The following is a 71,636-nucleotide window of genomic DNA, read 5'->3' as shown; positions in this document are numbered from 1 at the left end:
CAAAGGGAATTAAACAGCATAATCCACTGGAAAACATATTTATTTTTAGAGATTTATTTATTTATTTATACAAGCACTGGGTACAGTCAGAAGCATGAGGGTGAGAGAATTCACTCTCCCAGAGCGGGGAGCAGAGCAGGCAGACTGACGAAATACACTGCTGAGGGGAGCAGCGGGCGGCAGGAGAGGTCTGTGCGCCATGTGGGACCCTCCTCCGGTGGCAGGGGAGCAGCCGGGGATCGAACCGGCGCTGCAGAGGCCACGGGCAGCCTCGCAACCCAGCGCTCAACGGCTGCGCCACCGGGGAGGCTCTGGAAAACATATTTTAAAAGGTGAAGGGGAAATGGTTACTGCTTAATAAAGAGAGTGAGGTACCCAGGTAGCTGATGGTGTTGGCATGAGCTATCATTTCCACTTACGACCACCTCCATAAACTTGAGTCCTTCCTGTTTCCCTAAGGACTGCTTCTTAAATGCAGAGAAAAGGGAGAGATGGGAGAAAGGGCATGCCTTCCTCTGATGTCTCAATCTGAGTAGACTGGCCAGAGCTTCTTGCTCTGTCTCCTTTTAGCACAGTAACTATTGACCAATTGATTATGTCAGCCAGCATTTTTTGCCATAAACCAAAAAACTGGGCCAAGTCTTCTTCATGCATAGCCTCACTGAATTGTTGTATTAATTCTGAGGTAGACAGAATAAATATCCCCATTTTGCAGATTAGGAAAACAGAGCTTGTAGGTAGCTCAGTTAAGACTAGATAATTACAAAACGACAGAGATTAGATGAGCATCATGGGTCCGATGGCCAGAGAACAAACAATCTTAAGTATTCTTAGCTTTGGTCTCCACTGATCCGCTTTTCAATGCATCAAAGTTTCCACCACACTAAAGAAATGTCTTTTGTCACTTTGGCTCAAAGAGAAAACATGGACATGTGTAAAGTATTATAGGATAATAATAATGAATAATACTAATACATATCCTGAACATATGCAGCAGACGATGAGGGTTTCATATACCGACTCATTTCATTCTTCCCATTAACACTATGAATTATTAACTCTCAGTATTCCTGTTCTGCAGAAGAGGAGATGAGGCACACTGAGACCAAGTAACTTGCCCTGGACACACAGGTAGATACTTATTTACTCCCTCAATTATGGCCTCCCCAAGACAGGACACAGCAGAGCAAATTTATTCCAGTATTTAATGCCAGTTCAAGGACACATCAACTTGCAAATAAAGGTGGAGGGAAAACCATTCTCTTCTTCCTTGGCTAAATCCTCTTCTAGAAGTTCACATAAAATGGGTGAAAAGTGGAAACTTTCCAAAGGAAGGTGTGCGCCTCTTCCAACGCTTCCTAAAAAACTTTGTGGATTAGGAAAATGTTACTTTGGGTTGAATAATGATTCTTGGTTTCAATCATTTCACTGACTAATTTTTGCAGTTGAGTGAATGGTGTTGTCCCATTTGATCAGTCACTAAGACCCTAAACAGAAGTTTTTCATCTCTGTCCTGCCTTAATATAACTAAATAGTTGGACTCTACCTCTGCAAATCAACACGGCCATGAATCTCACATAGGAGAGTGTGTCTGCCTGTGAAGGGAAGCATTTGCCAAACTTAGAAAAGAAATCAACTCTGTTTAGAAAAAGAACACCTTTCCTGGGTGATTATACTCTCATTCCTGCTCTACCTGAAGAATCACCACGCTGAATGCTGGACTAACGTTTCCCCAACGTTTAGCTCTTGTGGACTCAAACTCTATTTCGATGTCCCAAGTTATTCAGTCTTTATGGTGGTGAAGATTTCTGCTACACTGAGCATTTAAGATCCCAAGCAATACAATGCTACTCATTCCAGAAATTAATTGTGGTCAAACTGTTTCCCAGTAGTCAGTACATTAATTGATTAGGGGAATCTGGAAGGGGAGGGAAGAGAAAGCCTGCTCAACACCCATCACTGCGTAGGTCAACCAGTCCAAAACAACCTGAAAATCTTCACAACTGACTCTGCTCAGTGGCAGAAAAGTGAGTGCCCGTGAGAAAGAACGTGAGCCCTTGCCACAGCTTTCCTCACGGCGTTTTTAATCTCCTTGTTCCTAAGACTGTAGATGATGGGATTCAGCATAGGGATCACCAAGGAATAGATTATGGACACCACCTTGTCCCTGTTTAGGGAGTAGCTGGAACTAGGCCGCATGTACATGAAGAAGCCAGAACCATAGAAGAGAGTCACGGCAGTCAGGTGAGAGGCACAGGTGCTGAAGGCCTTGCTCCTACCTGTAGCTGAGCTGATCTTCAGGACAGCAGAAACGATGTAACCATAAGAGATGAGGATCACAAGGACAGATGCTATTCCGACGATGACCCCCACGATGAAGTTCACCACCTCGCTGATGAAGGTATCAGAGCAGGACAAAATCAGGACTGGAGGGAGGTCACAGAAGAAGTGGTTGATCATGTTGGGCCCACAGAAATCATGGTGATAGACAGAGTAGGTTTCAATAAAAGAGCTAAAGAATCCACCCACGTAGGCACCAGCCACCATCTTTAAACAAAGTGTATGGGACACCAGGGCTGTGTAGAGCAATGGGTTACAGATGGCAGCATAGCGGTCATAGGCCATGGCTGCCAAAAGGAAACATTCAGTCAGCCCCATACCACAAACGAAAAAATATTGGGTGGCACAGCCAACAAAGGAAATGGCTTTCTGCCCTGTGATGATGTCAGAGAGCATCTTGGGAGTCGTGGAGGACACGTAGCAAATGTCCAGGAAGGAGAGGTTACCAAGGAAGAAGTACATGGGCGTGTGCAAGTGGGAATCCATCCTGATGAGGGTGATGAGGCTCAGGTTCCAGCCCAGGGTCAGGAGGTATATGCCCAGAAAGAGAACAAAAAGAAGAATCTTTATTTGAGGCTGATCTGAAAATCCCAGGAGGATGAATTTTGTCACAAATGTGTTATTTCTTCCCACAGCCATAGGCCTGCATCCTGCACGAAGGACAGAAGCAATTCTGTGATCAGTTGGATTTTGTTTGTTACTGTAGTAGTGATCATATGACAGGGAGAAACAAGTTAAAGTCCCAGCATCTGCTAAGCAGTCTTCTCAATGGCTATCAGACTACAATAATCTCTGGTACTTTCTACACTATGTATGCTATATGTGTATTTTTTAATTATTAGAAGATAATTTTATTTTAGACAAGTTTTTATACCAGTCACTATATAAAATGCATTTAAAAAGTCAACTAAGTTGGCATAGCCATTACAGAAAACAAGGAGTTAAAAACAGAACTACCACCTAAACCCGTAATCCCACATCTTCGCATTTATCCACGAGAAATGAAATCTCTGTCTAGAAGAAACGTCTGCACTCCCAAGCTCATTGCAGCATTATTCACAATTACAGAGTCATGGAAACAACTTGGGCCAGTAATAGATGGAAGGATAAAGAATATATAGACACACACAATGAACTGTGATTCTGCCATTAAAAATGGAGCATGAGCATTTGTGACAACATGGACAAACCTGGCGAGCTTCCTACTAAGTAAAACAGCCCGCACAGACAACCAAATGCTGTGTGGTCTTATATGGACTCTAAAAGCGTTAAACTCATGGAAGCAGAGAGTAGAATGGCTGTTTCCAGGAGCTGAGGTCGGGAAATACACAGGTATTAGTCAAGTGTACATAGATTAAGTGTGTGAGGTGAAGCAGTTCTGGAGACACAATGAACAACGGGTGACAATCATCAGCACTACGGTACTGTGGTTCCAAGAGGATCTTAAATCTTCTCACCACACATACAAAAGGGTAACTATGAAGAAGTATTGGAATATTTATTTACGTGATCTTTTCACTACATGGAAGCCTATAAGGGAATATATGTGTTACATATCATTTGTTGCCACAAATGACATCCATGTATACAAGTATACATGATATGTGCATATATACATATATTTACATATAGAAACATCAGGTTGTATCACTTAAATGGAGGCAAACATCTATATGTTAGGGCTATCTCAATGAAATTGTTAACATAAATAAATATGGCTCTTAGATTTGCGTTTCCAAAAATTGTCAGAGACATGGACAGTAAAAACCAAGAACTGGGACAACCCTTCACTGGGACATCACTGTGTTAAACCTACCAAAAGGGAAATAAGATGAGCTTGGTGTTTCTTGTACTAAAATTTTCACTGCCAGAATGTAAACGACACAGAGCAAGAGAGAGTTCTGTCTGTTCTCTTCACTGTCTAGACTGAGACTATCACAACAGTGACTAGGACAAAGGCACAGCAAATATTTGTTAAATGAATGAATTTTTTTTTACTTGATTGAAGGCTTTATGGTACATAAAAGGTAGGTTTTTTTATAGTTGCTCTCAGCTTTTTTCACACTGACTTCCGTTGTATTCGGGTGTTCTATGCCCGAGATTGCTCAGCTGCTGCTGTTGCCGTTGGTTTCTTTTCTTTCAGGATCAAGGCGGGTACTTTCATATAAAATCTTATCTTTAATTCCTTCTCTGGCAATTCTTTCCTGGATTCTTTGTTTTGCATAGTTATACCTACAATGGAATCAGCATCCTAAACTCACTAAGAAAAATCCTCCTACTCTGACATCACACAATCTTCTAATTCTACCTTCCTTCCCGGGCTCGCCCGGCTCCTGCTCGGCGGCCATGGGGCATCAAATGAATGAATTTTTTTCACTGCTTATTGAGGGAGATTAGCAGAGTTTTGGCTGAGTAGTATTACAATGAGCAATCAATTATAATATATAACACAAATAGAAATGCATATTTAGCATTCCTTGAGTACCAGATATGCTTTCTAAGGATTTGATGTGTATTAGCTCATTGAATCACCCAAAAGTCCTGGGAATAAATAGAGATTTTATGCCCCTTTTAACGATAAAATGTGGGATAGTTTGTACATTTATCATTGTCATTTTTTGGAGAATGAGGTGGAAGGAAGGAGCTTGACTTACCGGTTTACTTAGGCAAAGTGTCCTGAGGCCACACAATACAGGAAACAAAACTGGCTGGTTTGTCCATCCTGTTTACAATCATTTTTCCTGCATTTCCTGCTGCTTTATGCCAGGTTCCTGCTTCAATTTTTTACACTTTGGCCTCTGTAATATCTGCTTCTGGAATCCCTGTTCCTTTGTTACCAACTCTTAAAAATGGCCTGAGGGAGCTCATTATTTCAGGGGGTAGGAAGACTCACACGTGTCTTGCATGGGGCTGCTGTGGGTCCCTCGAGCTGGGTCCAAAGTGAAAAGCCCAACAGCCATTAGAGCCCACCCTTTCTGCAGGCTGATTGTTCCCTGGGGTGTGGGGAGAGAGGCCAGCCACCCACCGCCCAAGTCATTCCCAGTCCCTTGTCTCGTTCTCCCCTGGGCGTTCCCCACAGGGTACAGGAGGACTCCCCTTGGAGTAGGTGGGCAATCTTCCATTTGTGAGAGAGTCATCTGACAAATCTGGTGCTAAAAATCTTGTGTTGAAATCTTGTGTTTAAAAATGCATTACCTGCGCGCAGATATCTCCTTCTGCACCTGCTGCTCCCCTCAGCAGTGTGTTTCATCAGTCTGCCTGTTCTGTCCCCCACTCTGGCTCTGATGAATTCCCTCACCCTCCCATGTGTCTGACTGTACCCAGTGATTGAATAAATAAATAAATAAATCTTAAAAAAAAATTTTAAAAAATGCATTATGAATGGAATATTACTCAGCAATTGAAAAAGTAAAGCTCATGCCATTTGCAGCAACATGGATGGAGCTGGAAAGAATTATGCTAAGTGAATTAAGTCAGAAGGAGAAAGACAATTTAAAATGGTGACACATATATGGATATCAAGAAACAAACAAAGTATCAGAAAGCCAAACCCATAACAAACTCTAGAAATCTGTAGAATTGTTGCTATGGGAGCGAGGAGGTTAGCATAACAGGGTGAGGGAACATTATTTCAGTAAAAGAAGAGAGTTAGGATTGGGGATAAACTGATCCACCAGAGCTGAGGTTGTGAAAGTCAAATCCAATCAACTATAAGAATTTTCATGCTAACAAGGATCTAGTATAACTTAAGAAGTAAACCCTCTAATACTGACCCTCCCTTGGAATGAGAAAAAGCTGTCCCTAGAGGGTGGTATAGATTTCACCTGTCATGACTTGTGATTAGAGTGATAACAATTATTTACAAAGCAAGACTAAGATCTCAAGAATAAAGAGCCAGGGCCTCCCCAGGTGGCGCAGCGGTTGAGTGCTGGGCTCGAAGCTGCCCATAGCCTCTGCAGCGCCATTCAATCCCCGGCCACCGGCGAGGGTCCCAAATGGCACTCAGACCTCTCCTGCCATGCCCACTGCTCCCCTCAGCACTGTGTTTCATCAGTCTGCCTGTTCTGTTCCCCACTCTGACTCTGGTGAATTCTCTCACCCTCTCACGTTTCTGACTGTACCCAGTGCTTGTATAAATAAATAAATAAATCTTTTTAAAAAAATAAAATAAAGAGCCAATTATAAATGAACAATGTCTGTGTTGGATACAAAAGGGTAGAGTCTCTGTCAACCTAGTCTATATGAAAGTTGAGAATGAGGGAAACGATGTCTTAATAAATTCACCGGGATATAGCCATAAACTCTCCAAATCCGAACTTCAAAATATCATATTGGATTAAACGTAAGAATTTAAGGCAGAATTTAAGTGAACATCAAAAAGCATAAAAACAAGCAGCAGATAAAAGCAATTAAACACCATAGAAATTACAGATATTGGGAAGACATTGCTTGAGATTCAACTCAAAAGTTAGGGTCTACTATGCTATGCTTCTCTTTGTGTGTTGACAGCTTCTCCTAACATAGGATTAGTTTTCAGGTTTGTTTAACATTTTTGAATACTTCTTTTAATGAGGTTATTTTAATTGCTTCTAAGTGAAGTCCAGGAAAAAATCTAAAGGTTCTTAGCATAAAACATGACATTGATTCTCCAACTAGAGTTTGCAGCATTGTCTCAGTTGGTATTTCATGACTCCTGACGAGTGAAAATTTCAACCTGGTAGACATTCAGTCTGACAGCAGGCGGTAGACACGGAGCTAAGGTACATGATAGAAATGTTATTTGGAGGTTCCAGGAGTCATTCAAAGACACGTACAAGAGCAAAGCAGGTTAGGTTTCCTAGGAGCTGAATTCAGGTTCTCGAACTCTCCTGAATGCAGATTTGACTCTGAACAAAGCTCTGAAGAAGACCACCAGAAACCCACGCAGCAAGATGACTCACAACTGAGATAACTGAACAATCCACCCACATCCCAGACACCCGGGTCTACACTATCCCCCAGCCACTGAACTGTTGCTGCCACCTAGTGGACAGCCTGCGTTCTAGGGTCAGTTTTAAGGGGTGTTTTGGGGGAATGAAATCCACCTGAGGAGGACTCCTGGCAAGAAGATCCTCCTCAAACTCACTTGCCCTAAGCACCGTCGATGTGCTCCACCTGCACTCGTATCTATCCCGCGTTTAATTCTCTCAAAGAAACCAGCCCCGGGAGACACGCCAACTCCTGAGTATACTGTCAGTGATGAACGACACCATGAAACAAAAATGTTTAGTAAGGCTAAGAACAGGTAAGTCATGATTTTATAGCTGTGGTGCCGTTTTAATAAATCAGATTATTTTATATTTTAATCAATTTTGATTGGCCATCCATTTGCACAACTACATCAGGTGCCATCAAGTTGACTGACCTTAGCAGTCCTCCCCCTAAGGGGCTTTTCAGAAAGGGAACACAGTCCCACCCAAGGGTGGGACCAGCCTCTGACACTGGGAGTTCAAGTCGCCCCTCCCAATTCCCAGAAGAATGAGACCTAAGAGTCTTCAGGCAGAGCCTTCCCCAGCTCCGTGATGAGTCCATCGTTGGGGAAGTACTGGTGACAGAGACCTTGTCCCTCCCTCGCAAAGACTCGGTGGGGCTCGTGCTCACAACCACACACCAGACATGCTGGATGACACCAAGAACAACTTTAGGAGAAAGGCTTCTAACATCTCTAAGATCTTCTAACATCTCCCTCCTTCTACCATCTCTATTCCATAGGTTTCTATGGAAGAAAATGAATTTCTGGTTGAAGGTGCTATTGATCATATCCACACAGTTCCGTGAGCCTGGGTTCCAAATCAATGCAGGGACAACACACTCACAGGAGGGCTTAGTGTCTCCTTCTTGATTCAAATATTACATCGATCCCTTCCTAGCTGCAAAATTCTGCACTTGTTTAGCTCCTCCAAATTTCTGTTTGCCCTTCTGAAAGGGGGGTTTTGGAGGATTTGGTGACTTAAAATATGTAAGGCAGCTAGAGGGCTTAGCACCTAGTAGGTGCTCAATAATGGTGTTCCCATGCGTTTAAGTTACTTCATGCTAGAGTTTCTGAGGAGTAAAAATCAGTGTGTGTGTGTATATATATATATATATATATGTATATTTCCATATAGAGGTTATATCTATTATATTATATTTACTGTATCATGTTAATTATATTGTATTGTGTTTATTATATCATAATGAGCTATAGAGACCCACTCTCACCGCTGGATGGCTGTTCACCTTGACCCGTGTGTTCCGAAGCTATGTTGAGTTTGCTCATCACGTTCCACCAGAAAAGATCATGATTAGCCTTCGGGGATTGGACATATTGGGCATTTTGATGGAGATTAATAAGCATTGTCTTCAGAGCATTGCTTTGTCTTTCAAAAAAGACCCACAAGGTGAAGAAACATCTCCAAGAAGAGAGAGGAATCTCCCTCAAATTCACCCCCATCTCTGAAATGCTTTCAAAATAACCCTATAGCAGATATCAGCAGACAAAGAAGAACTCCATCGAAATTACAGTCTCCCTGATTTCATTGTGTATCATTTCCTTCCAATTTTTGTGTCCACAAACACACATTTTTTGCAACAAGTTGATATTCTGATCTCTGAAGACCCAACCAACCTCCAATTTGCTTTTGAAACTCATGAGCACTTCGGTGACTAGACGTGATACCAAGGCCTATTAGACTCCATCCAAAGCAGAATTCAAGACAGATAACAGCTACACGACAGACAGACGAGGTGGAGAGGGTGAGTGCTGCAGTTCATCGCTCACTTTTTGTCTTCATGCCCATGTTACTGTCCACTTCACTGGGCACTCTAGAGCCCCAAGTTCATAGATGTCTGTGGAGTTATATGGCTCTTCTCTATTCAATTCTATTGGTTTTTCCCCCAATTAGGTTCCAGTCTTTTTCCTTACTGTCCCTTTGATGGGCCTCCTGAACTGTGTTTGAGCCCTGGCAACCAGGAAGAGAAGTAAAAAAGGGTGAAACTTCTGGAGGGATTGCTCTGCCCTTGAACACAGCCTCAGTTACTAGTGCGTAGTCCGATTAGTACTTTGGAAGGACAGACTTTCCACAGCAGACTTTCCAAACACTTCAGGGACCTTTCACCTCTAAAACCCTCCTTCTCTTTTCTGACTCATGGCTTGACACTGCTTGAATTCTCACCTTGCATTGAGAGGGTTTCTTTCAGTTCCCAGTCATGTGCACTCAGATGAAAGAGAGACATGCAAGAACAAGGATTTGTGGACACCAGGCTTCTTCAAAGATGACAGGAGGAAGCATCGTGGGGTGAAGGACAGAGCCTAGGTCAGGAGGGATGGTGGATCACAGAAAACCCACAGCAAATCCAGTTTGGTTGAGATTCTCTTTGTTGTTATTCCATTTTTTTCTCTCCCATCACCGACCACATCTGTTAAGTTCAGACTAGGTAAATTTAGTTATAAAACTTAACATTTTCTTGCAGATATTTGATGAAAAGTGAGCTGAGTCATAAATCAAGTCCACCAGTTCCTGAGTGTGTAAGGAACTCTTCTAGCTACTTCACTTTGCCTTATTATTCTATCTTCACCATAACTTTGAAGTCTAGAGTTAGTCACAAATATCTATGAATCCAATGAGGCCACTGAGCCTCTCAATTCTTCTGGCTTCAGCTCTGTAAGATGGGTGTTGACCAACCTATATCACAGGGTTGCAGGATTCCAGACTCAGACCAAACCCAGCCTCCCTGAGTTTGATGAAGAGTGAAGATTTCCTTTCTCTCTCAAGAAAAGAGGCAACTCGTTATGAGCAGAGGTCAGAGTTCAGATGTAAGTGCCCCATACAGTCCTTAAGATACTTTCCATTTAATGTTCTAGAACATTCCATTCCTCAACCTCACTCCCAAAACTCTTACAAACACCTGTGGCACATGGTTAAGATACATAGTATGTGGTAACTGTCTATAGAGAAGCAACTTCAACCTACCACCAGAGGAGTATGTCCACCTAAGACTTGATTCTGCAAGATTCTTCAAGGAATAATTGCTGTTTATAGCAATCACACTCCCAATTCATGTCCTGCCACAAGGCCCTTGAACTTTTCACACATGATCTTAAGCAATCCTCAAATGGCTCTGTTAAATAGTCACTGCCATTCTCCTTTTAGGAGAACTTCAAACTCCTAAAGAGGTGTCTAATACCCCCTGGTTGGCAAGAAGCAGAACCAGGCTTGTCCTGAGGCCTACCCAGAACCATAACTCACTTTATCTAGCCCCCCTTGTCCATTTCCCTGAGCCCCAATTACCCTGAACCCCAATTACCCTGGGGCTTTCTATCCAGACTCAGCCTCTTCTTCAGTCAATGGCCAACCTCACACAAAACGGGGGCAAGCAGACTTGTATGTTTCAGCTCCCAGTCTCTCCAGGTGACATTACAATGTAGCAGATGAAGCCAAACTTTGTCCTTTCTTTCCTTCCTTCATCTGTGGGTAAGAAGCCTCCCCTGGTTCCTGGAATTCCACACACCTTTCCCATGGCTGCATGGAATAAAGCTTAAGTCACACTGAACGGCGTGGGAGCGGGGGAAGGTATCCTGGGACGCTGCACAAGGAAGTCGTGTGGCAGTGGCTGAAAGAGGCTTCCCATTCTCTCATTATGTAAATTTGTGCGGTTTAGTGATGAAGAATCTGTGGTAGGAGCTGCTGAAAAGAGAAGTGTGGCCCCGAATTCCAAGGGCATCTCTCTGTGCAAGTTCCAAGAAGAAAGTTTAGAAGTCCGTGAGATCTTGGCTGGGAACAGGTATAAAAAAAAATGAAAATTTGGGTATAATAAAATGAAGTGGCTCTTCTAAATTGGACATTAAAAATTCATAGTAAATGGGGAACGTGATGCTTCCCGAACTGTGAAGCTACGGACTTAAATGACCCTAACCAGAAGTTTTTCATCTCTGTCCTGCCTTAATATAACTAAATAGTTGGACTCTACCTCTGTAAATCAACACGGCCATGAATCTCACATAGGAGAGTGTGTCTGCCTGTGAAGGGAAGCATTTGCCAAACTTAGAAAAGAAATCAACTCTGTTTAGAAAAAGAACACCTTTCCTGGGTGACTATACTCTCATTCCTGCCCTACCTGAAGAATCACCATGCTGAATGCTGGACTAACATTTTCCCCGTGTTTAGCACTTATGGACTCAAACTCTATTTCGATGTCCCAAGTTCTTCAGTCTTTATGGTGGTGAAGATTTCTGCTACACTGAGCATTTAAGATCCCAAGTAATACAATGCTACTCATTCCAGAAATTAATTATGGTCAAACTGTTTCCCAGTAGTCAGTACATTAATTGATTAGGGGAATCGAAAGGGGAAGGTCGAGAAAGCCTGCTCAACACCCATCACTGCGTAGGTCAACCAGTCCAAAACAACTTGAAAATCTTCACAACTGACTCTGCTCAGTGACAGAAAAGTGAGTGCCCGTGAGAAAGAACGTGAGCCTTTGCCACAGCTTTCCTCATGGCGCTTTTAATCTCCTTGTTCCTAAAACTGTAGATGATGGGATTCAGCATAGGGATCACCAAGGAATAGATTATGGACACCACCTTGTCCCTGTTTAGGGAATAGCTGGACCTAGGCCGCATGTACATGAAGAGGCCAGAACCATAGAGGAGAGTCACGGCAGTCAGGTGAGAGGCACAGGTGCTGAAGGCCTTGCTCCTACCTGTAGCTGAGCTGATCTTCAGGACAGCAGAAACGATGTAACCATAAGAGATGAGGATCACAAGGACAGATGCTATTCCGACGATGACGACCATGATGAAGTTCACCACCTCGCTGATGAAGGTATCAGAGCAGGACAAAATCAGGACTGGAGGGAGGTCACAGAAGAAGTGGTTGATCATGTTGGGCCCACAGAAATCATGGTGATAGACAGAGTAGGTTACAATAAAAGAGCTAAAGAATCCACCCAAGTAGGCACCAGCCACCATCTTCAAACAAAGTGTATGGGACACCAGGGCTGTGTAGAGCAATGGGTTACAGATGGCAGCATAGCGGTCATAGGCCATGGCTGCCAAAAGGAAACATTCAGTCAGTGCCATGCCACAAACGAAAAAATATTGGGTGGCACAGCCAAGAAAGGAAATGGTTTTCTGCCCTGTGATGATGTCAGAGAGCATCTTGGGAGTCGTGGAGGACACGTAGCAAATGTCCAGGAAGGAGAGGTTACCAAGCAAGAAGTACATGGGCGTGTGCAAGTGGGAATCCATCCTGATGAGGGTGATGAGGCTCAGGTTCCAGCCCAGGGTCAGGAGGTAGATGCCCAGAAAGAGCATAAAAAGAAGAATCTTTATTTGAGGCTGATCTGAAAATCCCAGGAGGATGAATTTTGTCACAACTGTGTTATTTCTTCCCACAGCCATAGGCCTGCATCCTGCACGAAGGACAGAAGCAATTCTGTGATCAGTTGGATTTTGTTTGTTACTGTAGTAGTGATCATATGACAGGGAGAAACAAGTTAAAGTCCCAGACATCTGCTAAGCAGTCTTCTCAATGGCTATCAGACTACAATAATCTCTGGTAATTTCTACATTATGCATGCTATATGTGTACTTTTCAATTATTAGAAGATAATTTCATTTTAGACAAGTTTTTATACCAGTCACTATATAAAATGCATTTAAAAAATCAGCTAAGTTGGCATAACCATTACAGAAAACAAGGAGTTAAAAACAGAACTACCACCTAAACCCGTAATCCCACATCTTCGCATTTATCCACGGAAATGAAATCTCTGTCTAGAAGAAACGTCTGCACTCCCAAGCTCATTGCAGCATTATTCACAATTACAGAGTCATGGAAACAACTTGGGCCAGTAATAGATGGAAGAATAAAGAATATATAGACACACACAATGAACTGTGATTCTGCCATTAAAAAAGGAGCATGAGCATTTGTGACAACATGGACAAACCTGGCGAGCTTCCTACTAAGTGAAACCGCCCGCACAGACAACCACATGCTGTGTGGTCTTATATGGACTTAAAAGCGTTAAACTCATGGAAGCAGAGAGTAGAATGGCTGTTTCCAGGAGCTGAGGTCGGGAAATACACAGGTATTAGTCAAGTGTACATAGATTAAGTGTGTGAGGTGAAGCAGTTCTGGAGACACAATGAACAACGGGTGACAATCCTCAGCACTTCGGTGCTGTGGTTTTCCAAGAGGATCTTAAATCTTCTCACCACACATACAAAAGGGTAACTATGAAGAAGTATTGGATATTTATTTACGTGATCTTTTCACCACATGGAAGCCTATAAGGGAATATATGTGTTACATATCATTTGTTGCCACAAATGACATCCATGTATACAAGTATACATGATATGTGCATATATACATATATTTACATATAGAAACATCAGGTTGTATCACTTAAATGGAGGCAAACATCTATATGTTAGGGCTATCTCAATGAAATTGTTAACATAAATAAATATGGCTCTTAGATTTGCGTTTCCAAAAATTGTCAGAGACATGGACAGTAAAAACCAAGAACTGGGACAACCCTTCACTGGGACATCACTGTGTTAAACCTACCAAAAGGGAAATAAGATGAGCTTGGTGTTTCTTGTACTAAAATTTTCACTGCCAGAATGTAAACGACACAGAGCAAGAGAGAGTTCTGTCTGTTCTCTTCACTGTCTAGACTGAGACTATCACAACAGTGACGAGGACAAAGGCACAGCAAATATTTGTTAAATGAATGATTTTTTTTTTACTTGCTTGAAGTCTTTATGGTACATAAAAGGTAGGTTTTTAATAGTTGCTCTCAGCTTTTTTCACACTGAATTCCGTTGTATTCGGGTGTTCTATGCCCGAGATTGCTCAGCTGCTGCTGTTGCCGTTGGTTTCTTTTCTTTCAGGATCAAGGCGGGTACTTTCATATAAAATCTTATTTTTAATTCCTTCTCTGGCAATTCTTTCCTGGATTCTTTGTTTTGCATAGTTATACCTACAATGGAATCAGCATCCTAAACTCACTAAGAAAAATCCTCCTACTCCAACATCACATGATCTTCTAATTCTACCTTTCCCTTCCTGGGTCGCCCGGCTCCTGCTCGGCAGCCATGGGAATTTGATGAAAATCAGAATTGATGATTCACATCAAATGAATGAATTTTCTTCACTGCTTATTGAGGGAGATTAGCAGAGTTTTGGCTGAGTAGTATTACAATGAGCAATCAATTATAATATATAACACAAAATAGAAATGCATATTTAGCATTCCTTGAGTACCAGATATGCTTTTTAAGGATTTGATGTGTATTAGCTCATTGAATCACCCAAAAGTCCTGGGAATAAATAGAGATTTTATGCCCCTTTTAACGATAAAATGTGGGATAGTTTGTACATTTATCATTGTCATTTTTTGGAGAATGAGGTGGAAGGAAGGAGCTTGACTTACCGGTTTACTTAGGCAAAGTGTCCTGAGGCCACACAATACAGGAAACAAAACTGGCTGGTTTGTCCATCCTGTTTACAATCAGTTTTCCTGCATTTCCTGCTGCTTTATGCCAGGTTCCTGCTTCAATTTTTTACACTTTGGCCTCTGTAATATCTGCTTCTGGAATCCCTGTTCCTTTGTTACCAACTCTTAAAAATGGCCTGAGGGAATTCATTATTTCAGGGGGTAGGAAGACTCACACGTGTCTTGCATGGGGCTGCTGTGGGTCCCTTGAGCCGGGTCCAAAGTGAAAAGCCCAACAGCCATTAGAGCCCACCCTTTCTGCAGGCTGATTGTTCCCTGGGGTGTGGGGAGAGAGGCCAGCCACCCACCGCCCAAGTCATTCCCAGTCCCTTGTCTCGTTCTCCCCTGGGCGTTCACCACTGGGTACGGGAGGACTCCCCTTGGAGTAGGTGGGCAATCTTCCATTTGTGAGAGAGTCATCTGACAAATCTGGTGCTAAAAATCTTGTGTTGAAATCTTGTGTTTAAAAATGCATTACCTGCGCGCAGATATCTCCTTCTGCACCTGCTGCTCCCCTCAGCAGTGTGTTTCATCAGTCCGCCTGTTCTGTCCCCCACTCTGGCTCTGATGAATTCCCTCACCCTCCCATGTGTCTGACTGTACCCAGTGCTTGAATAAATAAATAAATAAATCTTTAAAAAAAAACTTTAAAAAAATGCATTACGAATGGAATATTACTCAGCAATTGAAAAAGTAAAGCTCATGCCATTTGCAGCAACGTGGATGGAGCTGGAAAGAATTATGCTAAGTGAATTAAGTCAGAAGGAGAAAGACAATTTAAAATGGTGACACATATATGGATATCAAGAAACAAACAAAGTATCAGAAAGCCAAACCCATAACAAACTCTAGAAATCTGTAGAATTGTTGCTATGGGAGCGAAGAGGTTAGCATAACAGGGTGAGGGAACATTATTTCAGTAAAAGAAGAGAGTTAGGATTGGGGATAAACTGATCCAGCAGAGCTGAGGTTGTGAGAGTCAAATCCAATCAACTATAAGAATTTTCACACTAACAAGGATCTAGTATAACTTAAGAAGTAAACCCTCTAATACTGACCCTCCCTTGGAATGAGAAAAGGCTGTCCCTAGAGGGTGGTATAGATTTCACCTGTCATGACTTGTGATTAGAGTGATAACAATTATTTACAAAGCAGGACTAAGATGCTCAAGAATAAAGAGCCAGGGCCTCCCCAGGTGGCGCAGCAGTTGAGTGCTGAGCTCGAAGCTGCCCATAGCCTCTGCAGCGCCCGTTCAATCCCCGGCCACCGGCGAGGGTCCCACATGGTACAACAGACCTCTCATGCCATGCCCACTGCTCCCCTCAGCACTGTGTTTCATCAGTCTGCCTGTTCTGTTCCCCACTCTGGCTCTGGTGAATTCTCTCACCCTCCCACGTTTCTGACTGTACCCAGTGCTTGTATAAATAAATAAATAAATCTTTTTAAAAAAATAAAATAAAGAGCCAATTATAAATGAACAATGTCTGTGTTGGATACAAAAGGGTAGAGTCTCTGTCAACCTAGTCTATATGAAAGTTGAGAATGAAGGTAACGGTGTCTTAATAAATTCACCGGGATATAGCCATAAACTCTCCAAATCCGAACTTCAAAATATCATATTGGATTAAACTTAAGAATTTAAGGCAGAATTTAAGTGAACATCAAAAAGCATAAAAACAAGCAGCAGATAAAAGCAATTAAACACCATAGAAATTACAGATGTTGGGAAGACATTGCTGTGAGATTCAACTCAAAAGTTCGCATCTGCTATGCTATGCTTCTCTTTGTGTGTTGACAGCTTCTCCTAACATAGGATTAGTTTTCAGGTTTGTTTAACATTTTTGAATACTTCTTTTAATGAGGTTATTTTAATTGCTTCTAAGTGAAGTCCAGGAAAAAATCTAAAGGTTCTTAGCATAAAACATGACATTGATTCTCCAACTAGAGTTTGCAGCATTGTCTCAGTTGGTATTTCGTAACTCCTGACGAGTGAAAACTTCAACCTGGTAGACATTCAGTCTGTCACCAGGCGGTAGTCACGGAGCTAAGGTACATGATAGAAATGTTATTTGGAGGTTCCAGGAGTCATTCAAAGACACGTACAAGAGCAAAGCAGGTTAGGTGTCCTAGGAGCTGAATTCAGGCTCTCGAACTCTCCTGAATGCAGATTTGACTCTGAAACAAAGCTCTGAAGAAGACCTCCAGAAACCTAAGCAGCAAGATGACTCACAACTGAGATAACTGAACAATCCACCCACATCCCAGACACCCGGGTCTACACGATCCCCCAGCCACTGAACTGTTGCTGCCACCTAGTGGAGAGCCTGCGTTCTAGGGTCAGTTTTAAGGGGTGATTTGGGGGAATGAAATCCACCTGAGGAGGACGCGTGGCAAGAAGATCCTCCTCAAACTCACTTGCCCTAAGCACCGTCGATGTGCTCCACCTGCACTCGTATCTATCCTGCGTTTAATTCTCTCAAAGAAATCAGCCCTGGGAGACGCGCCAACTCCTGAGTATATTGTCAGTGATGAACGACACCATGAAACAAAAATGTTTAGTAAGGCTAAGAACAGGTAAGTCATGATTTCATAGCTGTGGTGCCGTTTTAATAAATCAGATTATTTTATATTTTAATCAATTTTGATTGGCCATCCATTTGAACAACTACATCAGGTGCCATCAAGTTGACTGACCTTACCAGTCCTCCCCCTAAGGGGCTTTTCAGAAAGGGAACACAGTCCCACCCAAGGGTGGGACCAGCCTCTGACACTGGGAGTTCAAGTCGCCCCTCCCACCTCCCAGAAGAATGAGACCTAAGAGTCTTCAGGCAGAGCCTTCCCCAGCTCAGTGATGAGTCCATGGTTGGGGAAGTACTGGTGACAGAGACCTTGTCCCTCCCTCGCAAAGACTTGGTGGGGCTCGTGCTCACAACCACACACCAGACATGCTGGATGACGCCAAGAACAACTTTAGGAGAAAGGCTTCTAACATCTCTAAGATCTTCTAACATCTCCCTCCTTCTAACATCTCTCTTCCATAGGTTTCTATGGAAGAAAATGAATTTCTGGTTGAAGGTGCTATTGACCGTATCCACACAGTTCCGTGTGCCTGAGTTCCAAATCAATGCAGGGACAACACACTCACAGGAGGGCTTAGTGTCTCCTTCTTGATTCAAATATTAGATCGATCCCTTCGTAGCAGCAAAATTCTGCACTTGTTTATCTCCTCCAAATTTCTGTTTGCCCTTCTGAAAGGGGGGTTTTGGAGGATTTAGGGAGTTAAAATATGTAAGGCAGCTAGAGGGCTTAGCACCTAGTAGGTGCTCAATAATGGTGTTCCCATGCGTTTAAGTTACTTCATGCTAGAGTTTCTGAGGAGTAAAAATCAGTGTGTGTGTGTGTGTGTGTGTGTATATATATATATATGTATATTTCCATATAGAGGTTGTATCTATTATATTACATTTACTGTATCATGTTAATTATATTGTATTGTGTTTATTATATCATAATGAGCTATAGAGACCCACTCTCACCACTGGATGGCTGTTCACCTTGACCCCTGTGTTCCGAAGCTATGTTGAGTTTGCTCATCACGTTCCACCAGAAAAGATCATGATTAGCCTTCGGGGATTGGACATATTGGGCATTTTGATGGAGTTTAATAAGCATTGTCTTCAGAGCATTGCTTTGTCTTTCAAAAAAGACCCACAAGGTGAAGAAACATCTCCAAGAAGAGAGAGGAATCTCCCTCAAATTCACCCCCATCTCTGAAATGCTTTCAAAATAACCCTATAGTAGATATCAGCAGACAAAGAAGAACTCCGTCGAAATTACAGCCTCCCTGATTTCATTGTTTATCATTTCCTTCCAATTTTTGTGTCCACAAACACACATTTTTTTGCAACAAGTTGATATTCTGATCACTGAAGACCCAACCAACCTCCAATTTGCTTTTGAAACTCATGAGCACTTCGGTGACTAGACATGATACCAAGGCCTATTAGACTCCATCCAAAGCAGAATTCAAGACAGATAACAGCTCCAGGACAGACAGACAGGTGAGTGCAGCCCTTCATCGCTCACTTTCTGTCTTCATGCCCATGTTACTGTCCACTTCATCGGGCACTCTAGAGCCGTAAGTTCATAGATGACTGTGGGGTTATGTGGCTCTCCTCTGCTCAATTCTATTGGTTTTTCCCCCAATTCAGTTCCAGTCTTCTTCCTTACTATCCCTTTGATGGGCCTCCTGAACCGTGTTTGAGCCCTGGCAACTAGGAAGAGAATTAAAAAAGGGTGAAACTTCTGGAGGGATTGCTCTGCCCTTGTACACAGCCTCAGTTACTAGTGCGTAGTCCGATTAGTTCTTTGGAAGGACAGACTTTCCACAGCAGACTTTCCAAACACGTCAGGGACCTTTCACCTCTAAAACCCTCCTTCTCTTTTCTGACTCATGGCTTGACACTGCTTGAATTCTCACCTTGCATTGAGAGGGTTTCTTTCAGTTCCCAGTCATTTGTGCACTCAGATGAAAGAGAGACATGCAAGAACAAGGATTTGTGGACACCAGGCTTCTTCAAAGATGACAGGAGGAAGCATCGTGGGGTGAAGGACAGAGCCTAGGTCAGGAGAGATGGTGGATCACAGACAACCCACAGCAAATCAAATTTGGTTGAGATTATCTTTGTCATTATTCCATTTTTTTCTCTCCCATCACCAACCACATCTGTTAAGCTCAGACTAGGCAAATTTAGTTATAAAACTTAACATTTTCTTGCAGATATTTGATGAAAAGTGAGCTGAGTCATAAATCAAGTCCACCAGTTCCTGAGTGTGTAAGGAACTCTTCTAGCTACTTCACTTTGCCTTATTATTCTATCTTCACCATAACTTTGAAGTCTGGGGTTAGTCACAAATATCTATGAATCCAATGAGGACACTGAGCCTCTCAATTCCTCTGGATTCAGCTCTGTAAGATGAGTGTTGACCAACCTATATCACAGGGTTGCAGGATTCCAGACTCAGACCAAACCAAGCCTCCCTGAGTTTGCTGAAGAGTGAAGATTTCCTTTCTCTCTCAAGGGAAGAGGCACCTTGTCATGAGCAGAGGTCAGAGTTCAGATGTAAGTGCCCCATACAGTCCTTAACATACTTTCCATTTCATGTTATAGAACATTCCATTCCTCAACCTCACTCCCAAAACTCTTACAAACACCTGTGGCACATAGTTAAGATACATAGTATGTGGTACCTGTCTATAGATAAGCAACTTCAACCTACCACCAGAGGAGTGTGTCCACCTAAGACTTGATTCTGTAAGATTCTTCAAGGAATAATTGCTGTTTATAGCAATCACACTCCCAATTCATGTCCTGCCACAAGGCCCTTGAACTATTCACACATGATCTTAAGCCATCCTCACATGGCTCTGTTACATAGTCACTGCCATCCCCCTTTTAGGAGAACTTCAAACTCCTAAAGAGGTGTCTAATACCCCCTGGTTGGCAAGAAGCAGAACCAGGCTTGTCCTGAGGCCTACCCAGAACCATAACTTACTTTATATAGCCCCCTTTTCCATTTCCCTGAGCCCCAATTACCCTGAACCCCAATTACCCTGGGGCTTTCTGTGCAGACTCAGCCTCTACTTCAGTCAATGGCCAACCTCACACAAAACGGGGGCAAGCAGACTTGTATGTTTCAGCTCCCAGTCTCTCCAGGTGAAATTACAATGTAGCAGATGAAGCCAAACTTTGTCCTTTCTTTCCTTCCTTTTATCTGTGGGTAAGAATCCTCCCCTGGTTCCTGGAATTCCACACACCTTTCACATGGCCGCATGGAATAAAGCTTAAGTCACACTGACCAGCGTGGGAGCGGGGTAAGGTATCCTGAGACGCTGCACAAGGAAGTCGTGTGGCAGTGGCTGAAAGAGGCTTCCCATTCTCTCATTATGTAAATTTGTGCGGTTTAGTGATGAAGAATCTGTGGCAGGAGCTGCTGAAAAGAGAAGCATGGCCCCGAATTCCAAGGGCATCTCTCTGTGCAAGTTCCGAGAAGAAAGTTTAGAAGTCTGTGAGATCTTGGCTGGGAACAGGTATAAAAAAAATTGAAAATTTGGGGATAATAAAATGAAGTGGCTCTTCTAAATTGGACATTAAAAATTCATAGTAAATGGGGAACGTGATGCTTCCCGAACTGTGAAGCTACGGACTTGGAATGATTTCTGAGATGGTCGTCAGTTACTGAGGTATGTTTGCTAAGATACAAATACCCACCAAAATGTTAAGAGCTGTTATTTCAGAGGATGCAATGTTGTGATTTTCAGCTTCAAGATTTTTTTGCATTGACTGGAAATGGGACGTGATTATTAGCTTGAATATTTCACAGTTGTGTATTGCTCAAATTACTGTTCTCACATATTGCTTCGAAATGCGTAAAATAACAATTTCTATTTTCAAACATAGAATGAATTTGTGAGACTCACTATAACGTAAGAGGTAGATAGAATACACTGAAAAGAGACAATCGTCAGTGTGCCTGTTCTATTCCCCGCTCTGGCTCTGGTGAATCCTCTCACCCTCCTGTGCTTCTGACTGTACCCAGTGCTTGTATAAATAAACAAATAAATCTTTTTAAAAATAGTATAAATGTGTTATTAATAGATAATGGATGGATTATTGTTTTATTATTACATAATTATATATTAGTAGATAATAGATGCTGAATTTATTATTGATGATACAGATCTATTATTTGGCAACTAGCATCCCTATATGCATCTGGCTTGATACTCTGGATCAAAGACAATCTAAATGTGTGATTATTTCACAATATATTCTTGGATTTAGTTCCTTTACTCCAGTATAGACATTTGAATAAAGTTAAATAAAAAGTTATTTCAGGTATGATGTGGCTTATCTGGAACACACAAAACGGTGTTTATAATTCCTTTCTCTGGGGCCTTTCGAGGTGTCACTTTACCTATGTGAAGTGGGTACTGTCACTGTTTTAAAGATTAAGCAATTGAAGTCTGGAACAGGTAGCTACCTCACCAGAGGAACACAGCCACTCCATGGTGGAGACAGTTGCTGATGGTAGAGTCTGAATCCCAAGTTAAAGCTCATATCAACCACCCCATGCGATGTTTCAAAGCAAATATTTAAGACAGTCTCTACGATTGCCATCTGTGAGGAAGAGAGAGCAGGAATCAGCATTAAGTCAGTCTCTGCAGTGCCCTGCCCTCCTTCTTGTGCATTTTGTGATTATTTGGTGACCAACCTGTCAAGTAGATTCCGTGATGACCCCAAATCTGCCACTTGTCCTTGTGATCCAGGAGAAGCATGTCCCCAGCCGGGGCCGGGAACAGCTCCTCCATGACCATGTTCATCCTCCTGGGATTTTCAGACCATCTAGAACTCCATGTCCCCCTCTTTGTGACCTTCCTGGCCATCTACCCCGTGACCGTGGGCTTAACCTGGCACTCATTTTTCTGATCAGAGGTGACCCCCATCGGCACTTGCCATGTACATCTTCCTCAGAAACTTGTCCTTCATTGACATCTGCTACTCTTCCTCAGTGGCTCCCAAGATGCTCACTGACTTCGTCCGGGAGCAGAAGACCATCTCCTTCCTGGGCTGTGCGGCCAGGTTCTTTTTCTTTGTGAGCATGGGCCTCACTGAGTGCTTCCTCCTGATGGTCATGGTATATGACCACTATGCAGCCATCTCCAGGCCCCTGCTCTACACAGCCATCATGTCCATGGGCCTGTGTACACGCCTGGTGCTTGGGGCATATGCGGGTGGCTTCCTGAGTGCCCTGACCCAGTCCTGCTCCATATTTCGACTCCATTTTTGCAGACCCAATGTCATCAACCACTTCTTCTGTGACCTCCCACCTGTCCTGGCACTCTCTTGCTCAGACATCTTCCTCAGTCATGTGGTGAACTTCCGGTGGTGGTGGCCGTTGGAGGGATGTCATTCCTCATCCTCCTGATCTCCCACAGCTACATCGTGGCTGCCGTCGTGAAGATCCGCTCAGTAGAAGGCCGGAAGAAGGCCTTCAACACGTGCGCCTCACACCTGATGGTGGTGACCCTGCTGTTCGGGACAGCACTTTTCATGTACCTGTGGCCCAGCTGCAGCTACTCGCTGAGCAGGGACAATGTGGTGTCTGTGTTCTACTCACTGGTGATTCCCATGCAGAACCCCCTCATTTACAGTTTGAGGAACAAAGAGATCATAGATGCCCTGTGGAAAGTACTAGGGAAGAAGAAAGTGTCTTACTAGCTCATGATGGGAAACCTACTTCTCCAAACCCCCAGAGACACAAATGACCCATAGCATCTACCTCCACCTCTGATTTAGGCACGAGAGATCTCCAGTGGGCATATTTGAAAATGGAGAATCCTCCTGCCAGATTCCTCTCCCCATTCTTCATGGCCCTCTGTCTACTGACCACACCATGGATAGTCGGGGGGAAGAAGAGATATTTTCGGAAAAAGAAGTCCCCAGGACGTCCTATTCTCACAGGTAATACAGCAACCACCTGTCACTTGGTGCTTAGTATGTCCTGGGAACCAAGGCATTTAGTTACACTCATTGCTGCACAGTAATACAGCCCCACCCTGTATCCCAGGCGAGGAATTGAGTCCCAGAAGATTAGCTAGACCTGCCCAGCCTCACAGGAAGTGAGGGCAGATCTCCATCCCGAACCGGGCCACTCAGATCCCAGGCTACCTGCTCTGCCTTCCACCTTCAACAACAAACAGCCCTGAAGCTGAACAGCCATCTAACCCTATTACTAGCATGTGGCAGGTCCAGAGCAATACACTAAGTAGAGCCAAGGTCAATTACTGAAAACTGATGTCTACTCCTTTAACACTTTCTCCAAGATAACCCTGCTGGACTCCCACCCTGGCCACTAACTAATCTGCCAAATAAAAACTGAAGGACACTGCCCTTTGTAGCCATTTCTCTTTCAGCTGTGTAGGACCTTCAGAATGTGGGGTCCTTGTACCAATCAGGACTTCTCTTACTCTCAGTCACCTGAACTGCCTGCTTAGTGTTGCCCTTGATCTTGGCCACACCAGTCACTCACCACTTCAGTCTCCCTGCATTTCATGGTCAGCATCTCCTGGATCACCACACACTTCCCTCCAGCTCTCTTCTGTCTGAATCAATTGCTCCTATAAAACCCTTGTTTCTCCATCTGAACGGATTAGCCACTACTACCCCATACAGAGTATTATTTTCCATTGTCTCAGAGAGATTCATCCCTGGATATCACGTGCAAGTCATCACCCCTGCATGGAGGGGAGGGCGCCTAGAATGGACTGTCCCATATGGTCGTTTCTGCTAAACTTACTCTCAAAGGCAGTGGCCCCTCCCCTTCCAACACACTCACTTTTCCATTAGAGCAGGTCTGTTGGACATGCACATAAAAAAATTTTTAATTGATTTCATCATTCAGGTAAGTTGATTAACTATTTCCCTCATATCTGGATGGTCATAAACCACAGGAGAGGAGAGATCTCTATCTTAGATCTGAGCTCTCAGCCTCCTATGATGGATGGGTAGATAGAGAGATGATAGATGGATGGATAGATAGATAGATAGATAGATAGATAGATAGATAGATAGATAGATAGAGAGATAGAGAGATAGATAGATAGATAGATAGACACACAGATGGAATACTAAACCCACATCACCTCTAAAAAAACCTTCATTTGAACTTTAATATCTTCATTTTTTTCTATATTTCTGTATTTAGCATGTGTCAGCATGAAGTCATGACATACAACACATCCATTCCCAAGAGTCCCCATTCTTTAAATGCCCCTTTAAATGTGCACTCACACTGTGCCTACACTACATATAAGCTTTTTCAAATTTTTATTGTCTCACCATTGGCTTACAGTGCTCCAAGTTTTGGGGGAGTACAGCTTCACACCTCAAATATAACATTTATGTACATCCTCTGAACCAGAAGCCTCAATAGCCCCACCAGAAAGACAATAAAATCTCAAGTGAGCAACAGAAACTGAGCTCAAATACAGCAATATTGCATCATGGTAACCGTAAGATGCACAAGTAAATGGCAGTTGGAACAAGAAGCAAACACCATCTTAGTATCCAAAGTCCCCTGAACACTAAACTAGTCTCTTTCCATCCCTTTCTGCCAACACAGAGGCCAGGGCAAGGCTGGGCTTCCACCAACCTCCCTTCCCTCTCTCCTTCACTCAGGATCCAGCTTGCATCGTGGTCTGACATCAATCCCAATCTTCCCCTACTCTCTCCCTATTTCTCCTCACAGAAATTGCCTTTACTAAAACCTCTGCATATTCAATCCTGTCTTGGTGTCTGCTACTTGAAATGCCTGGCCTCACACAAATGCATTCTTCATAAACTTCCAAAGAATAAACAATATAAATATCTATCAAGATGTGGATGAGCAAAGGAGCTATATTCTGCAATGGGATGGCAGAGTGATAACTATAACAAAGCATAGCTACAAGCAACAGAATGTATTGGCCTTACAAGCATAATGTTCAGCAAAATATGTCAGACACAAAATAATGGCAATAATGTGATCTCATGCAAATGAAGTTCAAATCAGGCAAATTACCTAAGTTATTTATGGATGCATAAGTTGTTAAAATATTTTTAAAAGCCAGGGGTGAGCATAAAAGTTGAATTGTGGTTAACTTTAGTGGTCAAAGGACTAGGTGGTCAGGATTTAATGCTCCAGGGCTTCTGAAGTGCTAGCAACATTTTCCTTTCTTCTTTTGAGTGATGGTTACACAAAATTGTTCTTTAACTATCACTTACTTTGCTGAAAGTGAGTTTCCATTTACAATGAAAGTTTTCTTAGGGCCTCCCTGGTGGCACTTCATCACACTTCATTACACTTCATCACACTATGAAACAATCCACAGCCTCTGCAGCACGAGTTCAATACTGGGCTGGCCAGGGAGAAACCCACATGGAGCAGCAGACCTCTCCTGTCTCACCTGCTGCTCCCCTCAGCAGTGTATTTCATCAGTCTGCCTGTTCTGTTCCCTGCTCTGTCTCTGGTGAATCCTCTCACCCTCCCGCGCATCTGGACTGCTCCCTGGCTCTTGTATAAATAAAAAATAAATCTTAAAAATATATATGTTTGCACACCTATGCCTATTGTAGCATTATTTACAGTAGCTAAGATATTGAAACAACCTAAGCATCCACTGATAGATGAATGAATAAAGAAGATGTAGTATTCATGTACCGTGGAATACTATGAAGTCATAAAAAAGAATAACATAAAGCTACTTGCAACAACAGGGATGGACCTGGAGGATATTATGCTAGGTGTAATGAGTCAAATGGAAAACTAAAAATTCCATATGATTTATCCATAATTGGAGTCTAAAAAAACTAAGCAAATAACAGTAATAAAACAAAACTCTTAGATAAAGAGAATAAATTGATTGTTACCAAAGGGGAGGGGATGGGAGTAGAGGGCTCAGTGAAATGGTTATTTCATTAATTTCTATAACCTACTGATTACACACAACCATATTTGTAAATGTTTCTAAAGTCTTATAAATATAATAAATATTTGTATGTATAAAATTATATACAGAGGAATATAAAAATTAAATTTTTAATTAAAAAAAATTATATACAGTCAAAATTAATGAAAGCACATTTTGCTTTTATTCCAAAGCTGTACTTACAGCCCAGTTTAAAAATTCAGCCTCACACATAACATGGAGGGGAAGGGAGGGTCCATACTGGGATGGGAAGAACACAGGGGCTGTGGGGGTGGGTCATAGGGGCTGTGAGGGTGGGGGAACTACGGGGACCATGCCTGAGGAGAGAGATCAGATACTGTCCACAAATGAACAGCAATGTAGAAAATTTAAAAAGTTCAATCAATCAATAAGCAAATAAATAAAATTCAGCCTCAGTATGGAAGAGATGCCTGAAAACACAAGTTCAGTGAGCCATACATACACAGAAGCCAAAATAAACAGCTTTCCTGATACATTTTAATTTATCTCAAAAACTAAATAACTCAGAGAGAAAGAGAAGGAAAGAAATTGGTGAATGTGTCCTACCAGTTCTGCTGAGCTGGAACCCCAACAGCACACTGAAAACTGGCCAAATGCCAAGAGAGCCCCCAAGGCCCACATGTCTGGTTCTATACCAAACCTGGCTCCTCAACGCCACTCTCACTTCCCAGCAACCCTCCCTTCGGTGATGATGACATGATGGTGTTTGTAGTCCTTAGTACTTGGATCTCTTTGGTCTGGAGTCGGCATAGAATCCATGAAACCAGTGTTTGTGGAGTTCCTTCAGGGCATCGTTTCCACCCAACACATTACTTGTAGACAAGAGGGGACTCTCATACCTGCACAGTCCCAAGAGCAGTATTACATGTGAAGGTCTTGGCCAACATTAGAAAGGGAGAGGGAGCATGAGAAGGGAGGATACACTGGCAAAGGGAATTAAACAGCATAAATCACTGGAAAACATATTTTATTTTTTTTAAAGATTTATTTATTTATTTTTAAAAAGAGTTACTTATTTATTTATTTATTTATACAAGCACTGGGTACAGTCAGAAGCGCAGGAGAGTGAGAGAATTCACCAAGCCAGAGCGGGGAGCAGAGCGGGGAGCAGAGCAGGCAGAAGGACCGAAGTACACTGCTGAGGGGAGCAGCGGGCGGCAGGAGAGGTCTGCGCGCCATGTGGGACTCTCCTCCGGTGGCCGGGGAGCAGCCGGGGATCGAACCAGCGCTGCAGAGGCCTCGGGCAGCTTCGCAACCCAGCGCTCAACCGCTGCGCCACCAGGGAGGCCCTGGAAAACATATTTTAAAAGGTGAAGGGGAAATGGTTACTGGTTAATAAAGAGATTAAGGTACCCAGGTAGCTGATGGTGTTGGCACGAGCTATCGTTTCCACTTATGACCACCTCCATAAACTTGAGTCCTTCATGCTTCCCTAAGGACTGCTTCTTAAATGCAGAGAAGAGGGAGATATGGGAGAAAAGGCATGCCTTCCTATGATGTCTCAATCTGAGTAGATTGGCCAGAGCTTCTTGCTCTGTTTCCTTTTAGCACAGTAACTCTTGACCAACTGATTATGTCAGCCAGCATTTTTTGCCATAAACCAAAAACTGGGCAAAGTCTTCTTCATGCATAGCCTCACTGAATTGTTGTATTAATTCTGAGGTAGACAGAATAAATATCCCCATTTTGCAGATTAGGAAAACAGAGCTTGTAGGTAGCTCAGTTAAGACTAGATAACTACAAAATGGCAGAGATGAGATGAGCATCATGGGTCCGATGGCCAGAGAACAAACAATCTTAAGTATTCTTAGCTTTGGTTTCCACTGATCCGCTTTTCAATGCATCCAAGTTTCCACCACACTAAAGAAATGTCTTGTATCCCTTTGGCTCAAAGAGAAAACATGGACATGTGTAAAGTATTATAGGATAATAATAATGAATAATACTAATACATATCTTGAACATATGCAGCAGACAATGAGGGTTTCATACACCAACTCATTTCATTCTTCCCATTAACACTATGAATTATTAACTCTCAGTATTCCTGTTCTACAGAGGAGGAGATGAGGCACACTGAGACCAAGTAACTTGCCCTGGACACACAGGTAGATACTTATTTACTCCCTCAATAATGGCCTCCCCAAGACAGGCCACAGTAGAGCAAATTTATTCCAGTATTTAATGCCAGTTCAAGGACACCTCAACTTCCAAATAAAGGTGGAGGGAAAACCATTCTCTTCTTCCTTGGCTAAATTCTCCTCTAGAAGTCACATAAAATGGGTGAAAAGTGGGAAACTTTCCAAAGGAAGGTGTGTGCCTCTTCCATTGCTTCGAGAAAAACTTTGTAGATTAGAAAATTGTTACTTTGGGTTGAAATAATGATTCCTGGTTTCAATCATTTCACTGACTAATTTTTGCAGTTGAGTGAATGGTGTTGTCCCATTTGTTCAGTCACTAAGACCCTAACCAGAAGTTTTGCATCTCTGTCCTGCCTTAATATAACTAAATAGTTGGACTCTACCTCTGTAAATTAACACGGCCATAGATCTCACATAGAGAGTGTGTCTGCCTGTGAAGGGAAGCGTTTGCAAAACTTAGAAAAGAAATCAACTCTGTTTAGAAAAAGAACACCTTTCCTGGGTGACTATACTCTCACTCCTGCCCTACCTGAAAAATCACCACGCTGAACACTGGACTAACATTTCCCCAGTGTTTAGCACTTATGGACTCAAACTCTATTTCGATGTCCCAAGTTATTCAGTCTTTATCGTGGTGAAGATTTCTGCTACAGTGAGCATTTAAGATCCCAAGTAATACAATGCTACTCATTCCAGAAATTAATTATGGTCAAACTGTTTCCCAGTAGTCAGTACATTAATTGATTGGGGGAATCTGAAAGGGGAGAGAAGAGAAAGCCTGCTCAACACCCATCACTGTGTAGGTCAGCCAGTCCAAAACAACTTGAAAATATTCACAACTGACTCTGCTCAATGGCAGAAAAATGAGTGCCCATGAGAAAGAACGTGAGCCCTTGCCACAGCTTTCCTCACGGCGCTTTTAATCTCCTTGTTCCTAAAACTGTAGATGATGGGATTCAGCATAGGGATCACCAAGGAATAGAATACGGACACCACCTTGTCCCTGTTTAGGGAGTAGCTGGAACTAAGCCGCATGTATATGAAGAAGCCAGTACCATAGTAGAGAGTCACGGCAGTCAGGTGAGAGGCACAGGTGCTGAAGGCCTTGCTCCTACCTGTAGCTGAGCTGATCTTCAGGACAGCAGAAACGATGTAACCATAAGAGATGAGGATCACAATGACAGATGCTATTCCGACGATGACGCCCACGATGAAGTTCACCACCTGGCTGATGAAGGTATCAGAGCAGGACAAAATCAGGACTGCAGGGAGGTCACAGAAGAAGTGGTTGATTATGTTGGGCCCACAGAAATCATGGTGATAGATAGAGTAGATTTCAATAAAAGAGCTAAAGAATCCACCCACGTAGGCACCAGCCACCATCTTTAAACAAAGTGTACGGGACATCAGGGCTGTGTAGAGCAATGGGTTACAGATGGCGGCGTAGCGGTCATAGGCCATGGCTGCCAAAAGTAAACATTCAGTCAACCCCATGCCACAAAAGACAAAATATTGGGTGGCACAGCCAAGAAAGGAAATGGTTTTCTGCCCTGTGATGATGTCAGAGAGCATCTTGGGAGTCGTGGAGGACACGTAGCAAATGTCCAGGAAGGAGAGGTTACCAAGGAAGAAGTACATGGGCGTGTGCAAGTGGGAATCCATCCTGATGAGGGTGATGAGGCTCAGGTTCCAGCCCAGGGTCAGGAGGTAGATGCCCAGAAAGAGCACAAAAAGAAGAATCCTCATTTGAGGCTGATCTGAAAATCCCAGGAGGATGAATTTTGTCACAACTGTGTTATTTCTTCCCACAGCCATAGGCCTGCATCCTGCACGAAGGACAGAAGCAATTCTGTGATCAGATAGATTTTGTTTGTTACTGTAGTAATGATCATACCACAGGGAGCAACAAGTTAAAGTCCCAGACATCTGCTAAGCAGTCTTCTCAATGGCTATCAGACTACAATAATCTCTGGTACTTTAACACTATGTATGCTATATGTGTATTTTTTAATTATTAGAAGATAATTTCATTTTAGACAAGTTTTTATACTAGTCACTATATAAAATGCATTTAAAAAGTCAACTAAGTTGGCAAAACCATTACAGAAAGCAAAGATTTAAAAACAGAACTACCACCTAAACCCGTAATCCCACATCTTTGCATGTATCCAAAGGAAATAAAATCTCTATCTAGAAGAAACATCTGCACTCCCAAGCTCATTGCAGCATTATTCACAATTACAGAGTCATGGAAACAACTTAGGCCGGTAATAGATGGAAGGATAAAGAATATATAGACACACACAAAATGAACTGTGATTCTGCCATTAAAAAAGGAGCACGAGCATTTGTGACAACATGGACAAACCTGGCGAGATTCCTACTAAGTGAAACTGCCTGCACAGACAGCCAAATGCTGTGTGGTCTTATATGGACTTTAAAAGGGTTAAACTCATGAAAGCAGAGAGTAGAATGGCTGTTGCCAGAAGCTGAGGTCAGGGATACAGAGGTATTAGTCAAGTGTACATAGATTAAGTGTGTGAGATGAAGCAGTTCTGGAGACACAATGAACAAACAGCAGGTGACAATCGTCAGCACTACGGTGCTGTGGTTTTCCAAGAGGATCTTAAATCTTCTCACACATACAAAAGGGTAACTATGAAGAAGCATTGGATAAGTTATTTAGGTGATCTTTTCACCACATAGAAGCCTATAAGGGAATATATGTGTTACATATCATTTGTTGCCACAAATGACATGCACGTATACAAGTATACATGATATGTGCATATATACATATATTTACATATAGAAACATCAGGTTGTATCACTTAAATGGAGGCAAACATCTATATGTTAGGGCTATCTCAATGAAATTGTTAAATAAATATGACTCTTAGATTTGCATTTCCAAAAATTGTCAGAGACATGGACAGTAAAAACCAAGAACTGGGACAACCCTTCACAGGGACATCACTGTGTTAAACCTACCAAAAGGGAAATAAGATGAGCTTGGTGTTTCTTGTACTAAAATTTTCACTACCAGAATGTAACGGCACAGAGACAAGAGAGAGTTCTGTCTGTTCTCTTCACTGGTCTAGACTGAGACTATCACAACAGTGACGAGGACAAAGGCACAGCAAATATTTATTAAATGAATGAATTTTTTTCACTGCTCATTGAGGGAGATTAGCAGAGTTTTGGCTGAGCAGTATTTCAGTGAGCAATCAATTATAATATAATATATAACACAAAATAGAAACACTTATTTAGCATTCCTTGAGTACCAGATATGCTTTCTAAGGATTTGATGTGTATTAGCTCATTGAATCACCCAAAAGTCCTGGGAATAAATAGAGATTTTATGCCCCTTTTAAAGATAAAATGTTTGTACATTTATCATTGTCATTTTTTGGAGAATGAGGTGGAAGGAAGGAGCTTGACTTACCGGTTTACTTAGGCAAAGTGTCCTGAGGTCACACAATACAGGAAACAAAACTGGCTGGTTAGTCCATCGTTGTTTACAATCAGTTTTCCTGCATTTCCTGCTGGTTTATGCCGGGTTCCTGCTTCAATTTTTTACACTTTGGCCTCTGTAATATCTGCTTCTGGAATCCCTGTTCCTTTGTTACCAACTCTTAAAAATGGCCTGAGGGAGCTCATTATTTCAGGGGGTAGGAAGACTCACACGTGTCTTGCATGGGGCTGCTGTGGGTCCCTTGAGCCGGGTCCAAAGTGAAAAGCCCAACAGCCATTAGAGCCCACCCTTTCTGCAGGCTGATTGTTCCCTGGGGTGCGGGGAGAGAGGCCAGCCACCCACCGCCCAAGTCATTCCCAGTCCCTTGTCTCGTTCTCCCCTGGGTGTTCCCCACTGGGTGCAGGAGGACTCCCCTTGGAGTAGGTGGGCAATTTTCCACTTTGTTAGATACATATCACCATGAATCCTGTGCTAAAGATCTTGTGTTTAAATCTTGTGTTTAAATATGCATTACCGATGGGGCCTCCCCTGGTGGCACAGCGGTTGAGCGCTGGGCTGCGAGGCTGCACGTAGCCTCTGCAGCGCCGGTTGGTTCCCCGGCCGCCAGCGAGGGTACCACAAAAAAAAAAAAAATGCATTACCAATGGAATATTACTCAGCAATTGAAAAAGGAAAAACTCATGCCATTTGCAGCAACATAGATATAGCTGGAAGGGATCGTGCTCAGTGAAATTAGCCAGAAAGAAAAAGAAAAATATTGGATGGTTCACTTATAGGAGGAATGTAGAGGATCCAAATAAGGAATCAGGGAGAAAAATTAATTAAAATAAAGCAAAAATCAAAATCAACAGGCAACTATAAACCAGGGACATTCTGCAGGGGGAAGAAGGTAGTAGGATGAAAACAAGGGTGGGAAGAGCACAAGGGACTGTGGTGATGGTCCGCGGGTGAAAGGGTGAAGGGAATTTCACAGGGACTATAACCGAGCTGAGAAAGCATACATTGTACAGAATAAAGAATGATTGTAGGGCAAGTGAAAAGGTATCAGGCTTATCCACCCTCCCAGCATTAGTATTATTGATGGATCGCTGTGGTCCTGCATGCATGCCTGATGGCCGGCCCCTGGAGTGGGTGTGGCCATGCATAGGTGGGCACACCTGGGCTAAGACTGGGCTTATAGGGCGGCATCATGGAACGGAGGCAGCAGAAGAGAGCAGAGAATGCGAGCAGAACCAGCAGAGAAGCAGAGACCACGAGAGAACGCCAGAGAGCCCAGAAAGAGTAAAGACTCACGGGGTCTGGGAGGCCTGCCACCCTCCCCGGCCCCCTGCACTCCTGCCTGCCGTGAACCTGGTAAAAGCTCAATAAAAGCCTGAAAAAGCCACAAGGTCTCCAGGACTCTCCTTTACCCATCTGCCCAGATCATAGAGATCCTGTTCTGTGCCCTTCCTGCCCCTACATGATATAAAAAATATAAAAAATAAAAAATATAATGAAAAAAAAAATGTGTTACCAACACCAAGAATCAAGGTTGAATTCTGGCTCTGCCATTTAAACCATATGAAAGGTTTTAAGTCTCTTCAATGTTGCTTTTCACTTGTAAAACTGGTGCAGTGATAACACCTACCTCAAAAGGGTTGCCGTGATCATGAAATGGGATGTGAATAAGAAGGTCGGAGCACAGTACCTGATCAACAGAAGTCACCCCTGAGCACTATACAGTAACGTCACTGACTCGGTCCAGGGTCACGGCCAGAGCGGTCCCTTCTGACTGTTTATTTTGACTCATTTTCATTGCAACATGAACTGCTCCTTTGCTCGTTATTATTTTGGGTGCTGCTCTCACTGTTGTCCAGAGTGTGCAGGCGTGACTGTCGGCATGTCAATTAGACCCTCCCCTACCCTGCTGGGTACAAGATAACTGAGCTTGTTCTCAAAGGACCCATCAAGTTCTGAAAATCTGAAATTTTGAGATGTTCATCTTCTATTTGAAGAAGTGTTTTTCTTCAGGAATAAAGTTAAGAAGGAGTTCATTCATTTCATGGGGATCAAGTTAAGAATCCTGAGTCCGAAAACAAAAGCTAAATAAGTAATAAAAATGTCTTCTATATGAAGGAATACAATTTTGGGAATTTTGACACACAGGTATTAGGTAGAATTTAGAGAAAGAAAATCAGCAATTGAGATCACTGAAAGAAACAAAGGTAGGTGACTTTCAAAGTTAACTGTGATGAGAAAAAGGAAGGAAGTTCTTTGAGAGAAGCACTCCTAGCAAAGGCATTAATTTAAAGGAATACCTGCTCATGTGCTCATGGCAGCACCACTGACAACAACCAGACTATGGAGACAACCTTAGTGTCAAGAGACTGATGCGCCAACTAGGAAGATGAAGTATATACACACAATGGAATTCTACTCAGCTATGAAAAAAAATTAAGATAAACTTTTGCCATTTGCTACAACATGGATGGAGCTGGAAAGAATTATGCTAAGTGAAATAAGTCAGAAGGAGAAAGACAATACAAAATGGTGGCACTTATATATGGATATCAAGAAAAAAACAAAGGATCAGATAAAGCCAAACCCATAACAAACTCTAGAAATCTTTAGAATTGTTGCTATGGGAGCAAAGCAGTTAGGATAAAAGGGTGAGGGAATATTATCTCAGTAAAAGAAGAGAGTTAGGATTGGGGATAAACTGATCCAGCAGATCTGAGGTTGTGAGAGTCAAATCCAATCAACTATAAGAATTTTCATGCTAACAAGGATGTGGGATAACTTAAGAAGCAAACCCCCTAATACTGACCCTCTCTTGGAATGAGAAAAGGCTGTCCCGAGAGGGTGATAATAGATTTCACCTGTCGTGACTCTTCTGATTAGAGTGATAATTATTTACAAAGCAAGACTAAGATGCTCAAGAATAAAGAGACAATTATAGATGAACAATGTCTGTGTTGGATATGAAAGGGCAGAGTCTCTGTCAACCTAGTCTATAAGAAAGTTGAGAATGAGTGAAAAGATAGGTCTTAGTAAATTCATCGGGATATAGCCATAAACTCTCCAAATCCTAACTTCAAAATATCAAATTTCAAATTGGATTAAACCTAAGAATTTAAGGCAGAATTTAAGTGAACATCAAAAAGCAGAAAAACAAGCAGCATATAAAAGCAGAAAAACACCATAGAAATTACAGATGTTCGGAAGACATTATTGTGAGATTCAACTCAAAAGTTCGCATCTGCTATGCTATGCTTCTCTTTGTGTGTCGACGGCTTCTCCTAACATATGATTACTTTTCAGGTTTGTTTAACATTTTTGAATACTTATTTTAATGAGGTTATTTTAATTGCTTCTAAGTGAAGTCCAGGAAAAAATTCAAAGGTTCTTAGCATAAAACATGACATTGATTCTCCAACTAGAGTTTGCAGCATTGTCTCAGTTGGTATTTTTTTAATTTAAATTTTATTTTTATATTCCCCATACAATTACAACCCCTTATTTTGACCCCAATCCCTCCTTTCTCTGCCCCCCACGCCCCCTACCCCCCATAGAGTGTCTCTGGTTCATAGTCGTTTGTTGATTTTTATATTTTCTTTCTTGTAGTTATTCTTTTTCCTGGTCAGTTGGTATTTCATGACTCCTGACAAGTGAAAACTTCAACCTGGTAGACATTCGGTCTGTCACCGGACGGTAGAAACGAGGCTAAGGTACACGATAGAAATGTATTTGCAGGTTCCAGGAGTCATTCAAAGACACGTCCAAGAGCAAGGCAGGAGTTAGGTGTCCTAGGAGCTGAATTCAGGCTCTTGAACTCTCCTGACTTCAGATTTTACTCTGAAACAAAGCTCTGAAGAAGACCTCTAGAAACCCACACAGCAAAATTACTCACAACTGAGATAACTGAACAATCCACCCACATCCCAGACACCCGCGTCTACACTATCCCCCAGCCACTGGACTGTTGCTGCCACCTAGTGGACTGCCAGCGTACTAGGGTAAGTTTTAAGGGGTGATTTGGAGGAATGAAATCCACCTGAGGAGGACTCGTGGCAAGAAGATCCTCCTCAAACTCACTTGCCCTAAGCACCATCCATGTGCTCCACCTGCACTCGTTTCTATCCCGCGTTTAATTCTCTCAAAGAAACCAGCCCTGAGTATGTTGTCAGTGATGAACGACACCATGAAACAAAAATGTTTAGTAAGGCTAAGAACAGGTAAGTCATGATTTCATAGTTGTGGTGCCTTTTTAATAAATCAGATTATTTCATTTTTTAATCAATTTTATTGATTGGCCATCCATTTGCACAACTACATCAGGTGCCATCAAGTTGACTGACCTTACCAGTCTTCCCCCTAAGGGGCTTTTCAGAAAGGGAACACAGTCCCACCCACGTGTGGGTCCAGCCTCTGACACTGGGAGTTCAAGTCCCCCCTCCCACCTCCCAGAAGAATGAGATCTAAGAGTCTTCAGGCAGAGCCTTGCCCAGCTCGGTGATGAGTCCATGGTTGGGGAAGTACTGGTGACAGAGACCTTGTCCCTCCCTCGCAAAGACTTGGTGGGGCTCGTGCTCACAACCACACACTACACATGCTGGATGACACCAAGAACAACTTTAGGGGAAAGGCTTCTAATATCTCCCTCCTGGAGGAAGATATCATAGATTTCTACGGGAAGAGAATGAATTTCTGGATTGAAGGTGCTATTGACCATATCCACACAGTTCCGTGTGCCTGAGTTCCAAATCAATGCAGGGACAACACACTCACAGGAGGGCTTAGTGTCTCCTTCTTGATTCAAATATTAGATTGATCCCTTCCTAGCTGCAAAATTCTGCACTTGTTTAGCTCCTCCAAATTTCTGCTTGCCCTTCTGCAAGAGGGTTTTGGAAGATTTAGTGAATTAATATATGTAAAGCAGTTTGAGGGCTTAGCACCTAGGAGGTGCTCAATAATGCTGTTCCCATGCATTTCAGATACTTCATGCAAGAGGTTCTGTGAAGGAGTGAGAAACAGTGTGTGTGTATATATATATTTGTATATTTCCATATAGAGGTTATATTTACTATATTACATTTATTCTATTATGTTAATTGTATTGTGTTAGTTATATTATAATGAGCTACAGAGACCCCCTCTGACCTCTGGATGGCTGTTCACCTTGCCGTGTGTGTTCCGCTGCTATGCTGACTTTGCTCATCACGTTCTACCCAAAGAGATCGTGATTAGCCTTCAGGGATTGGACGTGCTGGGCATTATGATGGAGTTTAATAAGCATTGTCTTCAGAGCATTTGTATGAGTGTGTTCTCCGTACCACCCCAGAGATCAATTAATGTAATGTTTGGGTAATACATTCCTTTGCCTTTGAAAAAAGACCCACAAGGTAAAGAAACATCTCCAAGGAGAGAGAGGAATCTCCCTCAAATTCACCCCCACCTCTGAAATGCTTTCAAAATAGCCCAATAGCAGATATCAGTGGACACAGAAGAACTCCGTCGAGATTACAGCCTCCCTGATTTCATTGCGTATCATTTCCTTCCAATTTTTGTGTCCACAAACACACATTTTTTGCAACAAGTGGATATTCTGAACTCTGAAGACCCAACCAACCTCCAATTTGCTTTTGAAACTCATTAGCACTAGGGGACTAGATGTGATACCAAGACCTATTAGATTCCATTCAAAGCAGAATTCAAGACAGATAACAGCTCCAGGACAGACAGACAGGTGAGTGCAGCCCTTCATTGCTCACTTTTTGTCTTCATGCCCATGTTACTGTCCACTTCATTGGACACTCTAGAGCCGCAAGTTCATAGATGACTGTGGAGTTATGTGGCTCTTCTCTGCTCAATTCTATTGGTTTTTCCCCCAATTCAGTTCCAGTCTTTTTCCTTACTGTCCCTTTGATGGGCCTCCTGAACCGTGTTTGAGCCCTGGCAACTAGGAAGAGAATTAAAAAAGGGTGAAACTTCTGGAGGGATTGCTCTGCCCTAGAACAGAGACTCAGTTACTAGTAAGTAGTCTGATTAGTACTTTGGAAGGACAGACTTTCCACAGCAGATTTTCCAAACATGTCAGGGACCTTTCACCTCTAAAACCCTCCTCTTTTCTGACTCATGGCTTGACACTGCTTGAATTCTCACCTTGCATTGAGAGGGTTTCTTTCAGTTCCCAGTCATTTGTGCACCCAGATGAAAGAGAGACATGCAAGAATAAGAATTTGTGGACACCAGGCTTCTTCAAAGATGACAGGATTAAGCATCGTGGAGTGAAGGACAGAGCCTAGGTCAGGAGAGCTGGTGGGTCATAGAAAACTCACAGCAAATCCAATTTAGTTGAGATTCTCTTTGTCGTTATTTCATTGTTTTCTCTCCCATCACCAACCACATCTGTTAAGCTCAAACTAGGTAACTTTAGTTATAAAACTTAACATTTTCTTGCAGATATTTGATGAAAAGTGAGCTGAGTCATAAATCAAGTCCACTAGTTCCTGAGTGTGTAAGGAACTCTTCTAGGTACTTCACTTTGCCTTATTATTCTATCTACACCATAACTTTGAAGTCTAGAGTTAGTCACAAAATATCTATAAATCCAATGAGGCCATTGAGCCTCTCAAATCCTCTGGCTTCAGCTCTATAAGATGAGTGTTGACCAACCTATATCATAGGGGTGCAGGAGTCCAGACTCAGACCAAACCCAGCCTCCCTGAGTTTGCTGAAGAGTGAAGGTTTCCTTTCTCAAGGGAAGAGGCACCTCTTCATGAGCAGAGTTCAGATAGAGTAGATGTAAGTGCCCCATACAGTCCTTAAGATACTTTCCATTTAATGTTCTAGAGCATTCCATTCCTCAACCTCACTCCTAAACACTGCTTACAAAATTTGTGGTACATGGTTAAGATGTAGTATGCAGTAGCTGTCTATAGATAAGCAACTTCAACCTACCAGAGAAGGAAGTGTATTCTCTAAGATTCTTTAAGGAATAATCACTGCTTATAGCAATCATAGTCCCAATTCCTGTCCTACCTCAAGGTCCGTGAGGCTTTCACACATGATCTTAAGCAATCCTCAGATGGCTCTGTTAACTAGTCACTGCCATCCTCCTTTTAGGAGAACTTCAAACTCACAAAGGCTAAATGAGGTGTCTAATACCTCCTAGTTGGCAAGAGGCAGAACCAGGCTTGACCTGAAGCCTACCCAGAATCATAACTCACTTTATCTAGCCCCCCTTTCCCTTTTCCTGAGCCCCAATTACCCCAATCCCCAATTACCCTGAGGCTCTCTACTAGACCTCAGTCTCTTCTTCAATAAATGGCCGACCTCACACAGAACGAGGCAAGCAGACTTGTATGTTTCGGCTCCCAGCCTCTCCAGGGGACTCTACAATGCAGCAGATGAAGCCAAACTTTGTCCTTTCTTTCCTTCCTTTTATCTGTGGGTAAGAATCCTCCACTGGTTCTGGGAAGTCCACACACCTTTCACATGGCAGCATAACCTCTTACATAGGATAAAGCTTAAGTCACATGACCGGCGTGGGAGCGGGGTAAGGTACCCTGAGATGCTGCACAAGTAAGTGGTGTGGCAGTGGTGAAAGAGGCTTCCCATTCTCTCATTATGTAAATTTGTGGGGTTTAGTGATGAAGAATCTGTAGCAGGAGCTGCTGAAAGGGAGAAGCATGGCCCCGAATTCCAAGGGCATCTCTCTATGCAAGTTCCAAGAAGAAAATTTAGACGTCCATGAGACCTTGGCTGAGAACAGGTATAAAAAATTTGAAAAATTAAGGATATTAAAATGAAGTGGCTCTCTAAATTTGACATTAAAAATTCATAGTAAATAGGGAATGTGTTGCTTCCCAAACTGAAGTTGCAGACTTGGAATTATTTCTGAGATCAATGTCAGCTACTGAGGTATGTTTACTAGGATGCAATGTTGTGATGGTCAGTTTCAAGATTTTTTTGCATTGACTGGGAATTGGACTTGATTATTAGGTTGAATATTTCACAATTGTGTATTGCTCAAATTACTTTACTGTTCTCACATATTGCTTCAAAATGCATAAAATAACAATTTCTATTTTTGAAACATAGACTGAATTTGTGAGACTCACTATAATGTAAGAGGTAGACAGAATAGACTGAAAATAGACAAAGATAATGTTGCTGATTTCCCAACTGTTTGGGTAAGACCTGAAGAAAGGTTAGTATATATTCCAGGCTTTAAAGGATCATTCACTGTAAGCCACCAGGAGCAACATTATCCCTACTAATAGTGTAAATGTGTTATTTACAGATAATTAATGGATTATTGTTTTATTATTAGATAATTATGTATTAGTAGATAATAGATGCTGGATTTATTATTGATGATATAGATCTATTATTTGGCAACTAGCATCCCTATACACATCTGGCTTGATACTCTGGATCAAAGACAGTCTAAATGTGTGATTATTTCACAATATATCATTAAATTTAGTTCCTTTACTCCAGTATCAAAATTTTAATAAAGTTAAATAAAGAGTTATTTCAGGTTTGATGTGGCTTATCTGGAACACACAAAATGGTGCTTATAATACCTTTCACTGGGGGCTTTCTAGGTATCACTTTAACTATGTGAAGTGGGTACTGTCACTGTTTTAAAAATTAAGTAATTGAAGCCTAGGACAGGTAGCTACCTCACCAGAGGAACACAGCCACTCCATGGTGGAGACAGTTGCTGATGGCAAAGAGTCTGAATCCCAAGTTTAAGCTCATGTCAACCACCCCATGCTGTTTCAAAGAAAATATTTGGGGGTCTCCCCGGTGGCGCAGCGACTGAGCACTGGACTGCAAATCTTCCCGCAGCTTCTGCAGAACCAGTTCAAGCCCCGGCCACCAGCGAGGGTCTGACATGGTGCACAGACCTCTCCTGCCACGCCCGCTGCTCCCCTCAGCAGTGTACTTCATCAGTTTGCCTGCTCTGTTCCTCGCTCTGGCTCTGGTGAATTATCTCACCCTCCCGCATTTCTGACTGTACCCAGTGCTTGTATAAATAAATAAATATTTTTTTAAAAAGCAAATATTTGCAACAAGTGGATATTTGCAACAAGTAGATATTTGCAACAAGCAAATATTTGCAATAAGCAGGAAGACAGTCTCTACAATTGCCATCTGCGAGGAAGCGAGAGCAGGAATCAGCATTAAGTCAGTCTCTGCAGTGCCCTGTCCTACCTCTCGTGCATTTTGTGATTATTTGGTGACCCAACCTGTCATGTAGAGTCCATGATGACCCCAAATCTGCCTCTTGTCCTTGTGATCCAGGAGAAACATGTCCACAGCCGGGGCCGGGAATAGCTCCACCGTGACCATGTTCATCCTCCTGGGATTTTCAGACCATCCAGAACTCCGTGTCCCCCTCTTTGTGACCTTCCTGGCCATCTACCTCGTGACTGTAGGCTGGAACCTGGCACTCATCTTTCTGATCAGAGGTGACCCCCGTCTGCACACACCCATGTACTTCTTCCTCAGCAACTTGTCCTTCATTGACATCTGCTACTCTTCCTCAGTGGCTCCCAAGATGCTCACTGACTTCTTCCGGGAGCAAAAGACCATCTCCTTCCTGGGCTGTGCAGCCCAGTTCTTTTTCTTTGTGGGCATGGGCCTCACCGAGTGCTTCCTCCTAACGGCCATGGCATATGACCGCTATGCAGCCATCTCCAGCCCCCTGCTCTACACAGCCATCATGTCCCCGGGCCTCTGTACACGTCTGGTGCTTGGGGCATACGTGGGTGGCTTTCTGAGCTCCCTGACCCAGTCCTGCTCCATATTTCGACTCCACTTCTGCGGACCCAATGTCATCAACCACTTCTTCTGTGACCTCCCACCTGTCCTGGCACTTTCTTGCTCTGACATCTTCCTCAGTCAGGTGGTGAACTTCCTGGTGGTGGTGGCCGTTGGAGGGATGTCATTCCTCATCCTCCTGATCTCCTACAGTTACATCGTGGCCGCCGTCTTGAAGATCCGCTCATCAGAAGGCCGGATGAAGGCCTTCAACACATGCGCCTCACACCTGATGGTGGTGACTCTACTGTTCGGGACAGCACTTTTCATGTACTTGCGGCCCAGCTCCAGCTACTCGCTGAGCAGGGACAAGGTGGTGTCTGTGTTCTACTCACTGGTGATCCCCATGCTGAACCCCCTCATTTACAGTCTGAGGAACAAAGAGATCAAAGATGCCCTGTGGAAAGTACTAGGGAAGAAGAAAGTGTCTTACTAGCTCATGATGGGAAACCTACTTCTCCAAACCCCCAGAGACTCAAATGACCCATAGCATCTACCTCCACCTCTGGTTTAGGCACGAGAGATCTCCTGTGGGCATATTTGTAAATGGAGAATCCTCCTGCCAGATTCCTCTCCCCATTCTTCATGGCCCTCTGTCTACTGACCACACCATGGATAGTCAGGGGGAAGAAGAGATACTTTAGGAAAAAGAAGTCCCCAGGATGACCTATTCTCACAGGTAATAGAGCAACCACCTGTCATCTGGTGCTTAGTATGTCCTGGGAACCAAGGTATTTAGTTACGCTCATTGCAGCACAGTAATACAGCACTGCCCTGTACCCAGGTGAGGAATTGAGTCCCAGAAGATTAGCTAGACCTGCCAACCCTCACAGGAAGTGAGGGCAGATCTCCATCCCGAACCAGGCCACTCAGATCCCAGGCTCCCTGCTCTGCCTTCCGCCTTCAACAACAAACAGCCCTGAAGCTGAACAGGCGTCTAACCCTATTACTAGCATGTGGCAGGTCCAGAACAATACACTAAGTAGAACCAATGTCAATTACTGGAAACTGATGTCTACTCCTTTAACACTAAATAATCTGCCAAATAAAAACTGAAGGACACTGCCCTTTGCAGCCATTTCTCTTCCAGCTGTATAGGAGCTTGAGAATGAGGAGTCCTTGTACCACATCAGGACTCCTCTTAGTCTCAGTCACCTGAACTGCCTGCTTAGTGTTGCCTTTGATCTTGGCCACACCAGTCGCTCACCTCTTCATTCCCCACCTCCATTACATGGTCAGCCTCTCCTGGATCACCACACTCTTTCCTCCAGCTCGCCTCTGTCTGAATCAATTGCTCCTATAAAACCCTTATTTCTCCATCTGAACAGATTAACCCCTACTTCCCTGTACAGAGTATTATTTTTCATTTTCTCATAGGGATTTATCCATGGATATGACATGCAAGTCATCACCCCTTCATGGAGGGGAGGGCACCTAGAATGGAGCTGTCCCACATGGCTATTTCTGCTAAACCTACTCTCAAAGGTAGTGGCCCATACCCTTCCCAACACATTCACTTTTCCATTCGGGTAGGTCTCTTGGACATGCAAGAAAAACATTTGTAATTGATTTCATCATTCAGGTAAGTAGATTAACTATTTCCCTCATATCTGGATGGTCATAAACCACAGGGGAAGAGAGATCTCTGTCTTAGATCTGAGCTCTTCAGCCTCCTATGATGGATGGATAGATAGATAGGTGATTGATAGATAGGTAGGTAGATAGACAGATAGATAGATAGATAGATAGATAGATAGATAGATAGATAGATAGACAGATAGATAGATGATGGACAGACAGATGGAATACTAAACCCACATCACCTCTAAAACCACCTTCATTTGAACTTTTGTATCTTCATTTTTTTATGTATTTCTGTATTTAGCATGTGTCAGCATGAAGTCATGACATACAACATATCTGTTCCCAAGAGTCCCCATTCTTTAAATGCCCCTTTAAATGTGCACTCACACTGTGCCTACAACTACATATAAACTTTTTTAAAATTTTATTGCCTCACCATTGGCTTACAGTGCTCCAAGTTTTGGGGGAGTACAGCTTCACACCTCAAATATAACCTTTATGTACATCCTCTGAACCAGAAGCCTCAATAGTCCCACCAGAAAGGCAATAAAATCTTAATTGAGCAACAGGAACTGAACCTCAAATACAACAATATAGTATCATGGGAGCCCTAAGATGCACAACAAGCAAATGGCAGTTGGAACAAGAAGCAAACACCATCTTAATATCCAAAGTCCCCTGAACACTAAACTAGTCTCTTTCCATCCCTTTCTGCCAACACAGAAGCTAGGGCAAGGCTGGGCTTCCACCAACCTCCCTTCCCTCTCTCCTTCACTCAGGATCCAGCTTGCATCATGGTCTGACCTCAATCCCAATCTTCCCCTACTCTCTCCATACTTCTCCTCACAGAAATTGCCTTTACTAAAACCTTTGCATATTCAATCCTGTCTTGGTGTCTGCTTCTTGAAATACCTGGACTCACACAAATGCATTCTTCATAAAACTTCCAAAGAATAAACAATATAAATGTCTGTCAAGATGTGGCTGAGCAAAGGAGCTATATTCTGCAATGGGATGACAGAGTGATAAGTATAACAAAGCATAGCTACAAGCAACAGAATGGATTGGCCTTACAAGCATAATGTTCAGCAAAAGATGTCAGACACAAAATAATGCCAATAATGTGATCTCATGCAAATCAAGTTCAATCAGACAAATTATCTATGTTATTTATGGATGCATAAGTTGTTAAAATATTTTTAAAAGCCAGGGGTGACCATAAAAGTTGAATTGTGATTAACTTCAGTGGTCAAGGGACAAGGTGGTCAGGGTATAATGCTCCAGGGCTTCTGAAGTGCTAGCAATATTTTCATTTCTTCATTTGAGTGATGGTTACACAGAATTGTTCTATAACTATCACTTACTTTGCTGAAAGTGAGTTTTAATTTACAATAAAATCTTCTTAAAGCACCTGATTATATAAATTGCCTAAATAAACTAAGAAAGAGACAAAAACTGCAATAGATTTTTTAAAGACCTAATTATGGGTATTCTAAAAGCAACCCACATATCTGTATGTATGTATGTATGTGTGTATGTATGTATGTATGTATGGAGAGACAAAGATAGATTAACAGTAATGCAATGAAGATAATAAACCAAAAGAAATCTGGAGTATATATTAATTTGAGAAAAAATAGAGTTTAGAACAAGGAAAATCATCAAAGATATAAACAAGGTCTTTATAGGCAATCTTTGAAAAGTATTCATGAAGATATTCATGAATCATATATCTGATAAGGGACTAATATTCAAAAAATATAAAGAACTGATAAAATTCAGACACAAAAATAAAATAATACATGATTTTTAAAAATGAGAGGTGGCTCTGAATAGACATTTTTTTAAAAAAGTTATGTAGATGACTAAGAGGCACATGAAAAGGTGCCCGACATCAGTAATCCTTAGAGAAATGCAAATCAAAACCACAATGAGATATCACCTCACTATGTCAGAGTGAATATATATCATCCAAGGAACAAAGAAATTACAAGTGTTGGCCAAAGTTTGGAGACAAATGAACCTTCATGTACTGTTTGTAGGAATATAAATTGGAAAACAGTGTCAAGGTCCCTCAAATATAAAATAGAACTACCATGATCCAGCTATTTCACTTTGGGTGTTTATCTAAAGAAAACAAAAACATTATTTGAAAAAGACGTTTGCACACCTATGTTCATTGTAGCATTATTTACAGTAGCTAAGATAATGGAAACAACCTAAGCATCCACTGATAGATGAATGAATAAAGAAATTGTGGTATTTATGTACCGTGGAATACTATGAAGTCATAAAAAAGAATAAAGTATTGCCATTTGCAACAACAGGGATGGACCTTGAGGATATTATGCTAAGTGAAATGAGTCTAATAGAAAACCAAAAATGCCATATGATTCATCTATAATTGGAGTCTAAAAAACTAAGCAAATAACAGAAACAAAACTCTTAAATAAAGAGAATAAATTGATGATTACCAAAGTGGAGGGGATGGGAGTAGAGGGCTGGGTGAAATGGATAAAGAGTATCAAGAAGTATAAATACCCAATTATAAAATAAGTAAGCTACAGGGATGTAGTGTACAGTTTGGGGTCTATAGGCAATTATACGGTATTCGAAAAAATTGCTAAGACTAGATGAGACATAAATTTATTGTAGAGATCATTTTGCATTGTATACAAATGTCAAATCACCTAAAACTAATATAATGTTGCATGACAAAAATAACTTCCAAAAAAGAGAGATGGTCTTAATAATGATAATAAAGAAAGGGGTCAACTCTCTGAAGATTAATGTGTGTGCACTTAACAGAGTATGAAATTGATAGAGATACGAGGGGAAATAAACAAATTCATTATTATAGTTGGAATCTTCAACACCCCTCCATCAGTCATTGGCAGTTCCGATAGGCAGAAAATCAGGAAGAATACAATTGAAGTGAATAATACCATTAATCAACTACATCTAGTTGATATTTATAAAATATTTCACCCAATAACAGAACACACATTGTTCTCAAGTTTAAGAACATAGAAAATCCACGAAGGTAGGCCACATTCTGGGCCATCATACACACCTTCACTAATCATACAAAGTATGCTCTCACACCACAGTGGAATTAAACTAGAAAACAACAGAATGATAAATGGAAAAATCCCCAAATATATACATGTTGCTTAGTAACTTTTTAATAACTCCCATTGCATCTGCAGCTGCCAGCTTCTCCATTGAAAATTGCATTTCCAACAAATATCTGACACTATTCCCTATGCTGATTATTATATTAGACTTGCAGCTTAGCCTTGCAGTGCAGGCTGCACGTGTTTGGTTTAAGAGGAGAGCCGTGAAGATGGGGAACCAGGCACACTCACCTTTATAGCACAAAGGTAGGTGGAAGACACCATCGCAGGCAACTTTAATTTAGCACACATGTAATTATATGATTTTTAGGGTATTCAAGCTTCAGTCCCAGAAAGGTAAAGTGTACAGTACAATTCTTGAAGTGTGTGTCTCTTAGAACTAAAAGTTACTTGAGACTCCAAACTCTCGTGTATTAGGTTTCTCAAGACACTTTCAAATTAGGTGATTCTTTGTAGTAAAACTCATTTCATAAACATTTACTGAGCATCTACAATGTATAGGGGAATAATTGACAAAGAGATTTATGAAAAAGAGATTCAAAGCTAGCTAGAAACTTCCAGTTCTAAGACAAATAATGACTACGGTGTAATCACTAGTTAACACTGCTATGTAATGTATTTGAAAGATGTTAAGAGTAAATGCTGAGTTCTTGTCACAAGGAGAAATTCTTTCCCATTTTTCTTTTCTTCTTTCCTTCCATTTTATTGTATCTATATGATAAAATAGAAGTTAACAACCTATTTTGGTAACCATATGACCACATATATAAGCAGACCCAACATGAGGTATGCCTTAAACTTATACAGTGATAAGGGTCAATGACTTCTCAACAAAACTGGAAACAATAACATTTTGTATTCAAGGGATAAAAATTAAAAAATAAACTAGCCAGAAGTAAAAAAGAGAAACACATTCATGTAAAGACATGAGCATTATGAAGATGTTAATACTTTGCTGTAAAATGCTTTAAAGTCTACAAGGTGTCTTCATGTGGATTGTCCTTTAATTCACTTACACATAACAAAATGAGTAGGAGGGGATAGTACAGAGGGAAGTTTAAAGGAGAACAAACACTTGTTGCCAAGTCAGAAAACTCTTTGAATCATGGATTTGCCACTTACCTTTGCAAATGTGGCCAAGTCATTAACTGCTCTAAACTTCAGTCCCCCTACATAAAATGGTGATAATTATAACCATTCTATAATCCCACAGTGACATCACAAGAATCAAAATCAAGTTGAGATGTTTATAGGCGAAAGCCTTGGGTGGAGTATAAAGCTTTGCACACACATACACACACACACACACACACACAAATTACTCTTACAGGACAGAAAATAAATCACAGTCCTCTTACCATGGTCCACCAGCTCTCTCTAGTCTAAGTTAGGACCGAGGATGTGCTGGTTCTTCAACCCATAGTATGTACAACATGAAAGAAGAATCACCAGGGTAAAGAATTTCCAGACCCAAAAGGGAAGAGTCTAACCCCGTTTTTCTAAGTAGTCATGATGATCAGGACACCTGATCATAACAAATACAACAAATGAGGCTGACACTTCCTGACACCATCCTCTAACCTTGACATCTTCCCCAAGGTCATCCCGGAAGAGTGTGGTGCCCATCATGAGCCAGAGAAACCACACCAACATCAAGGAGTTCGTCTTCGTGGAACTCACTCACTTCCGGGAGCTGGAGTTTTTCTTGTTTATGGTCTTCCTGGCTGTGTATGTCACAACCGTGCTGGGCAACGCCCTCATCGTGGTGACCATCACCTGCGAGTCTCACCTCCACACTCCCATGTACTTTCTCCTGCGGAACAAATCCATCTTGGACATTGTTTTCTCATCAGTCACTGTCCCCAAGTTCCTGGTGGATCTTTTATCTGAGAGGAAAGCCATCTCCTACAATGGCTGCATGGCCCAGATTTTCTTCTTCCACTTCGCTGGTGGTGCAGATATTTTTTTCCTCTCTGTGATGGCCTACGACAGATACCTGGCCATCTCCAGACCCCTACATTATGTGTCAATTATGAGGAGAGAGGTGTGGATGTCCTTGATCATAGCTTCCTGGGTGGGCGGGGCCCTGCATTCATTTGTTCAGATAATTCTGATGCTTCCTCTCCCATTCTGTGGGCCTAATATCCTGGATGCCTTCTACTGCGACGTGCCCCAAGTGGTTAAGCTGGCCTGCACCGACACCTTCGTTCTAGAGCTCCTCATGATCTCCAACAACGGGCTGGTGACCCTGCTTTGGTTCCTCCTGCTGCTGGCATCATACACGGCCATCTTGGTGATGCTGAGGTCCCATTCTGGCGAGGGCCAAAAGAAAGCCCTCTCCACGTGCACCTCCCACATCCTGGTGGTGACTCTTCACTTCATGCCCTGCATCTACATCTACTGCCGGCCCTTCACTACGCTGCCCATGGACACGGCTGTGTCCATCAACAACACGGTCATCACCCCCATGCTGAACCCCATGATCTACTCCCTGAGGAACCAAGAGATGAAGTCGGCCATGAAGAGACTTCAGAGAAAGCTTGGGCCTTCTGAGGATAATAAGCTGAGGTGAGGGGTCAGGTGAGGCTGGAAACCTTGTTTGGTTCACTCAATCTTCTAGAATAAAGTTAAGAGACAAGTAGATCTTCTCTCCACAGTCTTTCCCACTTATCTCACAGCCACTCAGCTCTACTGGAGGGAAACACAAGAAGGAAAGGAGACGAGACTCAACAACTGGAGCGTTTGGGCGGGGTCTGGAAGGAGTGTGGGTATAAATGTGAAGTCAGTGATCTAAATGCTGTTTTGGTATCATCTGTGACTGTCATGCTGACACATCTTATGGCACTTTACCACCTGGCATAAGGAGATGACATGGTCTACTCACAAGGCTGTTGTGGGAATAAAACGTGAGAGACCGATATCTGTGAAGGTCGGCCCCACACACCCACACCAGCACCCATCAGGCACAGGATCAGCAAACCTGCCAGATACACCTCCATTCCTAAATGAGCGTGTTCACAGAAGGTGGCTGCAGTGATTTCATACCTGCCCTCCCTAGTGCCTTTTTGAGTTGATTAATAAAAACACATGTACATTTTATTATTTGAGTCCAGAATAGTCAATATATTTCACCAGTTAATGGAAGAGAAGGGATAATTTAAGTTGTGTTAAGTCTGATATATACATGGAAAATCTTTCCTAGACCAATTATTTCCTTTTTTTAATTGAATTATTTTTTTATCGAGGTAACATTGATTTACAATGCTATATATCATGCAAAGATTTGTCCTTCTTTGAATGTGTGTTCCTACACCACACCACCACCAAAGCCCCGTGATCCAACACCATAGACCCCTGTCCCCAGTTTGCTCCTTATCCCCCACCTTTTCCCTCCTACTCATGGGTTCATTCCAGCATTTTCTCACTAAAATGAATCTTAAAAGTATTTGTACAGTGTGAGGTATCTGCACAAGTGTTACCCGAACTTTCTCCTTCCTTCTATCTCCCCATTCTGTTTCATTCCCAGCACTTTTATAGCAGAAGTGAAACTATAGTGTCTGTCTATGTGTGCACAGACAATTCAAGACTAGTCATTGTAGTGTGAAAATATTGCATATTCACACATACAAGACCCATTTTGTGTACCCAGAGAATAAAGGAACATACCCTGAGCAAGACGGGAAACAGCCCCTGGGCTGCTCTGTAATCTCCTCTCTCCCAAGACAAGGATTCAGAGCAAGTAGCTCTAGAGAAAGATGATAGATCTCCTATCTCTCTCTCTGCCCACCTCAAATTCCACCATTCAGCACCAAGAGTCATTCAAAAATTAGCGAAGAGGAGTAAAGCAGCTTAGGAAATTGCAAAAATAAAACAAAAAAAAAAGTGAGTAATGTTTTGCAAATTGTTATGATGCATTAATATTTGGCCAAAAAGGTCCCAGTAGGTGATTCATGTCTGTGACCTTCCCTACATCCTGCAAGACAGAGACACGGGCCAAGCCTCCTAGGCCAGCGCTTCTCAAATCGTATTAAATGATGGTCCTCCTAAGAAGCTTTATTATATACACATATTTATATAGTTTTCCTACTTGTTCCCCCACAAGAAAACTTTATACTAAAGATATACTGTCTATCCTTTTATGTACTGAGACTCTGAAGGGTCACACATTGTGATAGCTAAGGCTTTGGTCTCTGGGAATCTTTGTCCCCTTTAGCATGTTTCTCACATTGAGAATTTATGATCATATAATAGGATCATAAAACCCAGAGCATCACAGAACAGATAGATTTATGTCTTCTGGGGCCTTGCATGAGTTGCAAAAAAATCAAAGAAATGTGGGCTTCTTAATTTGCATTTGTGATTATGGATTTGTTTGCACAGTAATGGCTCAGAAGCTCTTTAATAACTCCCAGTGGAACCCAACGCTGTCAGAACAATGTCCATTCTATTTCCAGGCTCACATGCAATAAAACTCCCTTTGCTAATTCACGGGTTGGGCTGACGGACCCATATGCATTGCAGGGACACTTTGGGACAAGGGGACAGTCATAATGATGTGACTCCCTGCGTCTGCCCTTTCCAGTGTGGAGGCAGAAGAGGAGACACTGAGTCTAGCAGAACCAATCTCCAGAAGGCTTTCATCTCCTAACACAGGGACTTCCCCAGAACCCTAAGGACTGAGCTCCAGCCCCCTGGCTTCAGATGGTGTAAATTCCTCGCCCGACACTGAAGGACTTAGGTAAGAGCCGCGAGCTGTCACAGTGTGAGAGACAGGGGGTTACACGTGGGGAGGACGAAATGAAAAATGAACTCCAGGTATAAGATACTGCCCAAAAAATAAATAAAGTAGCCAAGCACTTTAGTGGCAGAAAACAAAGGAGGTGTTAAGCACTGAGAAAGGATTGCCTTCATGGACAGGGACGGGGAGGGGGTCAGATGGCAAAGGAGAAAGCGGCTTGTATTGGATGGAAAAATGGAGTTGGATAAAGGCAGCATATTGTTCCAGTTTAGGGTTTGTGGTGGGGATCGCAGCACAGTGCTTCCCTCAAAAACATAATTTTAACCCTACACATCCTTAGTATCTGTGGATTTTTCAAAGGCAGCCCCACATCTGTGCGTTGCCGGCAGCTCTTTGGACTCTGACCCAGAGTCAGCCCTATTCCCAAACCAGGGCCCGGCGCTGCCATCTCTGGCCCATGGGCTTAATTTGCACACGGTCATCGCAAGCAAAGCAAGCAAGTGGCTTCAAAGAGAAGCTGTCCCTACTGAATCGCATTATATTCTGCTAAGGTCTTCATAAACAACCTTCCTGGGATGACGCTAAGTGAAACAGTTAGGAGCAAGTCATACCGAATGGTGTCGCTAATGTGCGGAATCTGGAGAAAAACTAAAGTAAGGGGCAGCTAAAGACACGCGTAAAATACTAACTCTTGAAAGCTGACTGTGGAACGGAAACCTCACAGGGGCAGGGGCGGGGGAGAATAAGGAGGGGACGGGCAAAACAGACCAGGGTGGTGGACTGTGGGTGATGGGTGATGGGTGCACTAGGGTGACGATACCTGATGGGGGTGTCCTCATATTACCTCAATTAAAGATAAATAAATAAAAGGACAAAGAGGCAGAATTCCCACCCAGGCATGCTCCCCTCCAACATTTGCACCATCCCCTCACACCCACCACATCACACTACACAGTCCCTACATTTTACAATAGGGAAACTGAGGCACAGAGAGGTTCTGCAGCCTGAAAGTCTGACTTGATCACGAGTTTTCTGTGTGGTCTTCTACATGTCAGGAATTTGATTTTTCTGAAAATGATCCTCAAGCAACAAAAAGTTGCTCCCTCGTGATTCACAAGGACAAAATAGAATGAACTAAAAATCCTCTGAAGTGGATTTTATCCCTTCCTCCTCAACCAGTGGTCTGTAGTAGGAGAAGCTGTAGTTTTCTTTCTTTTTTTTTTTTTCTTTTTTTTTTTTTTGGTGGGACCCTCACCGGCGGCTGGGGATCGAACCGGCGCTGCAGAGGCTCAGGCAGCCTCGCAGCCCAGCGCTCAACTGCTGCACTACCAGGGGAGGCCCGGAGAAGCTGTAGTTTTCCAGGGCTGGGGACAACCTAGACAGCCATCTTGTGTTTGTACCCCACCCAGAAACACAAGAAACACTGGAAACTGCTTACGTTCTGTAGGAGAGGCACAGGTACCTGTGTCACCTGCAGCGCAGTGGGGACTTGCCTTTATGCCCCTTCTGTACATATGCCTGCCTAGGCCTTTGCTGTCTCTTTTGTACACAGAACCGTCTCCATCACCATCTTCCAGTTAAACTCCACTCCTGAGAATCCATGACATGAAGTAAAAAATCGAAGAGACTCGTCATTTCTGAAAGGTAAAGAAGGCAGTGTCTGAAGTTGGGCTGTGATGGAGAGAGGAAAATGAGGGGCCGATGAAACCCACCATGGAGGAAAATTCTATAAAGAGTTTCTTTAACAAATTATTCATTTATACATTCCAAAAGATGTAGTAGAAAAGTTCTGAAACTAAGAACCAAGAGAAATTTGTGTCACCTCCCCTCTGCCACTGTTGTTCTGAATGACCTTTGGAAATTGGTATATGCTGACTGAGGTCAGCTTTTGTATCACTGAAGTAAGAATGACAAAAACTTCCCCCCTAATATCAGAGGGATGGTAGGAAAATGTATTGTAATTTTTAAAACTATAATACACTGTGTAAATTGATCCCTGTCATACTGTTGCTGAAAGGCATTTGAAACTTGATGTATTCACTGGTCTTTCAGCCATGGAAACACAATGAAATGTGAATAAAACCTGCCTCTCTGATTCATGAAAGTATAAGGAACTCGCGACTCCTTCCAAGAAGTCTTCCTCAGCGACGTGTAAGGGTGGGCCTCAATAGAACCTAAAGACCATGATTGTGTACAGTAGGAAAGAAACAATCTAGTCGAAACCATGACTTCTACGAATGAGGGAGCCGAGCAATAGAACTGAATGATTTCCTTGGGTAACCTGCAAGTTCATGAAGAATAAGATTGATAACCCCAAAAGAAGCCATAAGTGTGTATGTTGATTTCATTGCTCATAATATCATTATTTCCTTCAAAGCTTCTTCCAACATGGAAGAAGAAATATCATCTCATGAGCCCCAAAATCATACCAGAGTGTCTGAATTTATTTTTTGTGGAGTCACCCAGTCTCAAGAGCTAAGCTTCCTCTTATTTTTCTTTTTATCTATAGTTTATGTAACAACTGTCTTAGCAAATGTTGCCATCATGGTCACCGTGACCTACGAGGCTCGCCTGCACACCCCCATGTACTTCCTGCTCCGCAATCTCTCTGTCCTGGACATCTGCTTCTCCTCCATCACTGCCCCCAAGGTCCTCGTGGACCTGCTGTCCCGGAGGAAGACCATCTCCTTCCAGGGCTGCATGACCCAAATCTTCTTCTTCCACCTCCTCGGTGGAGCAGACATTTTTTCTCTCTCTGTCATGGCCCTGGACCGCTACATGGCCATCTCCAAGCCCCTGCACTACGTCACCATCATGAGTAGGGGGCGCTGCTCGGCCCTCATTGTGGCCTCCTGGGTGGGGGGCTTTGTCCATTCCATTGTACAGATTTCCCTGTTGCTTCCGCTTCCCTTCTGTGGACCCAACGTGGTTGACGGCTTCTACTGTGACGTCCCCCAGGTCCTCAAACTCGCCTGCACCGACACCTTTGTTATCGAGCTGCTCATGATTTCCAACAATGGCCTGATCACTACCCTGTGGTTTGTCCTCCTTCTTGTGTCCTACACGGTCATCTTGCTGATGCTGAGATCTCACACCGGGGAGGGCAAGAGGAAAGCCATCTCCACCTGCACCGCTCACATCACAGTGGTCACCCTGCACTTTGTGCCCTGCATCTACGTGTATGCCCGGCCCTTCACTGCCCTCCCCATGGACAGAGCTGTGTCCATCACCTTTACTATCATCATCCCTGTCCTGAACCCCATTATCTACACCCTGCGGAACCAAGAGATGAAGTCAGCCATGAGGAAACTGAAAAGAAGATTTGTGCTTTCTGAAAGGGACTAGCCTCACTGTAAAGTGTGGATAAGCATAAAAGAATATAACTGAAACTTTTTGGTAACTATTAGCTGTCATATATCTGACCTCAATCAGACCTACACAATTAACTATAACAGGATGGCACAGATTCTTGCCATTGTTGTCATTATATATCAGGGATTTACAAGATCAGGCTGAGTAGTTCCCATGTCACATCCAATTCTGATGAAGTTGCAGGGAGTGGAAGGCAATGCTCAGCAATTGGGAACACTGGTATTAAGAAGAAACACCGCGGGAAAATAAGGAGGCAGAACATAGTCCTTAAAGAATAATCAACAGCAAGTTAGGTACAAACATGATATATAATAAAAGTTCTTGGTATCCAGGCAATGGGCTGAATGACAACTCTGTGATGCCCAGATGTGCAGCAGGCAACAGGGACCTCGATCTCAGCACAGCAGACCTCCAGCCACAGTTACCCTATGACTGTTATTTAAATAGATGGTGTGTACCAGATGCTGCTTGCAATCCTTCTCTATAACTCCTGGCTTTTCAGCAATGTTGGACCTATGTTTTATATACACCGGTGTGACCCCCCGCAGCTCCCATTTGGTAGCTATTGTCTTAGCTCTTAAGGCTGTCCATTGACTTCACTCCCCGTGACTTTATCAGAGTTGGATGTGACATGGAAACTACACAGCCTGATCTTGTGAACCCTGATATATAAGGACAACAATGGCAAGATTCTGGAGCTTTCTGCCTTCTTGCTCACATCACTGCCTTGGGCACAAGCTAGTTTGACTAGATGAACAAAAAAGCTATGGCAACCCAATAAATGCTTCTCTATTTTCTTTGTGTACTTCTTTATTGTTTCCTTTACCATGGTGTGTCAAAAAGACCCCATAAAACACCCCAAATTTGGAGATATCATTCTCCTTTTTAGTCCCAGTCTCTAGAAAAGCGCCTAACCCATAAGGTTAGTTGGTTGAATCTTAAGTGTTGCTTGAATCTATCAAATGGAAGGCAATAATTTTATGTAAGAAGAAGTTACCAAATTCTACTTAATATTCGTTTTTTATATTTAAAATTGACTTTATTTCCTGAACAGTTATTTCTTCACGGAGGCCAAAGGAAATGGAAAGGACTGAATTCATGCACTATGATTTCATACTCTTTGTGTGTATGACATCAAGTCAAATGTTAGATTAAAATGATTGTTAAGACCCATGCACACTGTAGAACAGAAACATTGCAAGGAAATGACTGGTTTTGCATATACAAACATCTCTGCAGTGTTCCATTAAGCCGGTATTGTAAGCCTATCCAGACAGATAATTAAGACACCTAAACTAAGCATAATTGTATTCAGGAGGAGATTTATTTTTCTCTCTCCTTCTGAAGGAAATCTGAAATGATCCAGCAATACCTCTGCTAGATAGTTACTCAAAGAATATGAAAGGTCTAATGAGAAAAGATGTATGCATACCTGTGTTCAGAGCAGCACTGTCCACAATTGCCAAGTCATTGAACCAAACTAAGTGTCCAACCACAGATGACTGGATAAAGAAAATATGGGATATATACTCGATGGAATACTACACAGCTGTTAAAAAGATGAAACCGTGCTTTTTGGGTGGACTTCCAGGTGATTATGTTAAATGAAAAAAATCAGAAAGTGAAAGATACTAAATGGTTTCACTTATCTGTGGAGTACAAACAAAAAACGTACACTGGCAAAATAAATCTTAGACGTAGTGAAAATTTTACTGGTTATCAGAGGAAATGGGAAAGAGGAGGGGAAGGGAAAAGAAAGTAAATGAGGCATTGGCATAGGAAGTTTGGTGGAGGGTTATTGGAACAAGTGCACATATGAAAGAGTAAAAATATAACCCAAAATTATAATTAAAAGAAAAATAAATACAGACAACTAATGGTGATGGTGATGATGATCTATGACCACATTTTCTTATTTTACTTTATTGGGACTAGATAGGTTTTAGAATGTAAAATTTCTTAGATTTTAGAAAGATAATACAATGCATGTGTTGCATGTTACCCATCTCACCCAGGGAGAGAATCCAAACACCTTTAGGAAAAAGTGTAAATATTCCCACTAAGTGTAATCCGTATAAACTATGCAAGGCCTCACATCAATGCAGATCAAACTTTATCACAAAATGAGTTCAGGTCAGATCATATTTTACTATCAAATAACTTTCTAAAAATCTTGACATTCAGAGTTTAGAGATTTCAGAATGATTGAAAACATAGAGAAACTAAACAAGAGAGGGGCGTGATAGGCAGATAATCCCCAAGATATTCACATCTTAACCCCAAGAATAGTTGAGCCTCACTAAAATAAAAGAATGCACGTAGGATTAAGATGGCTAATGAGCTAAAATTTAAATAGGGATATTATCCTGGTATATCCAGACAGGCCCAGTATAACCACAGGATTCCTTCAAAATGGAAGAGTAGACAGATGAATTTAGTGGAAGAGGACAACTACCAAAAAAAATACAGATAGAATAAGAAATAATTTCAGTAAAATTGCTGGTACAAAATCAATGCACAAAAATCAGTGGTGTTTGTATACAATCACTATCAGAAAAAGAAATAAAGAAAACAACCACATTTGCAATAGTATCAAAGGTTAAAGTATCTAGGAATAAACTGGTGTATTCCCAAGCATCAGCTAACTCTTGTGTGTTGCTGTGGAGACATCTAGCAACATTGTGAGTTTATAATCACCCTGACTTTAATTCCAAACTGGAGGAGTAACAAAGAATGTGTCCAGTTCTCTTTTAGGCAATGCAATTGAAACTCACTCATATACCGTGTCCTCTGAGAATTGCAAAGCATGAAAATTGGACCTTGTAGGCCTCTTGGGCACTGAATTTGGCATGTTTTAACAAAATTCTGATTGAGCCATGGGTGCTACTTAATAGTACTACTGCTACTAAGTAATTTGGGCACCAATCAAAGTGTGTGTGTGTGTGTACATGTGCATGTCTTGGTAACTTTTTAATAATTCCCATTGAAACTCTGTCACCAACAGCAGAATTAGGCACTTGACTTCCAGTTCCTTGTTCAGTATTATTTACCTTTGAAATTCATATATTAGACCTCAGATTAAGAGATTTGTTCATAAGGCAGAGACACTGGAAGATGTGACTCTTTGAGTCTGCCCTTTCTGTCTTGAAGGAGTAGCAAGATCACTAAGATACTTAGTCTTCCAAAGGATTTACCTTCAGAGACAAAATTTTCAAGAATTACTGACACCAAGAGTTCTGCTATTCACTGTACGTGGTGGGATATAATTTGTAGTTGGAGTTTCCGGTTCACAGAAATGAAGTGGAGACATTAAACTTCGACTTAGGTTACATTTTGTGTGATGAACTGAAGTACCAGTGATTATGTCTAAATGGTCTGCTTTGATGTTTTCCAGGTACAGCGAAGGCTACAGACCCAAGATGGTCTGCTCAGTGACAGAAACAAAGGCGGGTCTGAACAATTAAGAAAAAGGATCTAGCAAGAAGGATCCAAAATGTGGGCTGTGTGGGGTGAGACTTGGGCTCAGGGAAGTGTCACAACCCTCAGAAGTGCTTCTTGGTGATGCCGCCTCAGACTGAAGTCAATGAAAACTGAGTTTCCAGAGCTCCATCTGCCGAAGGGTGGGCTTCAGACAGCCCTTTTCAAAATTCTTATATAAAATCAGGCTCTAATATAGGACTGAAAGGGAACAAACAGCTTCTTTCTTCCTGTTTCCTTTAGCCAAACATAGATTTATAACATATTTCATATGAAGATAACATTCAAAAGGATGTTGGTGAAAACAAAATAAATCAACTTTTCATTCCTCTTCACACATAGTAAGGACTCAGAAGACAGTAGCTGTTTGCTCCTCAGGAATCCTGATGTCTCCTGGCACCACCCCCCACCAAGCCCACTTCTTCCCTCTCATGACACATTTACAGCTGAACACACCTCCCCTTCACTGATTTCCACAAACATCTACTTCCGTCAGGTCGTGAACACCTGGACGATGGCTCCCTGCATCCTCGTGCAATGGAAGATGACGCTGTTTACTTCTAAGTCTAAGGAGGAAGAAATGATAATTGGAAAATGTCCTAAGAATGGTCAAAAGAGCTTATAAAAAAAGGCATTGTCCAATCGATACCAATGCTTCTCCTCACTGTGTGATCCTTCTATTTTCTTAACTTTGATCTGAGAAGAAGGAGGGTGTGGCTGGTCCATGGATGTGGCACCTCTCAGAAGCAGGACGCCCACACTCGAGCAAGGGTCGCATCTGTGACACCTGATAACCCTGTGCTACAGACTTGCCGCAGAACATTCTGGCTGTAGGTAACAGTGCTGTCCTGTGTTCTTAAAATCTTATGTTGAGGGTAGCTCTTATTTTTATATTCTTAGCATAATTTTTTTTAAAAAAGGTATTTCTTTGGAAGATGTGGTACATATACACCATGGAATATTACTCAGCATTCAAAAAAGATAAACACATGCCATTTGCAGCAACATGGATGGCGCTGGAAGGGATCATGCTCAGCGAAATAAGCCAGAAAGAAAAAGAAAAATACCGGATGGTCTCACTCATAGCAGGAATCTAGACAAACTTAAATAAGGGACCAGGAAAATGAATAACTATAAGAAAGTGAAAATCAAAATCAACAAAAAACTATGAACCAGAGACAGTTTTTGGGGAGTGGGGGGCGGGAGGGGAGGGATTGGGTCAGAATGGGGGGGTTGCAAATGTATGGGGAATATAAAAATAAAATTTATTATTTAAAAAAAAATAGAGTATATTTTCTTTAGCTCATTTTAGCTTTCAAGTTTTATTTAAATTTATTTTTTTAATATCAGAAGCGCTCTGAAGCATAGATGGTTCTAGCCATTGTAGATTCACAGTTTACGACTTTCATACTCATGTTAGCTACTCTTCTGGCACCTTCAAGGGAACTTGTCTTACTAAAAAGATCTCTCAGTTATTAGCACACTGTCATCTCGGTCACCTTCACCGTCACCTCCCGGCTGCTGAACCCCATTATCTACACCCTGAGGAACCAGGAGATGAAGTCAGCCATGAGGAGGTTCTGGAAGCACCTCAGAACTTCTGAGCAGGGCTAGATTGGGGCTTACTCTGTCTCACCACCTTTGCAACTGTTGGTCTGTCCAATGACATGTGTTTAGATCAAGGATTTTAATGAATTTCTCTATTTCTACTATAAGAGACACGTGATTTCAAGCGTCTGATCAGCATGTAAAAATATGTAAAAAGGTTCCATGTGACAAAAGGAAGCAGGGGAATCATTGTCAGTGGACTAGTGGATATTGACAATGCAGCCTTGGAAGAAATACAGAAAATGGAACCAAACTTTACTCAGACAATTTTATCCCAGTGCAGTTGTTTTTTTCTAGATCTGTTGAGGTTTTTTCCTAGGTCTATTGAGGTCAAATATATGATAAAAGTACTTTTACATATTTAAGATATATATTTTACATATTTAAGGTGTACAGGGATGTTTGGATACATATATATATATTGAAATAATAATTGGGGAATTGGGTTCAAATACAATATTTCTGTGTTACTTCATACAACTACCCATGAAAATATCACTGTCTAAATAATATTGTAAATCAAGAAACAAAAATTATATAAACTCAGGTATTCCCACCACACACCTGTTCTGTCGCTTTGAAAAGAGATGAGACTTGTGTTAGATCATATTGGGGCTTGGGTATTGGGATTAAAGCAGTTCTTTCACGAAGTCATCACATATTAATCAAGCAAACACACCCAAAGTAAGCGTCCCTGATTCTATAATGGGAATAATTTAAATAATTACCACCTGAAGATTTTCCCATCTAAAGTTCACACCCCAATGGTGGAGAGCAGGTGCTGAAGATAGAATAGGGATCTTGCCAATTACAAGTTCCATGAGGTTGGCGTGAGCAACAACCAAGTAAGATTATCTATAGATCTATGGCACCAGATGAGGCTTCATGCATGACATTGAAGGAGAAAATGGATTTCTTTGTTTTGAGGGCCTCTGACACCATAGTGTCTGGAGCATGGTATGTAAATAGTCTCAAAATATATTTCACAATAATTCACTGGTGAATGCACACTCCCAACACATCCTTTGCTTTCTCGTCTCTTCATATGAGAAATTTGGTTAAAAACAAGAAAAAAAGTGCATTTCCCGGTCTACCATGCTTCTGATTATGTCAATTACTAACACAATAAACAAACCATCTGTTTAAGAAAATAATAATGCAAAGGGATGAACTATCCCACTGGGAATTCTATGCTTTTCCCTGAGTTCCTACCTCTTCAGGAGACAGACTCCTGCTTGTCCCCTATGAGCTCTTCCAGCAGAGTGGGCTCAGATCACAAGGTCTATGAGGATTCAGCTCCTCCCTTTTACATTAGGAGAATTTGAAAACCAAAATGTGCGTTCTTGCACACGGCTTCAGTACACGTTTGACATGTTAATAACACTCAAGGGAGCTTCATCCCAACAGGAAACCCTGGCTACTCAAGTCAACAATCACAACCAAAAGTATTCCCCTCAGTGATCCTGCCTTCAGATCCGGGGCTGAGGCTAGATGCTCCCGGCAGGGGCACTGGGGCAGCGTGGTAGGAGGACAGCGGCCATGGTGGAGCCTGCCCGGTGCCCCCAGTGCTAGGAGAGAGGCGACTGATCCAGCCAACCCTCACTTGTCTGTCTGCCTTAAAGGGGAACATCCTTACAACGAGTGACGCTTGAGGTCAGTATGTGCAACCAAATGGCCAGTCCTACTTCTTGGGTAGGGAATTGAACTGCGGGACTTGAAGCGAGATCACTTTGTCATGTTGTCAATTGCTGGTGTGTGTTGCATGTCTGACCGTGTGAGCCCCTGCACCACCGATGCTGACCACGCAGCTTTCAGAAAGGTTTTGAATGTTAACAGTGTTCCTGAAAGGTTGAGGGCGATGTCTACTAAAACGAAAGTCTTTAATGATGCAGAATGGAGCCGTTACTTCTTCAAAATTAAGAAGGTGCCTTGAAGGACATTGAAAGAAGGTCAGTTTCTTTGCAAGATGGGGCAACATTAGGGCACAATTGCGTTGGGGTCCCCTCAAATTGGAGACTATAAATATCAATAAACCTGTTTTATTGATGGCTTTCCCTGTGCGTATTTAAAAAGAAGCACTTGGGTCTTGAGTTTGGTCTTGCCAAAAAAACAAAAACAAACTTATAAACACTGTCTCTGTTTTCTTCTTTTTTGTTCCAAACATACACACACAGGCAGTCTCACTGGCCCGGTCTCCCTCTCCTGTGTCCTGGCTCTGCATGCATCATGTGCACGGAAGAACACAAGCAAGCGTTTTGGTAGAATTGCGATTTGATCACTTTCACAGCCAATTCTGCCCAGAACCTCATCCATTTGGGTTCTGAAGCCTCTTCTTAACCACTACCCTAAACTGTCCCCTGGAAACCCTGTTCTCAACTGCTCATCCTGCCACCACTAACCAACTTACAGTTAACTATCAGGAAACAATGAGCTTGATGGTGGGCTGAGGGGTGACTGTGGAAATGGACAGAACACAATCTTAGACTAGTCACAAGGTCATTGAGATCAAACGTTATTTAAAATAATCGAGTGAGCTCCAAAAGCCTATAAATCACCCAAATCACTGGGTCCATTTGTTTTTTGAGAGTGAAACAAATGTTTATTTTCTTTTAGTTTAATAATTAAAAATTTTTAAGTAAAGAAAATATGCGTTGGGTAATCAAAACTATTTTTTTTCTTGATGAGTCCACTTAATATTGTTATGCTGGGCGGTGCGGTGAGCTGGGTTGCAAAGCTGCAACCTCTTTTTGGCTCTCCACCGAAGAGGATAGATTGCTCTCAGCATAGCTCTGGAGTGAATTCTCTCATTCTGACTACCCAGTGCATGTTAAAAAACGACTGATTGGGTAGTTTTTAAATATTGTTATGGTGCTGAGTGAACATTTCCTACTCTCAAAAAGGCTTGACATAATGAGTGTTTCCATTTCACTAATGAAAAGACTGAACTTCCTGGAGTTTAGATGCTTTTAAAATTTCCACTGTGCATGGAGCAGCTGACCTCTCCTGTCTCGCCCACTGCTCCCCTCAACAGTGTATTTCCGTCGATCTGCCTGTTCTACTCCCCACTCTGTCTCTGGTGAATCCTCTCACACCCCCTGCATCTCTGGCCTGTACCCCAGCTCTTATATGCCTAAATAAATAATAAAAAAATAAAAAATAAAAATAAAATTTCCGCTGTGGTTCCACGAAGGCATGGAAGCTCACACTTCCCCAGCTGCTTTATCCAACGTCACTTCTGACCATGGTTTAAACAAAAATTCTCTAGGCATTATGTAACAAATTGCCTGTGTTCTAATAATCTTTTAACAATTAATATATACTTTAAAGAAAGTACCTGTCCCTTTCAAAGGCTAAAAACACTTTGAAAATAATGAAATCCTCTAAGAGTGATTGATGGACTCATAAATCATTGGGAGTTCATCAAAAAAAATAGCTTTAAGTTGCTTGGGCCTCGACAGAGAGAGACTAGGAGGAAAGCTAGGAAAGGAGCTGTTCTGTTCCATGCAAAGGTGAGGCCTCCATGAGCTGGGGAGCTCTGTGTGTACAGAGGGACCCAGTGCTGCTCCCTTTGGACAGAGTGTGGAGGGCAGACGTACAAAGGGGAGTCGAAGAGAGGCACAGGTGGGCGTGAGTGAAAGCCGTGAAAAAGACTGTTCAGTAACTCTGGGGCTTGCTCAGAAATGACTGGGTATTTTAAAAGGGAATCTGGGCCTCCCTGGTCGTGCAGGGGTTAGTCTCAGTGCTATCAAGTTATTGGCAGCCACTGCAGCCTGAGTTCCATCCTTGGCCAGGGAGCTGACCCACATGGCGCAGCAGACCTCTCCTGTCTCTCCTGCTCTCCCCTCAGCAGTGTATTACAGTAGATCTGCCTGTTCTGCTCCCCACTCTGTCTCTGGTGAATCCTCTCACCCCCCACACCTCTGGCCTGTACCCCAGCTCTTGTATGCATAAATAAATCTTTTAAAATAAATAAATAAGAGAGCCTGAGGGAGCGGGGAGAGCAGGGACTCTGCAGACAGAGAAATGAAAATCTGCCAAGAGCCAGTGTAAGGCAGTGGGGCTGTTACGTCCTCCTGCTGGAGTGACTGAAGTCAAAGTTCGATCCTCCTGCAGAGCCAGGGAGCAGAGACCCTTCCTTGTGACTAAATTCAAAGGAATGCCTCCTGGGTGCTTGAGAGAGACATCTGAGTTGCAGAGATGCAGCTCACCATCGCAAGACCATTTCAGAACTGCTCAGGCCTCTCCCAGAGATGGGACAGGTTCACAGCTCCAGATGCATGTCACCCGCCGTCCTTCACCCTAGAACACTGAGCCCCCTCTTCACTATGCTCCCCACTCCCCACCCACCCTCCCTCTCTAGTGGCCTCCTTTCTGCAGTCTTATTTCTAAGGTTTGTTCTGGTTTAGTTTTGTTCTTTTGCTTTGTTTTCTCTCTGTTCCACATACGAATGAAACCATCTATTTGTCTTTCTTCTTCTGACTTATTCCACTTAGCATCATCCCCTCCAGCTCCACCCATGTTGCTGCAAATGGTAAGATTTCATCTTTTGTATGGCTGAGTCGTATTCCAGTGTGTTCATGTACCTCGTCTTCTTAACCCGCTGCTCATTCATGGGTCTTTTCGGTTGTTTCCATACAAGTTGATTTATTTTATTTTTTTTTTGTGTTTTTTTTGTTTTTCAAAGTTGATTTTTTAAAAAGCTGCAGAGGGCAATTTCATTATAAGAAGCTTGGCAAAACCACAATACCCAGATGCCTGCTAATGCCCAGGTAGCAAGTACTGTAAATGGTCTCCTTTAAAAAGGTGGACAGCAGGAGGAAAGCATTGAACTAGGATTTATCAAAAAATGAAGTTTCATAATCCAAATAAGGGGAAAATGTTCTTAATTGTTTTTTCCTTTGGTGCATCTGCTTTTTATTTGGGGAGTGGGTTTGGAGTTGCTGAGTGGTTTTGCTGGGGAATGTATTTTTATTTATATCTATTAAAGTTGGAAAATGCCAGTCTATAAATTAATGGCATTAGGACCTCTATTAGGAGAGCATTGTAATGCTCCAGAATGTTGATCATTATTTTTGGTATAGCTGCTTTTTAAAAAAAATGAATAGATTTGATTTCTTGGAGCAATTTTATATTTACAGAAAAATTAAACAGAAAATGCAGAAAAGTTATACATATCCCTCTCCCCCTACCATCGCCACTTTCCAATATTGTTAACATCTTGCATTAATCAATTAATAATTGATGGACTAACAAAGACACATTATTATTAACTAAAATCCGTACTTTGCATTAGGGCTGAGTCTTGTACATTCCATAGGTATTGACAAATTATTAGGGTATCACTGCTGTAAAAATCCCCCTAACCTTACTTAGTCACCTCTCCCCACTTCTACACCCCAGTCTCTGGCAACCACTCAGCTTTTTACAATAGTTTTGTCTTTTCCAGAGTATCACATAGTCAGAATCATACAGTAAGTGCCTTCCCCACTCGGTAACATGCATATAAGATGCCTCCCCTCTGTCATGCCTTAAGAGCCCATTTCTTTTTATCTCCAAATAATATTCCATTGTATGGAACACATCTATTTTTTAAATGCTAGATTGGATAATAGCTGTAATCATTTCAAAGGATGCTATGTTGTGGGAACAGAGTAAACTGTGAATTTTTGCCAATCTTTCCAAAATAATGTTGTACGGAAGATGGGTTCTGTGCAAAATATCAGTTGGCATCATACAGGGGGGAGTGTGGTCTGCAGTGAACTCAGACCAAATAGATGAAACAAGCCTGTTCAAACTTCACAGTCTTGGAAGCAAACACTATCACACACATTTTAACTCGTGACAAACTGAGACTGTGTCCCCTACCAGTGAAGTAACAGATGTTAATGGAGGGGAAGGCAAGGAAGGAGGCCGAGAGAAGAAACCCACTGTGAGTGGCCAGAGTGATAAAACCCCAGCTAAGAGCGTGTTAAGGAGCAGGGACCATAGAGAAGTTGCCAAGCCCGTCTTGGACCATGTTGAAAAGGGAACGAGACATCAAAGAGAAGAGAGAGAAAGTAGAAACAGTGATGGGCTCGATTGATCTCAGCTGCTGCAAAGCTGTTAGTCCAGGGAGGAAATAAACTGTAAACTCTTTGGTTGGCTGTTTCCTTGACTTAATGTCAGCCACCTGGAATCATCAAGCTCTGGCCAGACTATGGCAAGTGGGGAATCTATGACAGCAAATGAGGACAGGGAAGTTTCAGGCTTCCAGAAACTATAGAGCATTTTATAATTTCCCCCGCTGTTTCCACTTCCTAACAATTAGACACATGAATATGTATTCGTTGAAAGAAAATCTAGTCTCTTCACTTGCCAGGGCACTCAGTGGATTTTCAAGAAAGGTATAGCGCATGTCAAATTATGTAAATGTAAAATGTTTTAGGAAGAATTTTATGAACACCCTGATTTAGGTGCATCTGTTCATCGCACCTGTGGAAACTCACCTTGATGGGCTCTTGGGACTAGGATAACTCGCTGACTTGCGGGCATTCTTGCCCAAAAAGAAAACACCGACTGAAATAACCTCCAAAGCACCCAAAACCATCTAACTCACACTTCTCTGGTTTTGATATGTTTTCTCTAACAAGAGTGTTTTCTCCCCAGGTACTTGAAGAAAAAGAACTTGACTCAATGGGGCTGGCAAATGACACAAGGGTGAAAGAATTTATTTTTCAAGGGCTGACCCAGTCCCAGGAGCTGAGCTTGGTCTTATTTCTTTTCCTATTCCTGGTGTACGCGGCAATCGTGATGGGAAACCTCCTCATCATGGTCACCGTGATCTACGAGGCTCGCCTGCACACCCCCATGTACTTCCTGCTCCGCAATCTCTCTGTCCTGGACATCTGCTTCTCCTCCATCACTGCCCCCAAGGTCCTCGTGGACCTGCTGTCCCGGAGGAAGACCATCTCCTTCCAGGGCTGCATGACCCAGATCTTCTTCTTCCACCTCCTCGGTGGAGCAGATGTTTTTTCTCTCTCTGTCATGGCCCTGGACCGCTACATGGCCATCTCCAAGCCCCTGCACTACGTCACCATCATGAGTAGGGGGCGCTGCTCGGCCCTCATTGTGGCCTCCTGGGTGGGGGGCTTTGTCCATTCCATTGTACAGATTTCCCTGTTGCTTCCGCTTCCCTTCTGTGGACCCAACGTGGTTGACGGCTTCTACTGTGACGTCCCCCAGGTCCTCAAACTCGCCTGCACCGACACCTTTGTTATCGAGCTGCTCATGATTTCCAACAACGGCCTGATCTCCACCCTGTGGTTCATTTTCCTGCTGTTGTCCTACACGTTCATCCTAAGGATGCTGAGGTCTCAGGCCGGGGAGGGCAGGAGGAAAGCCATCTCCACCTGCACCGCCCACATCACGGTGGTCACCCTGCACTTTGTGCCCTGCATCTACGTGTATGCCCGGCCCTTCACTGCCCTCCCCACTGACAAGGTCATCTCCGTCATCTTCACCGTCATCTCCCCGCTGCTGAACCCCTTAATCTACACCCTGAGGAACCAGGAGATGAAGTCAGCCATGAGGAGGCTGAAGCAAAGACTCGGGCCTTCCAAGAAGGAATAGATGCTGGGAACCCCCATTGGAGGTCAAAGATGAGAAATATTTCCTTACCACACGACAGACAGGCCCAATGAATAGACATCTAGAATCCCAGATGCTCCTTTCATCCTCTTCCACAGTCCTGTGATGAGAAAACAGTCGTTCCTGTGACGTCTTCTCATAGCGAATCCAGAAGCTGTCAGCTGCTAAGGGACCCTAGAGCTGCACCCCTAATACCTGTCAAAGGTAAGGAGATGAAGTGTGGGAGCAAACTACCACTCAGTTCTGGGGTCGTGATGGCACTCAGTGGAGCCTCAGCCGAAACTGGTAAAATGGCCTCCAGGGACCGAGAATCAAGGCTTGAAAATCCATCCTCTCTCTGAGTGAAAATCTCTCTCCATAGCATCCTTGCAGGATCCAGGGTCACCCCTCCCACCCCACCCACCATCACTGCACCCACTGTCACCACCAGGTTTTCGTAAGTTGAGATAAGTGTCGTGTTTTCTCAAAGGTTCCCTGGCTCATTAAGGGCAGAACAAAGCTAGACCAGAGACACCAACCTCGGCTAAGTAGTACATGCACCCCTGCTCTGCCCGCCACCTCCTGCAGGACTCGGTGGGCTGTGAAGCAAGCTCCCCTACAAAATTCCCTCCTTGCTGTAGTATTATGAAAAGTCCTTGGTCATCCCCTCACCCCCTTCCCTCAGGAGTAACTACTACAAGACTACCCCCTCGAAGAATTTCAACATCAGTCTCCAGAGAGGAAGGAATCCTATCCTGTTTCATTGCTAGGATGGCTCGACTCACTTGTACACGTGTCACAAAGGCTAAGAATAAACATTGTCTAGGCCCTGATTAGAAACTCCCCAGCCAGCCCATTCCACATTCCTCTTCCGTGTTCTTTCTAGCATGTTCTTTAGCAACCCTCTTCAAGAGATTAGAAAACAGGATTCAATTCCGTTGGTCTTCTGACAACCCATTAGATGAAACAGACCCAATGGGTGGTCGCCTAACATTTGGGCGGGATGTGCTGGCTGGCCTATAACACCCCAGTCTTCTCTCCCACGCACTCTCTGATGTTTGTGCCACCAGACTGGTGTAACAGGCCATTTGCTTCATGCAATTTAGGAGGGAAACAAAAGCCAAGAAAATCTGCCCCAAACATAGTTCGTCCCAACCGGCCCTATCACTGCTCCCCCCTGTCCTTCCATTGGCCCCTGCCTGAAATTCTTCTTTTGGGGTTATTTTCTAAGTTAGACACAGTTCGGGGGGGACAAGCCTGGTATCATGCCACCACTTCTCAAGTCAGACCCCTCTCTGGAAGACCACAGAACCAGAATCCCATCCTGCCCTAACCAGCATGATTCGTTAACTATCAAGAATGGCAGGTGGGCCTCCCCGGTGGCGCAGGCGGTTGAGCACAGCACTACGAAGCTGTCCACGGACTCTGCAGTGCTGGTTCCATCCCCGCCGGCAACAGAGCAACCCACATGGCAAGGCAGACGTCTCCTGTCTCTCCTGCTGCTCCCCTCAGCAGTGTATTTCAGTCAGTCTGCCTGTTCTGTTCCCCACTCTGTCTCTGGTGAGTCCTCTCACCCTCCTGCACATCTGGCCTGTACCCCGGTTCTTGTATAAATAAATAAATCTTTAAAAAAAAAAGAGAGTGGCAGGTATTTCCCTCTTGGTTAATCATTTTTATTACCAAAATGCCATGCTTTCCTTCAAAACTCAACTCCCCTTCCTTAAACATTTTTTGTTTTAGCATTTAATCTTTACTTTCTAGAAGCAAAGAATGAATGGAGTATTCATAAGAGACTAGTTCAGGAAGAAAACCTGTGCATGTGTGTGAGATCTGTGTATTTATGAGCTGTGTTTACACTTGTATATTTGCATGTAAGCTGCTCAATTTAGAAAAAGATGTGGCATGTAGATAATATTAAAACATACATGTACTTTTTACTTGGAGACTATCCCAGAATTCGCAGAGTGAGGTGGAGACCTCTAAGTAGAGGGGGCGCTGAGGCGCGAGAAGTCAGAATACCACAAAGGAACTATTCTTCCTTTGCGGGCTTGTTCTTTAGAGATATAGTGAGCAGAAATCACCAGAAAAGGCTCCAAGGACTAAGCACCAGGGCCATGAGGGCAGGGAGCGGCTGGAGAGGGAGGCCGAGCATCAGAGGGCTTCTCTGTGAAGGGGTGGGGAGCATTTGCGTTTCAGATCAGTCAGCCCTGGACTGGACAGGTGCAGGCCCGGAGATAGGGCCGCCACGGGTGTCCGTGGAAGACATGGAAGAGAGCTGCAGTCATCAGCAGAGCGGAGGATGATCACAGAGGAAAGACTCTGCGGGCTCAGCCGACGGGATGAGGGAGGCAGAAAGGATCACTGTCTGGTGTCTCTCTGGGGTGCTGGGTAGATGGTTCCCCAAGAAGGGACCAGCTTCCTATGGCAAAATCGTGGGTTCTGTTCTCAAAGGAGGGAGAGCCATCTCCTCCCTGTATGTTCACTCTTAACTCCACGCCTCCTCACATGACCTTGCTCGGATATGGGGTCTCTGTGGTGGTGACGGAGTGAAAATGAGGTCATTGGGGTGGGCCCTGGTCCAGTACCGCTGAGGACCTTATTAAAAGGGGACACTTGGGCACAGAGGTGCACACAGAGGGCAGATGTGCGAAGAGACAGAGGCAGAAGCCGGCGCCCACGGAACATGGAAGGGCCCAGCAAAGGCAGAGCTGGTGTGCTCAGCACTTAGTGTTTTCTAAAAATTTCCCTTTGGGAAAACTTGATCTACCCCAACCACACCAAATTCACCTCCCAAGTCATAACACTCATAACAACGGCGTTCACTCAGCATTTCCTAGGGCAGATCGTGAATTATTCCCCGAGCCCCCATTTTGCAGAGCGTGGGTCTGCTACTCCTGAGTGGCCTGTTCGGCCACCATTTTGTTAAATCCTAAACAAGATCAGAATGGCCCGGTCAGTTAGGCACAGGAGCCCAACCCTGCAAAGTCCCTGTCAAATCAAACAAGAGCGCAAAGCTGGATCACGCTGGGAAGGCTATGCATCACGAGGTATGACCAGGAACGCCAGAGGGGCTGAGGACGGGTGTAAAGCAAGGGACCCCAGAAGCTGATCAGTGGAAAGCCTTGTTGGTAAGATTAGAACCGTGGCTGGGGAATTAGGGCGTGATCTCAATGACAATACCGAGTCATCAAGCAGATGAGAAGTGCCTGGAGGGCAGACTCACAACGCCTGATCTTCTACATTCTTCCCCTTTCTTTAATCTCCTCCCCTTTCCTTTTTCCCCTCCCCCTTATGCTGTCTATCAATAACAAGCCAGGATCTTGCTCTTCAGCAGCAGCCTACATCATGTAGCCTGCTCCACCAGTCCCTTTTTTTAATCAGTGTGGTGTTGCCCCCTGCAACAGCAGAGGAGAAAAGGTGGCACAGAGCAGTTAAGCCACCAGTCCAAGGCCACAGAAGGTCCCAGATGTCTCAGGCAGGCATTCTGGGGACTGCACCTGGGCCGGGGGAAACTGCCAGGGCCGCTGTCTGTCCTGGTCTTTAGAGGCCCAGGTGGGCCAGCCCAGAGGACAGGAGGAGTCAGCCGGGCCCGGCTAGAGCTTGGTCCAGGAGAAAAACTCTGCCAGATGGAGAATTCACTGTAAAACATGTGGCACTGTTGGAACTCTGTACCAGGTACAGATAATTAAGTTCTCAAAAAATACTTTTAATTTAGCAAAGTATGAGGTTAGAGGACTTGGAAATAATCACAAAAGGAAAGGCGGGGGTGGCCTTTAAGATATCCCTCTCCTGAGAGGCATCAGCAGTTTTACAGACAACCCGAGCAGGGTGCAGGGGAGGAGCCAGAAGGCCCAGGACCCTGGCCAGGACAACCTCAGGCAGAGCGCGCACGCACAGCGCAGGCGCAGAGGCCCGAGCCGGCACAGCCGCCTGCACCGACCCGGAGTGGCCACACGGGGGCAGCCTCGGGGGCGGCGCCTCCCGGTCGCTCAGACTCCGGCCCGCGCGGCGGGGAGACGGGAGCGCCGCGGCGCCCTAAGAGAACACGGTCCCTTCCCCCTTCTCGAGAGAAATACGCAGATCAAGCTCGCAAAAATAAAACCTGACCTACTACTCCGTATAAAACGCAAAAGGGAGGGGTGCGCCCTCGTGGTTCCACTGGGGCTCGAACCCAGGACCTTCTGCGTGTAAAGCAGACGTGATAACCGCTACACTATGGAACCGGACGCTGGCGGAGGGCGCCGGGCCGCCATAACTTCACACC

General features: G+C 43.0%; 7 protein-coding genes, 1 non-coding gene and 1 pseudogene across 8 annotated transcripts; 5 read left to right on the top strand and 4 right to left on the bottom strand.

The window, feature by feature from the left end:
- Positions 1–2,013: 2,013 nt before the first annotated feature.
- On the bottom strand, positions 2,014–2,979 carry LOC119254159 (olfactory receptor 5A2-like). Its single transcript, XM_037521283.1, has one exon. The coding sequence runs from the start codon at positions 2,977–2,979 to the stop codon at positions 2,014–2,016; it is 966 nt and encodes a 321-aa protein (XP_037377180.1).
- Positions 2,980–11,794: 8,815 nt separating this feature from the next.
- LOC119254158 (olfactory receptor 5A2-like) lies at positions 11,795–12,760 on the bottom strand. The gene has a single exon (XM_037521282.1). The coding sequence runs from the start codon at positions 12,758–12,760 to the stop codon at positions 11,795–11,797; it is 966 nt and encodes a 321-aa protein (XP_037377179.1).
- Positions 12,761–22,205: 9,445 nt separating this feature from the next.
- On the top strand, positions 22,206–23,150 carry LOC119254157 (olfactory receptor 5A1-like; annotated as a pseudogene).
- A 6,259-nt stretch (positions 23,151–29,409) lies between these two features.
- LOC119254156 (olfactory receptor 5A2-like) lies at positions 29,410–30,375 on the bottom strand. Its single transcript, XM_037521281.2, has one exon. The coding sequence runs from the start codon at positions 30,373–30,375 to the stop codon at positions 29,410–29,412; it is 966 nt and encodes a 321-aa protein (XP_037377178.1).
- A 10,964-nt stretch (positions 30,376–41,339) lies between these two features.
- On the top strand, positions 41,340–42,287 carry LOC119254155 (olfactory receptor 5A1-like). Its single transcript, XM_037521280.1, has one exon. It carries the CDS (start codon positions 41,340–41,342, stop codon positions 42,285–42,287), a length of 948 nt encoding a protein of 315 aa, XP_037377177.1.
- A 5,912-nt stretch (positions 42,288–48,199) lies between these two features.
- On the top strand, positions 48,200–49,144 carry LOC119254321 (olfactory receptor 4D6). The gene has a single exon (XM_037521428.1). It carries the CDS (start codon positions 48,200–48,202, stop codon positions 49,142–49,144), a length of 945 nt encoding a protein of 314 aa, XP_037377325.1.
- A 4,554-nt stretch (positions 49,145–53,698) lies between these two features.
- Positions 53,699–54,655, top strand: LOC119254154 (olfactory receptor 4D11-like). The gene has a single exon (XM_037521279.1). The coding sequence runs from the start codon at positions 53,699–53,701 to the stop codon at positions 54,653–54,655; it is 957 nt and encodes a 318-aa protein (XP_037377176.1).
- An 11,784-nt stretch (positions 54,656–66,439) lies between these two features.
- LOC119254319 (olfactory receptor 4D11-like) lies at positions 66,440–67,375 on the top strand. Its single transcript, XM_037521427.1, has one exon. It carries the CDS (start codon positions 66,440–66,442, stop codon positions 67,373–67,375), a length of 936 nt encoding a protein of 311 aa, XP_037377324.1.
- Positions 67,376–71,522: 4,147 nt separating this feature from the next.
- On the bottom strand, positions 71,523–71,595 carry TRNAV-UAC (transfer RNA valine (anticodon UAC)). Its single transcript has one exon. It is a non-coding gene; the product is annotated as a tRNA-Val (tRNA).
- Between the last annotated feature and the right edge of the window lie 41 nt (positions 71,596–71,636).

Source organism: Talpa occidentalis, unplaced genomic scaffold, assembly GCF_014898055.3.
Source record: "Talpa occidentalis isolate TD23 unplaced genomic scaffold, MPIMG_talOcc4v2.1 talOcc4.3, whole genome shotgun sequence".
In the NCBI taxonomy this organism is placed as follows: Eukaryota; Metazoa; Chordata; class Mammalia; order Eulipotyphla; family Talpidae; genus Talpa; species Talpa occidentalis.
This window is presented reverse-complemented; position numbering and strand designations above follow the sequence as displayed.

Excerpts from the sequence above, each read along its gene's own strand:
- LOC119254154 (XM_037521279.1), top strand. The coding sequence starts at position 53,699 with ATGGAAGAAGAAATATCATCTCATGAGCCCCAAAATCATACCAGAGTG.
- LOC119254155 (XM_037521280.1), top strand. The coding sequence starts at position 41,340 with ATGTCCACAGCCGGGGCCGGGAATAGCTCCACCGTGACCATGTTCATC.
- LOC119254159 (XM_037521283.1), bottom strand. The coding sequence starts at position 2,979 with ATGGCTGTGGGAAGAAATAACACATTTGTGACAAAATTCATCCTCCTG.
- LOC119254319 (XM_037521427.1), top strand. The coding sequence starts at position 66,440 with ATGGGGCTGGCAAATGACACAAGGGTGAAAGAATTTATTTTTCAAGGG.
- LOC119254156 (XM_037521281.2), bottom strand. The coding sequence starts at position 30,375 with ATGGCTGTGGGAAGAAATAACACAGTTGTGACAAAATTCATCCTCCTG.
- LOC119254158 (XM_037521282.1), bottom strand. The coding sequence starts at position 12,760 with ATGGCTGTGGGAAGAAATAACACAGTTGTGACAAAATTCATCCTCCTG.
- LOC119254321 (XM_037521428.1), top strand. The coding sequence starts at position 48,200 with ATGAGCCAGAGAAACCACACCAACATCAAGGAGTTCGTCTTCGTGGAA.